The 72,089-nt window shown below is 34.6% G+C and overlaps 2 protein-coding genes across 2 annotated transcripts; both read right to left on the bottom strand.

Moving 5' to 3' along the window:
* Nucleotides 1-16,749: 16,749 nt before the first annotated feature.
* On the bottom strand, nt 16,750-44,579 carry LOC134749647 (uncharacterized). The gene is made up of 7 exons (XM_063684666.1): nt 43,751-44,579; nt 39,603-40,649; nt 28,568-28,694; nt 23,149-23,258; nt 21,127-21,294; nt 19,209-19,326; nt 16,750-16,943 (listed from the first exon to the last, which is right to left on the bottom strand). Exons 1-7 carry the CDS (start codon nt 44,363-44,365, stop codon nt 16,750-16,752), a joined length of 2,379 nt encoding a protein of 792 aa, XP_063540736.1. The 5' UTR covers nt 44,366-44,579.
* Nucleotides 44,580-45,375: 796 nt separating this feature from the next.
* LOC134752175 (attacin) lies at nt 45,376-53,761 on the bottom strand. Its single transcript, XM_063687790.1, has 3 exons — nt 53,318-53,761; nt 47,870-48,067; nt 45,376-45,602 (listed from the first exon to the last, which is right to left on the bottom strand). The coding sequence occupies exons 1-3, from the start codon at nt 53,707-53,709 to the stop codon at nt 45,395-45,397; spliced, it is 798 nt and encodes a 265-aa protein (XP_063543860.1). The 5' UTR covers nt 53,710-53,761; the 3' UTR covers nt 45,376-45,394.
* Between the last annotated feature and the right edge of the window lie 18,328 nt (nt 53,762-72,089).

The following is a 72,089-nucleotide window of genomic DNA, read 5'->3' as shown; positions in this document are numbered from 1 at the left end:
TGCTAGCCGTTCCAACAAACACTGAAAATATTATGGGATTACCTTTCACATATAATTTGGCCATGATAATATTATTTTGATTTATTTTGCTCATGACATATTTTATATGGGGATGATGTCATGCATTTTTAAATAGCCATTGATATTAAGATCCTATTATTTTAAATTTGTTAATATGTTGTGGTTGTTTTGATATAGTCCGTTTAATTTAAATTAGTGGTAGTAAATACTAATCGCCGTTGTAGGTGGCGCTTTTTTAATGTGTATATTTTAACATGTCCCTGGCATCTTGGCTCTTGGCTCAGCCCCTTGGCTAAAGGACCGATGTGGCTAATTTTGGTATAGAAATATTTGTGGACTACCCGTCTTTTTCCATGTTAAAAGAGGGACGGATAATCTATCTCGCCGCGAGATGCTGTCGCGCCAAACATGTGCTAGCCCTACAGGGACGGTTAGAATGGTGAGAAAATATGGAAATTGCAAGGAAAATATTAAAAACAACAATGTTATTTTCCCACACAAACTGTTCTTACGACGTGTCAAATAAAAATTTTTGCATTTTTTCTCTGATCAAGATGAAAATCGATATCTGCGAATCTGAGACAGGCTTTTTATTATGATTCTGAGGTAAAAGCGGCAAAAACGGCCGCCATATTGAATTTCTCTATTTTGGCTCTAATCAAGATGAAAATCGATGTCTGAAGATCAATAAGGACCTTTATTATGAATCTGAGGTCAAAATTTATAAAAACGTTTACGTTATTTACGGTACATCTGGTGCTCCATTACCCTGTGCTATAACAAGCACATTACGTAACTATGTCGAAAATTTAATGGGCCATATGTACTGCAAAACGTCGTACGATACACGTGGGAAAAGGTAATTCGCAACTCGTGTCGATTTAAAACACTGTCTTCGGTCGTGTTTTAAAATTCGTCACTCGTTGCGAATATCGTGCTTGTATCGTTAATAACTATTAAAAACATGCGACAGACGTACATGGCCATCAATAAATTATCTATCCCATTATTTCTTTAAAAATAAAATAATAAATTATCGTATAAAAATATTGCATATAAAACATGTTCTATATTGCATGAAACCGTCTACAGTTTTCATTGTCATGTATTTTCAAATGACAGTGTTACAGCATGGTTACGGCCAATCAGAGCGACTAATTTTAAAATAGACCAATAGTATTTCGGGTCGGTGAAATTGATCAATCATAATCTTGGTCAAAGAAAACCCATACCTAAACTTTGACTTTGCAATTGGTCCGCTGGTGAGCATGCGTATTCTAATTTTGTAGCCTTTTATAAGCTGATATTTTCCTTGAAGCTAGTCATCCATGTTTATTATCAATCGCTGGTATACGTTTATTATTTATTTGTGCTATCCGGCGCTCGAAACAAATACTCAATTATAATTACGAAACAATACTCTTCAAACTGCTAGATTGATTTCTATCGAAAATAAATAAGAACGACCGCACGGAAGCTCGTTTTCACATTGGAGAGCTACGATGTCACAGACCGACAGACAGACATTGGCGTCAAACTTATCGGTGACACCCCGCAGGGGTAAAAAAACTAATCATGTCAGATGAGCCCACTCTCAAGGGGTCGACTAATAGCTACCGAGGTGATCTACTATTCATCTTCTGACTCAATCATCAGATCAGCTTGACGATAAGTACTAAATTATTGTATTTTGAGGTCACACCACACCTCAATCTGTATTGTCAAAGGAGAAAACGCCATACCAACATTCAATAAAGGATTTAATGTATAAAAAACACGGAAAACAGGCATAGCTTAGGTAAATCACACTCCGATGCCGCAATGGCGAGCGATCCTCGTCTGACACTTCGGGACGCTTCAATCATAGTGTGACCATATGGTGACCATCGACACCGACCGTAGGGTTGCGCTCGAGCAAACCACATAATTCGGTTATCAGTATTTATATGTAAAGATAAAGGTACCTACAAAATTTCAAATCAATGAAGCTATTAGAAGAACCTAGGTTAAAACCGATTTGTAATATTTTTTACATTTCTAGTTTCTTACTTAGGTACTTCTTTAGTTGCACGTTAATATAATTATGTCATGTAAAAATATTTTTTTTATGTAAGATCCGAACTTCAAAGCAGAATAAATTTTGAAAATGGCAAATATAATGTAAAACCTCTTCACTTCATACTATTTTAGCAACATAGCTAAGGCATCTTGCTTACTTTTGCTACAGTAGAAAATGCATTTAATTTATTAGATATTTTGCAATTTTCAAAATTACCACTCATTCGTAGTTATCCCAATGCACTGTACCCAAAGTAAGTATAGATATCCTAACTTAATGACTGCGAAGTAGTTAAATAAATTAAATGTAATAAATAATTATCAAATTATCTTAAGTGTACGATATTAGTCATTTATTTAAGTTTAATAGAAAAGACCCATATTTATTGTTAATCAACAATAAATTAAATGGGGTTTGGTGTAAGGCGGGATTGTAATTCGGCTTATCGGCGAAGTGGGGGCGCGCTACGGTTGTAATCTTTGACGCTGGAGCACGTAAATGGCATTTTTATACTAAAATAATTTACAGAGGCCAATTCTAACTTAAATTGTGACATTAAAATGATATCAGTTACGCGTGCTTTTCGCTAGTACTTGTCCGTAGTTACATGTACTCTATCGCGAGTGAGACGCACGGGCATCCGACATCATCATAATAGATATCAATAATATCATTTTGATGTCCCAATGTAAGTTAAAATTGGCCTCAAAGTTTAAGAAAATGATTGTTACGGGGCTAAAATTATAATCATAAAATAAATTTAGAAATACTCATGTAATACCTAGATGGGTAGTAAAAATTATTTTCTTCTTTCTTCTTGACTTTTTTCTACTTTAACATTTTTTTACGCGTCGCGCAATTAAATTGAAACATTGTTTATGAACAAATTATGTATGCGCATTTTTATTAAGCTTAGTGCTACGAATAAATGCCTCTACCATGTGGCCAAGAACCTCTCCTCGATCTCTTGTTGCTATCCGATTGGCTAAAATTTGGCACACATTGGTTTTTTAGAATCGTCTCGATGAGTATATTAGCAGTCTGTAGAAAAAAATGCAGTCGACGAAATTTTAGACAAAAACTTAGCCTTCGCTTTGTAGGTGCAGTTATTTAACGAAATCTAAAAATACAATAAGAAGGTGTAAAATTATGTATTTTATAAAATATATTGACAAGACAAGGGTAGAAAAGTCACGATGGACTGGATGATAATGAATTACAGATGTCTTGCACAATTATTTTCCATCGTATTTTCACGGAAACGTACGAACGTGTCTTGCTATTTCAGTCTGTCTCGGTACAAAAAGTTCTGAGGTTGACTGAAGTAGCATGGCAAATACGAACATTTCCCAGAAAATACGATGGAAAACAATTGTGCACTAAATATAACATAAGTCTCGTAAAATAGGTATTGAAGTAGAACTGTGTCACTTTGTAAAATTGAAAAATTAAAAAAAAATTGTTAATGATATTATTTTCAAAATTGCTTTCTTGGGGTTGGATATGAGGATATCACGTATCATTTGTGGTATATTGTACAAAAAAAATCAGCCATATCGTATCTGGAGGAGCCCAAACTTAGTATGTTTTGAAAATTCTTTTTGTTTAATTTAAAAAAAATGGCTGAAATGTAATGATGTGTTTGATATATTTTTAGAATCGCCTCAAAAAGCCCTATCCTAGGATACCACACTCGATAGGTTTAAAAAAATTTTTTCCATACAAAAAAAAATGTTTCAGCACTCCCCTCCTAAGGGAATTTTTTTTTAGGAACTGCGGGTCGAAAATTTTGTTTTGACCTCTAGTATGCGTGTGCCATACGGCTAACCTGTACATCGATTTGCGGTTTTTCTTTGAAATTGGAGTCGAGCGGCTTCCACTATTTATGTAGTTGGATCTGGATAGGTTATCCTTAAGGGGCCCACAGATTACCAGTCCGCCGGACGATGTCGGCCTGTCAGTTGTTCGGAACTGTAAAATTTATGTTCTAACTGGCGTCGATCGTCCGGCGGACTGATAATCAGTGGGCCCCTTTAGTCTGGAGTCTATTAAGGGTTCAACCGTTGTTGCGTATCCAACAGCACATTTCGAGTGGTTCTAAGTTAAAACTTTTTAAAATAGGATGTCACGTGTCCTGAATTTTTTTATTGAAATCACTCAAGAGCCCTAGTTAAAATAAATCCGATACCCATTTCTTAATACAAGCAACCGCCGGGCAGAGTAAATCTGCCATTCAGAACTAATGGTCCAGCCCCTTAAGATATAAATCTTCAATATCCTCGGAGATTTGGGGAACGACTCTGGGTCTTTGTTAATGTTTTGGCCTGGGTGATTCTATGGAGTTAATCAAATTGTTGGGGAATAATTAGTCTTAGAAATTGATGAATTTAGATTGATTGTGCTCGGTTACGATTCCGGATCTTAGCGATTGGATTTGATTGAATTAGTTGTGAATTTAAATATCATACGCGTTTAAATTACTTATTGTAAATGAGCAATTTAAATTTAAGATGTGTTAGAAAACGCACAAGAGTTTCATTATGTTTTAATTAACTAAATATATAGTATTTATTATGCACCATACAGTTAAAAATACCCAAAAATGAAATACAGACAATCTTTGGGTAGCAGGAGATTAAGAACTTACAATATTAAACAGAGTAGTGCCAATATACATACATTACCCCTCATTTTTAACCGACTTCAATTTCATAGAAGGAGGAGGTTCTGTATTCGGTTGTGGCTGTTTTTTTATGTAAGTATGTTCATCGATTACTCCGAGACCCTTGGTCCGATTTGAATAATAAACGGCGAGCTCAATATTATCCAACATGAACTAGCTTCCAAAGTGTTTTAAGTGGAAACGAATTACTAAACTTTTAACTATATATTTTATTTATTTATTTAAAACTAGCTTTCGCCCGCGACTTCGTCTGCGTGGCATTAGTAATTTGGGGACCTTAATTTTTAAACAAATCTGCTTTTAAATACATCCTTCGTTCACCCCCACATTGGTCCACTCTATACATTTCCACCCCATTTTTTACACCCTTGAGGGATTATTTCGGGGATGAAAAGTATTCTATATCCTCTCCCACATTTCAAACTATCCCCATAAGTACCAAGGTTCATCTAAATCGGTTCAGCGGTTATTGATTCCCCATACAAATTTCCACCCCCTTTTCACCCCCTTGAGGGGTGAGTTCTGGGATAAAAAGTAAAAGTATCCTGTGTCCTTCCCCGCGACTCAAACTATCTGTATACCAAATTTCAACTAAATCGGTTCAGCGGTTTAAGCGTGAAGTGGGTTACCACACAGACAGACAGACAGACGCATCGCATTTATAATATTAGTATGGATTTAATTCAGACAACAAGGCCCATATTACAAATACCTTACAGTCTAACATATATATGCATTTTGTAAACTTCAACTTTTAAAAAACTAAAACACTATTTGCAACCATAGCAGAATAAGCTCCTCGAACAACAAAACTTTGCAGAATCACTCTATTTAACTGTTGAAATCATATATTGCGGTTGCGTTTTAATCAATTTGGAGTGCTAAAGAGTTGTTCGCTAGTGTAACTGCTTGGTATTCATTTACCTATATTCCTAATAAACTTTAATTATTTACAATTTTATTGTCTCAATTTTCCAATTTTACTGTCCAAATTTGAACTTCCTCTGAATGACAATAATGTACCTTTTCCTGATATGGTTGTTTTTTTCTTATGATACGGGAGGCAAACGAGCAGACGGATGGTAAGCGATTACCACTGACCATGGACACCCGCAACGCCAGAGGAGTTGTAAGTGCGTTGCCGGCATTTTAGATGGGAGTACACTCTTTTCTTGAAGGTTTGAAGATCATATTGGTCCGGATATACCGCAGGCGACAGTTTATTCCACAGTTTAGCTGTGCGAGGCAGGAAGTTTCTGAAGAAACGCACAGTTGAGGACTACCAACCATCTAATTGGTGAAGATAATGTCATTATGTCATTTTATAACAACCTAATTTAGGTAAACTAGCTAAAGCTTGAACGTAGGCAACTAAGCATTTCACAACCCTAGATGCTTACAGAATGATGTAACATTGATCCTTAATCTGACTAATCCTTGTCGAGGAATTATATAGGCTTTACGTAATGACCCGGTCAATTGTGGCTTATGTTAAAGGTGATGTGATGCTGTTATACTATGTAACACTAATCAGTAATCATAATAAATTGCTGTGGGTTTCGTATTTCGTACCCAAGGGGTGACAAACGCAATCCTAATACTGGGTACGCCTCTGTAATCAGTATGTCTGTCAGAAAACTCTCAAGAACCGCAATAGGCAGATAGTTAAAAATGTACACGAAATGTTTAAGTACTACAACAACGAAACAATAACAGGCTATCGCGATAGTTACTCATGAAATAAACCTATGAAAACCAAAAATAAAATAAAATAAATGAAGCCAATCACTCAACCAAGTTTGATAAGCCTCTGGTTCTTGCCAAGGAGAAGCGTTACATACCCAGAATGCTGCGCGAGGCCATTGAGATTAAGAAATATCCAAACTTTAATAGGGAAGATGGCTTTTCTCTACCACCAGCTTGGGATCCTGTAGTCCATCTGATAAAGGAGCAAGCGAGACATAGACTGTGAGACCTTAGTGTTGGATGATGTTGGACATTCTGAGTATAATATGTTTTGAAAAGATGTGTCCCGCCGAGTCGGTCCCATATTGGGATACCCTCCTACAATTTAGGAGGGAATTAAATCTTCTCGGGTCCGTGGTGTAGGGTTGGAGCCGGCGTAGTTTTTATCGCGTATATATATATATCTTTACTTGAAAATAATTGTAGTGTATAACTAGCCTTATGAACCGATTTTGCATGTACAACCAGCCTTAAAGTTTATAGTATATGATTGTTCATTATTTTAGTATGTGGGTATTTTTGCACTTTGTAATTTTTCCTCAGTCACCCGTTGATCACGAACGCTGTAAAGGGTTCGAAACGTCGGGATGTATTATAAATTCAATATACGCGATATAATCCGTTTTCATTGTTTTATTTCATGAATAACAGGCTAGTTTAATGAAAAAAATAGCATAAGTACCATCAGATTCACAGCGCAGGCTTCGTTATCTTATAAAAAATTCATCCACCTCAGCATGTATAACAAAAATTAGATTAAATGAAAAATTAAGAGGTGCTCCATTCAACATGCATTTTTATGTTTTTTTTTATCTCATGATAGTTAAACATAAAAACAAGTACCTAATACAAACTGGTAAAGCGTTATTTGAACTCAAAAGAAAAAATAGTTATGACTTAAAATAATTAAACAAAGCTGAATTTGGTATTTTTTATTAAATTCTCAAACCATTTATTTAATGATAATTAAAATCTAACTCGGCTCGACTCGGCTTTCCGAGCTAGTGAGGGGAAAAAAACATTGTAGATATTGTGGGATGACGTGGAACCTCGAGGTGCGAGTCCGACTCGGACTTGGCTCGTTTTACTATAGATGAAAATTTAAGTGTTATAGTTGTATCATAAGTATAAGGAACACCAAAAAATGGCAACGCTTGTTACACTTAACGTTTAGTGACCCGTCTTAATTTTAGCGGTACTTAACGTAGTGGCACCTGGCACCGTAGGGGTTCTTTTTACCTAAGATAATAAGAGTAGGAAACCGATTTCTTAATTTTGCAACACTGTGCACTAGATAGACAGCACTGTTGACTGGCACCCATTGAAATTTTAGCAAAATCCGTCTTTTTGTTTGAAAATGGTTGCGTTAAAATCCAGTGCGGCTAGAAATCTGGCGAATATTATATTTTATCATTTTTGAAGTCGGTGTTTTTTGTTTTGTAAAAAGTTTTTTTTTCCGTTTTTAGTTTTAAGGCATTATTAAAAGCATGGTTAATCATGGTTAATACTAAATTCGACATAATTCCTTTCACTACACCAAATCCATCCTCCGCCCCGCCACTGACACAATCCTTCAACCCTCCGATCACTCAACCTCACAGCACATCAACCCTTGATCACTGAACCCCTCGACCCTGAACCCTAAACCACCAACCCTTCAACCGCCATTCCCCGACCCCTCAACCCCAGACCCCTTATCTCCTAACCCTAAAGCAAAATCATAACGCAAAAGCATAATAAGCAATATAAGAGGGAAGTTACACATATCGCGAGATGAATGAAGTGAAGAATGCATTTGATGGAAAGTTGGACGTGGTGCTGGTGTCCGAGCGCGTTGATGGAGTCAGTGTACTTGAGATAGATGGGGGAGGACTTGTCCCTAAACGTGACGCATATCATCCGCCGTTAGACATCTCGCTCCCATTAGTTACCACGTTGAAACCTGTCTCGGAGCGAATCGATCCTGGTAACGTTGACACACGACAGGACTGGAATTTTCAGAAAGCTGATTATGACCTCTTGTATGAACTTTGCTCCAAATTGAGCTGGAAGGAAGTTCTCTATTCTGATGATGTTGACGTAGCGGTTGACAAGTTTTATAAAATTATATATAGCGTATTTGATGCATCTGTACCAAAGAAAATTCGCTCAACGCGGACCACGAGACGTTATCCAGTCTGGTTCACGGCGGATTTAATTGCTGACATAAAGACAAAAGCTCGTATTCACCGGGATTGGAAAGCTACTAAAGATGTGGCTCTTTACAGGCACTTTGCCCATCTCAGGACGAACTTAAAAAAACGGATTTCCTTAGCGTATGCTCGTCATATTGATCGCATTCAAAGCATGCTTAAATGTAATCCACGTTTATTCTGGCAGCACATAGATAGCCTTAAGTCGATGGGAGGGTTTGCGTCCAAGGTTACCCTGGAAGGGAAACAATTCGTCGGAGTGGAAGCTGCGGAGGCCTTCTCCAGATTCTTTTCCAGTGTCTTTTTGCCTAACGTTCCTCGCCTTGATTTAACTACTCTACAGAGTAGTACCCAAAAAAGTTCTGCACAATATGTTAACATAAATAACATATCTATGCAGGATGTAGTGACTGGTATTAAACATCTAAAGGGTAATAGCTCAATAGGGCCCGACAACTTACCGGCTTATGTTGTCAAGGGATGTATGGATTTCTTTAAAGTTCCTATACATCACTTGTTTAATTTGGCTCTTTCTACTGGCAGGTATCCAAATCAGTGGAAAACAACGCGGGTAAGACCCATTCCAAAATCTAAGGACACTGCCAGTGTCGACAACTACAGGCCTATAGCCGTGCTGTCTACACTAGCAAAATTGTTCGAGTCGATACTTCACAGGCTGATAACAGGGCAAATAAAACCGTTCTTGTGTGACTCGCAGCATGGTTTTAGAGCGAAGCGCTCCGTAGACACCAATCTGATGATCCTGACTGATACTATATCTGAGCATCTTGATAAAGGCGTCCAGGTGGACGTACTTTATTTTGACTTCAAGAAAGCGTTCGATCGCGTGGATAACGATGTACTTTTACACAAGCTGAATGGTTTAGGCTTTTCGCCTAAGTTGCTCGCTCTATTTGCGAGTTATCTACGCGATCGACAGCAGTACGTTCGTCATGGATGCTTTGTTTCAGCTCCTTATCACACGAGATCTGGTGTCAGCCAGGGTTCCATACTCGGCCCTCTTTTGTTCGGGTTGATGGTCAACGATCTGGAGACAGTAGTTAAAAACGCTAAGTGCTTGCTATATGCTGACGACCTGAAGTTGATTTATGGTGTAAAAAATAGTGTAGACTGTATTTCTTTGCAGGATGATATTAATTCTGTGATGCGGTGGAGCGTTGAAAATAAACTCCTCTTTAATGTAGCCAAATGCTGTGTATGCTCATTCAGCCGAGCTGCAGAACCTCTTCTTGCGCAGTATACGCTCGGACCTGATGTGATTGACAGAGTCTCTTCTGTGAAAGATCTTGGGGTGGTGTTTGACTCGCGTCTTATGTTCCACGATCATATACGTAAGCTAGCCGATAGTTGTTTCAAAAGACTAGGCTTCGTGATCCGCAACGTCAAGGACTTCCGTGATGTTGAGGCCATAAAGCTTGTCTTTAACGCATTGGTGAGAAGCAAGTTGGAGACCTCGTCAATTGTGTGGAACCCGTATGAGTCGACTTACGCTTTACTTCTAGAGAAGATTCAAAAGGCTTTTCTTAGATTTTTGTATAAGAAAATATATGGGCTTTACCCATTTTTATATCCAACCAAGTTTTTGCTCGGAACACTCGGTTACAACTCTCTAGAAGTAAGGCGTAACTGCGACTTACTTGCTACCGTTTGTCGCATGCTGCGTGGCGAATCAGACTGCCCTGATCTTGTGAGTCGCGTACTTAGACTGCACGTACCGGATATCCCTAGGATTAATCTGAGACCGCGGGTGCGCCCACTGTTGGCGGTGCCGGCGGCGCGCACTGTGTCACGCAGAAATTCGCCGCTCCCTCGAGCACTGACATTACTCAATGCGCTCCTGACGTCAGCACCTGATTGTGATTTGTTTGCATGGAGATGGACGACTGTGTACCGTGAATGTCTGAAGTATTCTGAGACGATCGATGATAGGCCTTCCACAGTCGGTGTATAATACTATGTTATGTGAGGTGTTATTTCTGTTTCTTCCTGTGTATTTTGTATCTTGTACCTACTTTTGTACTATATTTTTCTGGAAATGAAATTTTCTGTTAGGTTAAGTTTCTCGGCGCATTGGTGTTTGCTGTAATGCCGTTTAACCAGAATTGTATTAAATAAATTAAAATTAAATTAAATCGCCCGTGGTCTTGATCACCAGTAGCCTTACCACGAGTTTGACACTGACATATTCACTAGCGTGTGCGTAACTTCTTTCTATGCATTTCGCTCGTACTGGCATCCTAGTGCGAGCGAGATGTATAGAAAGTTGCACTACATCAAATTGATGGTTTTCCGGAGGAAATGCTTGAGTTACTTTAGAAAACACCGATATCACTATTCTCGTGCCTTTAAAATTTTTGTAGATCCCTCTATTCCTCATGGATTCCATTATCAGATCAGAACCAATAACATTATGGGAACACCTTGGAGGTAACTTCTTTCAAACAAAAAAAGAATTACTCAAATCGGACCACGGGTGCCGGAATAATCTACATTTAGAAAATCATCACTATTATCATCAAAAGAATCGTCATCATCATCAGGTCCACTTCATCATATTGGTGGTTTTCAAGAGGAAATACTTGAGTTGCTTAAGAAAACATCCAAATCACCATAGGTGCCTTTAAAAAATGAGGAGTTCCCTCAATTCCTCATGGATCTCACCATCAGATCAGAACCAAATTAATATGGAACTACCTTGGAGGTATCTCCTTTCAAACAAAAAAAGAATTACTCAAATCGGACCACGGAATCGGACCGGACCAGAGAGTAATCAATCGGTGAACATACTCGTACATAAAAAATAGCCACAACCGAATAACGAACCGAATATATACCGTTTAATTCATATTTTTCGTAAAAAACATTTTAATAATTAAAAATGAATGCATCGGTTTTGTCTTATGTATAAATTCTCAAGTAAAATATAAATATTAGTTATTTTTACATAGCAATAATATATCTAAAGACTTATTTTCACATTAAAAATTCGATGTGTTTTTTTATTATTTAAGTCTTATTATTTACATCACATGTTGTTAGCGCTAATATCTATTATATAAGTAAAAGCGAGATACACGGTTGAGTGTTGTCAAAATGAGATCAAGTTTAAAATAGGATGGCAGATACTACCTACTGTCTCAAAACACCACAAACATAACTGTTTTAAATTAGTAACTATTTTAATTTATTAACTGTTTTGTCATAAGATAATCTTTCTTGTAACTAATAATAGCGTAGCAGTTTTATGACTGTTAAAGTCTAGATTGACAAGAATTGTAATTAAGGAGAACTCTCATTAACAAGGTTATTGTTAAGTCTGTGATGTGGGAAGTGACACTAAGAAGTTATGACGTAGCAAATAGGTAAAAGGTAATTTACACTGGCTCAATATCTAGTTGCGTATGACCGTGAAAAGCTGCCCGAAAGTTTAATTAAAGATTCCTCTTTCTTTTTGAGTAAAACATCTTTAGGCGCGACTAGAGGGTAACTCAGATTTTTTTTCTGACGGAAGTAACGCTCAGGAGTGACACACGCACAAAAGGACACACGTCAAAGTGCCAACATAGCGATTAACGTCATCGTCAAAGAAGTTTTACTTCAATCGCGCGTAAAGATTAGACGCACATACTTTTTTTTTTCAACACAATTGGATCCCAACAAGTCGAAAAATGTATCGCAAATTTTGAAGATATATGAACGTTGCAAGTTAAATAAAAGCTTGTTTTTACTTAATTTTAATTTTATTATAAGTTCATAGTTTTCAAAATGTTATAAGTTATAACCTAAATTTACAGTTTTTTATAAAATAACTTGCGATTAGTATAGTGTTGATGAAATGCGTAAATTATGGGATTTACAAATTCGCATATTTTTTAAATCAATTAAACAAATGTTCTCCATTTAGTAGGTTTCTAATAGCTTATTGAGTTTAGTAAGAAGTACTATGAAATTATTACGTAAAATAAAATCACAAATATTTCAGACGTTTTGTAAAACTCCCTGTCCTTGTCATTTTACTTCACTTCACTGTCACTTTAGTCAATTGTCACTGCTAAAACATGTAAAGCATCACTTAAAATAGAATCACCATTTATTTCAGTAGTTGGTTCATAAACGTAAGGGCCTAAATTTCTTGTTGTGTCACTTTGAAAATCGTCGTGTTCATAATCTTCGATATTAACTCTTGATTTAGGATTATGCACATTTAAAATATCTCTTAGAGCTCCAACCATTTCAACAACGTCATTGCTCGGCTCAATGACGTCACTGTCATTTCTGAATTCCGCAACCAAGCGTTCTTTCATGAAAAAATTATGTCCGACATTTTCATATATTGTCTGATGATTTTCTATATCTCCTTCACAGCAACGATGGAAAAAAAGATTTACAACTGGTCTTCCATGGATGGAGCTCAACACTATGTACAGTATAATGAGTACAAGTACGCAGAAGGTCAGGAATCTCCACCACATTTTTCCACCATTGTGTGCGACTGATTTGCGCCAGAGTCGATGACTAATGACGTCAGGAGGAAAACGTTGAACATTTTTATTCGATCGATGCGTTCATCGTTCGATTGTTTGCTTCCTGCTTAGTGATGTGCAACTTTTAATCGTAACTTGAAGTACGATTTTTTATTTTAATCGTAATTCAACGATTTTTAATACTACAATAGTTGTAAACCACTATACGGCCCGCGTGATAAAAAATACAGGTTGTCACATGCGAGTTGCTGACAAATATCACGTTATAAATGGGTGTAATTTCAAATTGCGATTTTTAGATACCACACGTGTGTTATTACTAAACCGGTAACAAAACTACTTTACACTGCTTTTTTAATAAAAATCATATATAAAATGGCATATATAAAAATTAACACTGATTACCATAGGCTAGAACAAATCAATATCAAAAGTAACTATTAGTCTGTTACTTCGCCCAGTAGGTAAAACTTACTAGTAGTACTTCACAAACTCTCAAGTCTCAACTCCCACAATACAAGCCTCACTGAGCTTATTACGGGACTAAGCCGATTTTTGTAATATTGACCCATATTTATTTATTTATATTCGCGTGGAAATTCTGACATGTCCTAAAAGCTTCGTTATCGAAAAAAAATTACCAATGCGACCATTTTTATTATTATTTTAACAATTACCGTAAACTTACATTAGCCCTAAGGAGTAACACTAAGGGTTAACCCACCTATAAAAACTTATTTTATTAAATTAATAATTAGTTAAAAATTACATCATGATGATTAATCTACTTCTGGGTAAGCTTTAGATGTCGTTTAAAACAAAAAATATCAATATTTTATTTGTGGCCCCTTTTACTCCATAGGGTAAAAAAACCGCAAAATTTACTGGTCCAAATATGATTGGTTTCCAATAAGAGTGATGCTAAGTCCGAATTAAATTCTTTATTTGTCAAAAACAATACATTGTCCGTTTCAAATACAATCACAAAAAATAATAATAACAAATCTTAATATTTCCCCCAAATCCCCTGCTTCCGGCATAGACCCCAGAACGCTGGCGGCGTTACCTCGTTGCAGCGCCAGACAATCTCTGAGCAAAACTTGGCGTATTTTATCAACATAATAAGTGTAATAAAATAAGGGGGTGCCGTTTTTTCTAGCTAGTTTGATTTTTTCCTATACAAACGTGAACCACCCTAACCCATAGTTTCTACAGCAAGCGCCGCAAACTCATACTCATTCATTAAAAAAAACCGGCCAAGTGCGAGTCGGACTCGCGCACCGAGGGTTCCGTACTTTTTAGTATTTGTTGTTATAGCGGCATCAGAAATACATCATCTGTGAAAATTTCAACTGTCTAGCTATCACGGTTCATGAGATACAGCCTGGTGATAGACAGACAGACGGACAGACGAACAGACGGACAGACGGACAAACCAGACGGACAGCGGAGTCTTAGTAATAGGGTCCCGTTTTTAACCCTTTGGGTACGGAACCATAAAAAGAGTATTTGCGGCGCTTTAATGTTTGGGCTTGGTCAGCGGCAATCCGAATTTGATAGTCTGCCACGGTGGAACTTGCCGAAAGTACAAAAAAAGAAGTCCACTTCCGGTGCGAAAAAGGGGGCTGATTTTACCTATCCGATACCGAAATAATAGTTATGGCAGCAGTTAGAAATTTACTGGTAGACACAGAAAAGCGAAATTTTTCAGTATTTTTATTGCCGGAAGTGCTTGGCAGACGCTCCCAAAGGTGACCATCGGGACCCCTAAATATACCCATCTGATACCAGCATGAAACCAATTCCAGTCGGTAGGTATGAACAATGAACCCTCATTTCAGGAATATATAAATCTGCCAAGGCTTTTCCTGCCGAAACACCTTAACAGACGAGATTAACCTACCCTCATTACCTATAACCTACCTACCTACCAACGCCTGAAACTGAGATACTTACAAATATTTACAAATCTGGTTGTGTTAGTCACGGTACGTTTAGATTTAGTTCAATACGCTCTAATAAATCGTCAAATTAAATTTGTTTACGCGTGAATATTAATTCCATCAATTTATTATCAATTTCAGCTGTAACGTAAACACTTCAAAGAGGGCTTTGATGTGTTATTGGTAAATACATTTCTAATTTGTTCTCACACAAATGGTAATCAAAGATATAAGTACCCCTTATACATAAAAATTTACGGGTCTGATTTAGTTAAATTATGTTTTATCCCTTTCTTACAAATACATAATTATTTAGCCGATATAGGTATGTTGTTGTATATAATGCGAAATAATGTTGATTTCTTAAAAAAGTTGATGTCAATAAGACTGTTTAGTTACCTAACTACTTGTATTCGATTCCCTGAATGACTTTAAAATCCATATGATACTATTTTTTTAGGATGTTTGACAAGAATAGCTTTATGCTTAATAAAAATTATAAGAATGAATAAATTAACCACATTAAGTATATTGTCTCAGGCAGCAAAGATAAGTTTATATCAACCATTAACAAGTGGCTCACCCGATAGAATGTTCGTCTTATAGTTTTTTTTAATACTAACTACTTACGCTATTATAAAACATCCCTACTAGCCGCATGTTAGTCGCGCTGCAAACGCGCGTCTGGTTTGCGCTAAATTGAAATACCGTCAGTCGTCAATTTGTATGCTGATGCCGCCTGTTTGCCTGCCTCCACGCATATTAAGAACCTGATGTGGAAGGAGCTATATTTACATTATATTGCCGATGTCTTTATTGCACCTAATGCGACAACTGCTGCTAGTTTTATATATTTCCACCAGTATTTTTATAACAGTCTGACGTAAATAAATGGTTCGCTTTGGGATGGACTTGGTGGGGTTTTGGACTGGGATGGAGCAAATTTTCAGTCAATATACATCTTTCTTTTTCCGAGGATCTCAGATACCTATATTATTTACGAATTAGTATACTAAATGGATTCCATAAACTTAGATGCTCTTCAATAAAATATTTCTAAAAGTAAGTACCTAGGTTATTTTAACTAATTCTAACTATTTCTGTAGGTCTTGCAGTTTTTAAACTCTGCCCTTTGAAGCTGATGGGGCCCTGAGTTCGAATCTTAATAAAAGCATATAAAATTTAACTATTATTTTATTTTATAAAAGCATTTATTTGCATATTGGATTATCAGTTCACCAGCGTAGCACAGCCAGAATCATGAGGACCTTTGATTTTGCAACGTCGGTCGAGAATCATTAGGATCTTTGATGATGCAACGACGGTCGTCGTTTTCTTGTCAACAATTTAAATCACAGAAAATTTTGCGAGATTGAGATACCCTACATAATCATACCTATAATATGTGGGTTTCAAATCAAATTTCATGCTTAAATTTGGCCGCATTTGATTACTATATCTACCGATTTGATTTACCTGATGACAAGAACAAGATTGTTGGAAAGTTTTATATATATTTTATTATTAAATAAAGATTCATATCTGGAAATAAGTAAACATCTTTAAATAAAACCACATTTAATTGCATTTTCAATTTATTTTATATGCTAGACGTTTGTTGTAAATTTTCCTTAATCCAGTCAAAATAGTTTTCTATTTTAGTAAACGTAAGATGTTTGTTGAAACATACGCCCGTGTTCGTGGGGCTGCCACTGGCTATTCCCTTCAGCCTCCATTGGTAATCATCCTGGCGTTCTATAAGCAAACCCCCATAGCTGGGACATGTGGTTTCACCTGGAATTTTGCAATAAAAAAACGTCAATACATAGATACCGTGTACAGTCAGCTGCAGAAAACAGATACCTCCTTGCATAATAGTTTATATGCAGGTTAAGAGTTTCATAGTCAAATAGGAACCCTTGTAGTTTCGCTATATCAGTCCTTCAGTCTGTCTAGAAAACTGCAATTAGGCACGAGTAGGTATATATACTATATCACCCCGACGAAGTAAAATTAGTATTTTTTCCGAGTGTGAATGTAATTTTTACACACGTATATTTAACTTCACTGTATATAAACTATATTGTATATAAATGAGTTTCAAAAACTATATAAGTAAATAACTTTTCAGCAAAATCATTATACATCAACTAATACTCATCGAGACAATTCTAACAACCCCAAACACAATTAGTTTGCGTTATTTTACCACAGAGTTCCCATGACCACCTCCTGTCTCCATCATCAGATCAGCTCGGTCATCATAATCGTGTGCGTCGTTTATGCGTGCAAAATTTCAGCTGAATCGGAAATCGGGAAGTGGGTCAAATTTAGCTTCCAATATTTTACTTACACTAACATATTTACTAACATGGCAAGTTCAATAAAATCTTGTAATAATAAGTATGTTTTCAAAACTTGTAAGTAAAATTTGAACCACTTCCCGGTATCTGATTCAGCTCAAATTTGGAGTAGGTACTTCCGTTAATTTCAATGACAATGCAATAATATGCTAACATGGAGCTGATCTGATGATGCAATCGGAAGGAAACCAATGGAACTCCTTGATGGAAAAACAAAAACACATCGAGTTTAGGCACAGATTATATAATAGTTCTTACAAAGTTTAGGCTCATTATACAGGTCTCGAGAAGTACTTGATAGAAGAAGTACAGTCAGCAATAAAAGTGTGTGTCACAAAAATGTTTTTGATGAAAATGTTTGTGACTTGTTTTTCGTTTCAACCTTATGTTGAGCGGCGTTGTTCGCGGAATAGCAAACTATTTCTGTATTTTTTTTAAATTTTTAGGTCAAGTAGTTTCGAAGATAAGGGGTGGGGGGAGGTCAATATCCTGACTACGGTAGTGGCTTATGATGAGCTCTGGCTCATTTAATTGCATTTGCAATATTTTTGTTGGTGGACAGGTATTTTTAGCTTAACTACAACAGTTAAATGTCCTAAAGGCATACGTACCTATAATGAGTATTTTTTCTCGTCGACTGTAATGGTTGTATTGAGACTTCGTATAGGTAGGTACCAAACTGAAATCTCATACTTTTCACTATGGGATATATTCATATCGAAACGCATTAGTCAACTCTAATAAATTTGAACAACAAAACGATACCTCAAATTAATTATCTATTTTAGGTTACATAGTAGCAATTGCTTCATAGGTTAAGAGCGCGCATGTGAAACCCTTAAAATAGCAATATCCATGGACTACGAAGACCGCTTAGCGTTTCATGTTAGTCTCCATACTAGGCTACTGTGCCAAAATCGAGAAATAAAACTGTCCAAAATTTAATTTAGCAAGGAGCAAGTACCAGGGCCTCATAAGGTACGAAGTGTCGTTGACGGCCGGGTGCGTACCGCGTATGAAGGTATCGCGGCTGAGTAGCGTGGCGGCGTATCTTGGTTGTATACTTTATTTGTTTACCTATATGATTCTACTATTTAGTATTATTTTAGTTGACTCATAGAAAACAGTGTATACAATAGTGATATAATCAAGCTTTTCAATCTCGTACCGTAACACTGTAGGTAAGTACTCGACTGAAAAGCTCTCCATTATATCACGATTGTATAAACTACTATTATAATATACTTGCAATGTGTAATACTGCATCAAAAAGCATAAGGCGCAACTAATAATACCTGTCACAATCAGATAACACATAACCCATTATTTTATTGTCCGCTGACTTTTATTTTAGTTAAATATAGCATTTTATCTGTTATGTACTGTATAACATGACAGTCACGAAGTGACAAATGTATTTTTTTTCTACGTGTTTTACTTTAAATACATTTCACTGACGGGGAGCGGCAGCTAACTTTCACGAAGCTTCATTACCTATATATGTCTCCCTAAACCACTTTACAAGTTATCGCGAGAGAAAAACTGGACATAAAACTCGTAAAAAATGGTTGCTAACTTACGATCATTAATTATGCTTTCTTTGCAGAATCAATTGTAAAAAATTAAATTTGTAATTTTATTTTATAAATAATTCATTTTAAAGTCGCTGATAACAATAATAATAACAAAAACTTACTATCACCCAGAGTTGCACAAAACAATTTTTTGCAGTTGACGTCCATAATATTTTTTTCCGTAGACTCTAGTTCCAAGTATAGCGGCTGCAAAGGGCCACTTGCATGCCAGCCTGTCGTCTGTAGGGAAAAAAAGTCAAAAGTTTGTTACTTACACATGACCTGTCTACATATTGATTAGTGTTTAGTGCGAGTTCATCATACGTTCGATACTTGCTTCCAGTAGCAAATGTATTAACTCGCACTAAACACTAATAAATGTGTAAACATAGCCTTATGTATGCATGTATGTATAAACTCTTTATTGTACAAAACACAGAACACAAATATGGCACAGAAATAGGCAGTACAAAGGCGAACTTATCCCTTTAAGGGATTTCTTCCAGTTAACCTTTGAGTAGATGAGAATTGATGAAGAACGGTAGACAAATATAGCACTGCGTACAATAGACTAGACGAGTCAATAAAATAAAAGAGCGCGAAAATAAATAAAATAAGATAAAAATTTGAAGTACCTATATACCTATATAATACCTACGTTATATATAATAAATATATATCTATAGTCACAAACAGTTAATTCTGGTCCGATAGCTACAGTTTCTTTAACTGCCCCTTAAGTCTTATATACATAATGACCTATTTTCTCAACTGACATGACCACACAATAACGACTTTGCCAACAGTATGTGACATTGTAATTAAAAACACGAGAATAATTAAATTAAATAGCCATGTTTTCGACGGAAACCCATATTGTCTCGGCAATCTATATTTCTGTATATCAGGCAACTCAGCATACTGACATAACGAACCAAATAATGGGTAAATTAGATTTTGTACTACATGTTGTGTAAGTTAGTCATATTTATGCATCTATACATAACAAATTAAAAATAACAGTGAATCTTGTGATAATTGAAACGAGTATTAGAAGTATTTATAAATTATAATGGCAACCATGTCATTTAATTATCAAAAACAATTCTGAGAACCACCCATAGCGTCAATGTCAGTATCAAGTAAATCTATAAATTTTTACATTTACTCAATCTTTATGAGAAAAAAGCTTACTAAAGCACTATAAACTCAACTGGATTAATGACTTCTAAATAAGTTTCCTACAATTCTACCTTCAATTTACACATGCATTTAACTTCATCTTAAAAACTTGTAGATATGCACCTATAGGTATGTTTTTAATAATTGTTTCGAAAGTCAATACAAACTCCGTACTTCCTTCTCTCTCCCGTCCGCGCCTCCAACTTACAATGCAAACATAATAAACAGCGCCATGTACAACAACACTCAGAGAATCGTCGTTGAACAGAAGTTATACTCGTGAACCTTGATAAAGAGCTACTGCGAAACAATATATTCGGCAAATTGTATTTTATTTTGTTATTTTCACACAAAAATAAAAATAAAACAATAAATTTTTGGGGTTCCCCATACTTAGAACTAAAACTCAAAAATTGTTTTTTCATTAAACCCATAAGTGTACCCGGTATATGGATAGGTCTTCAAAAATGATATTGAGGTTTCTAATATCATTTTTTTCTAAACTGAATAGTTTGCGCGAGAGACACTACCAGTGGTAAAATGTGTCTCCCCCCCCCTGTAACTTCTAAAATAAGAGAATGATAAAACTAAAAAAAATATGATGTACATTACCATGCAAACTTTCACCGAAACTTGGTTTAAACGAGATCTAGTAAGTAGTTTTTTTTAATACGTCATAAATCGTAAACCGCAATTTGCCTTTCATTCAATCAACTCGAATATATAAAAAAGTACGGAACCCTCGGTGCGCGAATCCGACTCGCACTTGGCCGTTTTTTTATTAATTATAAAATATTATTATTGAAAATGGTTATATATGTATAACTACCTATATATGTATTATTATAAGAAACTCACGGCTGTTGCAAGCGGGGCCGATTTATCATCGAGCCCCAAAGGAGCAGGCTGTATATCAATGTTTAGCACCACGGGCTCGGCCAGCACGGCGATCGCCAAGTCGCCATCATTCGGCGTCGTCATTTCTCCGTTTGAAACGAAGTTGTCGTGGATCTTGATGGACTTTACCTGAAAATCAAACTTACGTGTTAAATGCATTTCATAGCTAATTTAATTAGTTATATTTAATATCAAGATTGACTACTGTTCTAATAATAAGTTAATAAACTATTGTCATAATATGCCTAAAGCAGAAGGAACTTAATTTCTTCGCGGATATATTATTATGCAGGTTTCCTCACGGTGTTTTCATACACCGAAAAGCGACTGGTGAATATCAAATCATATTTCGTACATAAGTTTCGAAGAACTCACTGGTACGAGCCAGAGTTTTAACCTGCGACCTCTGGATTGAAAGTATGTTGCACGTTACGTTCTTTCCGCTAGGCCAACAGCGGGTATTTTTTTTTTACCCAAGAAAATGTGACCAAAGCCTTCATAGAGTCCATAGCCTTGAGTCCCTGAATTTTTATATTATTTGGCTTCGGGCACTGTTCACTTTTTAGGGTTCCGTACCTCAAAAGTAAAAAACGGAACCCTTATAGGATCACTCATGCGTCTGTCTGTCTGTCTGTCTGTCTGTCCGTCTGTCACAGCCTATTTTCTCCGAAACTACTGGACCAATTAAGTTAAAATTTGGTACACATATGTAAGTTTGTGACCCAAAGTTGGACATGTAACATAAACATATTAATTTTAAACACGAGAGCCACTTTTGGGGGGTAAATTAGAAAATTTAAAAATAAAGTTTGTCAAACTATATCGTGTTACATATCAAATGAAAGAGCTCATTGTGAGAATCTCAAATATATTTTTTTATAATTTTATGATAAATAGTTTAGAAGTTATTCAAGAAAATAGGCAAAAAATTACCATTCCCCCCTTTATCTCCGAAGCTACTGGGTCAAAAATTTTGAAAAAAATACACAAAATAGATCTTTACCTATAGATCACCGGAAAACCTATTAGAAATGTGCAGTCAAACGTGACTCGGACTTAATTACTTAGTTTTTGATCCGACCCCTACGGGTTTTTTAAAGACATTTCACATAAAAAATACATTGTTTGAATTGTGTAATGTACGGAACCCTTGGAACGCGAGTCCGACTCGCACTAGGCCGGTTTTTATTTTATAAAACATGTATTTAATAACCTCACTTTATTTTATCTTTATGTAAGTTTATAATTTATACAGCAGTGTTTCTAGTTTTAAAGCTTTTAACTTTTAATGTGTAGTAACAATTGAGTAGTAGGCCAAGCAACAAGAAGTTATAGAGGGAAATGCTTGGAACTCAATTTTGGACTCCGTAACTTTGTTTGGACTTGTTAGGAAGTAAACATATCAAAAGTCCCCGGCCGTAGCCCTTGAGCCGGGAGGAGCTCGGGGTTTGAAGGTCCCATTTTTCGGTAATTCGCTTATAATAATATACCAAATTTCACGTATAATAGATACCATAAATGAATTCAGCACCCCCGATTAAGACGAAAACGAAACCAAACATGGCCTAGCAGCTTCACTGATGTATCAAAGATAAATTTGAGAGCCAGAATTAAACTTTCAAGAGAAGATATCTCAAAAACTAAAATACAAGATATCTAAAAACTTGGCTGAATAAAACTTGTAACAAATTTAATCAAGTTTTATTTTGTATAAGTGGCCATGTCGCTAAGACGCATAGTTTCCGAGATACCCCCCTCTCCCCCCGGCTCAAGGGGTACGGCCGGGAACTTTTGATATATTCACCTCCTAACTAGTCCAAACAAAGTTAAGGAGTCAAAAATTGTGTTCCAAGCATTTTCCTCTATAACTTTTTTTTTAATAAGTTGCCTGTGACTATGTTTATAGCATTAATAGTGCTTGCAGCAGTAATACACATGCTTGCAGTTGACTGTACAAAAAATACATTCAAAAGTAATAGGTACCCTTAAAACTTTTTCATTAGCTCCCGTAGACTGCAAGGATCTCTTGCCCATGATAATTAGAATGTTGTCCGCATCCACTGTCACATTTGATTTAATGACACATCGGGCAGCTGAAAAGATAATCAAAATTGTTATTTGTTGTTTGATATTTCTTCAAGTGCTTATTTTGAGTCCCTTGCAAGCGAAAGATTCTAAAAAACTTCAAAATGTAAAATGCAAATTTTGATATTCAGTAGAATTAGGTACCTAAAGCCTGGCCAGTAATATATGATCATACGTCATGTTGCGGAATTTCATTGGAACTAATTTCTTACACTGGCAATAATTTTAATAATTTTAATGATAAGCACCTTTGTTTGGGCCCAAAAAAAAATCTTTAAAAATATAAGGGTTGATTTAGCCCCGCTACCCTGCAGCCAGATCTACAGTGCTGAGGTAGGGTATGATAGGAGAAGTATCAGACAAATTTTCAGCTTGCCTCAAGGACCTACTCCAAATTTCTACCAGCTCTCGGACCACTGGTTCTGTATCATCTTTATTTCATATTCAAAATACTTACAAAATATAAATTACCGGTATTTACCGATGCTCTGCGTATAAACAAAAGTAATTGTTACTTAACATTTCCAGTAAATTAAAGTTAAAATACATAACTTACTTATTAAATAGATTTTAACTATAATTATATCAGAAAATATTGGTATGCGAATATATGTTTGATACTTTGTCTTTAAATTCAAGCGCTCGGAAGTCGAAAATTGTAACCTTGTACACACAGATCGTCGCACACATCACACATATATATTTTATCTACAGCGAGAGGAAGTTACAAATGGCCCACGAGGCTGATTATGGAAATGGGATAAAATTTGAATTTTGCCGCGCTGTCACTCCAGGCCAGTCCAGGCGCTGCGTGTGAGTGTTTATAAGAAATTAAAGGGTATTTAAGGGGTTTTGTGTCACATTCACATAAGTCACTCCATATTTTTTGATGCGCGTTTGGAGTAAGTATTCTTTATCCACGTCTCAAACATTTTTTTCGGTTATGAATTGAACAAATAAAAACTGGTAGCTTAGGGTCGGGTCGGCAGCAGTGACTAGGTTTTTTTCGGACAGCCAAATTGTAAAGAAAAATTAGTTGTACAGTCAAGTGTAAAAATATGGGTGCATATAATTTACTCAAAAATATGTCCAATAGTTCTTAATTCTGTGACATAAGAGCTATGGGACATATTTTTGAGAATGATGTGTGCACCCATATGTTTACACTTGACTGTACCAAGCTGAAATTTACACTCAATATACTTTGGTTATTCATCTGTCCCCCTGTGCATTATCAGATTTTCAATTAATACAGTTATAAAGTAGCTAGTCAAGGTTTTAAAAAAAAGGGAAATGAGCCACTGTGTACCGGTACTGGGGTACTGTGACTGTACCCTGTAGTACACAGAGACTAACAGTACACTCTACTGACTCTACTGTATAACAATCAATAAAAAACTATAATTTATTATCAGTCTCGTTTATTTATTTAAGTAGAATTACACTGAGCATAGTTATTTATCAATACCAATCATATAAATGTTATCCTACCAAAACATTTATGATAATCCTTGATTATTGAGATCAACTTATTCTCTGCCATTTTTCTTACTGTTTGACATCTACAAACATTATACAAATTTAAAAGGAGTTTCCTTTCTATTAATTTTCAATCAAATAACAAATGTGATGGTCATTATCGTAATATAAAGTAAAACAAACCAAAATAATGTAGCAAGAACAATATTAAAATTTGTCAAAAAAGTGTTTTGTGGAACAGTGGCTCGGAAAAAATAGCCGGGTACAGTGGCTCACTCACCCTACTTTCAACATGAGTGAGGCTATTTGCTTCCCTGCTAATACAGCAGAAACATTCAGTAATAAAACAAATTCAAATGGACAAGCAATGGTAATTCTAACACGTGAGGGTGCTACAGTATATAACGATATTTGGGCGACTGAGCCCCTGTTTGCGTTGAGCCACTATTCCCGCCTTAGTGCTAGTATAGACTTTGTAGTAGTATAGGTTGTAAATGGGTTAAAATATTTGTTTCTGGTTTGTAACCCATAGTATGTGCAAGTTTACTAGCAAATTTACATACATTAAATTACATCAAATATTTTTATGAAATTATACTTCACTCTTGGTTGTACGTATAAAAACAAGTACACAGTGACTCAAGACAGTGACTCATGAGTCACTGTGTTCTTCTTAATTTTGAGCCTCTGAACACGCCGCAGCCATTTTGAATTCAACGGCGCGCACATCTCATCTGAGTTGCCGCAAGACATGCGAATCTACATATGTCATTGCCTAGTATATTAACGTCACTTTCTATCAAAAACACAAATATTATCTTAATATTTAATTTTAGACGAATTAAAACACAATGTGACTTACCTTGAAAAGGGTTGTTGTACCCCAAAAATAGAAAATCACTCACTGCACAACTAAACGGCGCCGGAGCATGCGGGTGATTGGTTCGTACGTGTTTTGGTGTCGAGTGCTTTCGGAAAATGAAAGAGACGTATAGATATTGCTGCTCTGTATAGGAAATATAGTCGCGAGCCAATGTACCCGCATGAGTCACCGATTTCTACCCGACCCTACCTATAAATTTTTAAGTTCATTTTCATATTAAAATTTGTATGCTTGGTAACAAAAAAAGAGTAATAAAACGAATGAGTACGAATAAACACATGTCCGTTTCATAAAAAATAGTTTAAAGTACTAGACCCTTATATTTCACAAATGAATAGGTGTAAGATGTGTTTTTATTTATATTTTGAGCACACAGTAGTATGTTTTAATTTTATTAAGTACCTATTGAACATAGGTACCTACTAAAACTTTAATTTTTAGTCATTCAGGGTTCAAGCTTATTTGTTTTTTTTTTTTTTTGGCTACCACAATGAAATTTCAAATACGAAAAGTAAACCTTAATAAATAGCTAAGAGACGACTAAAGTGATATTTATAAGTAAATTCAATAATTGAAATTCGTATTCGTAAACATGGTAGATGCGCTCACATGCAAACTGATTGCAGCGACATGGTAAACATCAACATGCACTTCACCTAATGAGATCAGAGAATATTCTGATGGAGTGAAAACATTTGATATTGTGGCTTTTATGCTTTTCATTAACAAGGATAATTAAGCCCACGAATATAGAATTAGCCCAGTTAAGCTAGCTAGCTAGCTACCCATATTAAACTAGGTTCTTAGTTTTTATATAAAATATTATTAATTTATTAATAAAAAATATATACAAAACTACTAATGTTTCAGCCAACGGTTTTGCAATGAATAATTGAAATTAAATAAGCAGCTCCGTAGCGTGCGGTAATCGGAGCCGGGCCTAGTATTTAGGCACCTTCTCGTTACGATTCCGATAGATTTAGGTTCAGTTTCAGCTATTTGTCCCTGATGGAAACTTCTCAATACCGATGAAAAGCAAATATATAGGTAGGTACATGTGTACAACAGCTCGAGTAATAAGTTCTTTATTCATAAAATTGCATCAACATTAATCACATCCGACTTTCCCGACCTAAAAACCTTAAGCATACATCATTAAAATAAAATACAGATTTTCGTTCAACCGCAAGCTAGATAGAACATTTTCACATGTCAAGTACCGAGCGTCATATTTTACTTCCACAAAATTCTAAGCAGCTTTTTTACCAACACTTTTACCCATAAATGCCGCTCTCTAAACATCGAGGCACGAGAATTACACCCTTGTTCCATAGTCACTTATGTTTATTTTGCCAACCAATTGGTAATTGAGCATGAAAGAAAAATATCGTCAGGTGACAAGCAAAACTCACTAATTACTAAACAAAATACAACCTTATTCGGATAATAATACGGTTCACTATGGCTATGAAATTGTGGTGGTACTTAGTGACTTTTGCTTGTCACCCGACGATATTAGTTTTCGCGAAGTATAAAAGTTCAGTGAACCTGATTTTCCATTTATATTTCTAAATTATCATTATCATAAATATATTTTTATTAGGTTAGAAGCATTTACACATACATTGCAGTGCGTGTGTAGAGACGCACTGCAATGTGCATTACTAAATATTAATACCTACTGTTAACTTTGTGTAACTAACTTTCCTTTCCAATAAAACCATTTTCTCAAAGTTGTGATAAAATGTCGTTTTTGACATAGGTATCCAAATACGCAGCAATGCCGTCTACACTGTTGAGGTGCAGCATTACTGTTAAATCATTTCTGCCGATTGCTTTATTGCGGGAAATGTGAGAATCATAATCAATATTGATGCCTGGGCGCGTAGCCAACGTGCCAATCGTTAACGCACCGTAGCGTATCGTAGTCATATTCTCTATCACTCTTCCCCACTAGTGCGACAGTGACAGTTGCGTTTCGTTTACTACGGAGCGTTAACGATTGCACGTTGGCTACGCACCCTGGAATATTGAAATTTTCTGCAGCAATGCAGTCGGTAGCAATGCTGCACTGCAGCATCAACTACGCTGAATACGGGATATTGGTCCAGTTACATGTATCTGGTAAAAAAAATGTGTGTGAAAAATTACTTTTGTAAAATGTTCCATACTTCGTTACTTTGTTAATACATATAATACAGGGTTGCTTTGTTAAATAGACTAGTAGTCATACTAAACATAAATTCTCAAAATATAGTTCGTATAATACCTACTGCTTGCCGTAAGACAAACAAAAGTTGTAGAGACTATTGAGAGGTAATATTTTAATTACGTAGCAGCTCGTACTAACTGCGCCATAAACATAAAACGTAGTAAAACGTATTTTACGCTCCATAAAATGAGTAAAACACAAAATTTAATTATTCCCTCGATCAATCAAATCCTCAGCTACCGTCCGTTTTACGCCTTGCTTTAATTTTATTACTTTGTTCACTTGTAACAAAACTATAAATTTAATTAACTTAAGCTATTACATTTCTCCCTGGGGAATATCTAAATTCACTTATGAAGGCGTACTGTTTAAGTTTAACTCGGCTCTGCTTACCAACCTACAGTACCTAAATGTTTAATTTGTTTAGAGTTTGATTACCCAAAACCCGTCATTCGAAGCGGCTAATTGTTTACAATGTAAGTACTTAACGAAATCAAAAATAAGTGTGGAAACTCTTAAAGTAGGTACGTGAAATAATTAACCATAACAAACAGCTAACTTGTAACTACCTATATAGCAATATTTCTAAGTTTTGAAATAAAGTATCTCCATACTTTCCATTACAGTGACATTTTATAAATAAAACATAGTAAGTAAGTAGTAATAATTATTGTCAAGGAGGACATAATACACATGAAAACGTGTTGCTATAAGTATGTATTTCCATATTTTATTTAACTTACCAGTAAGAACAACACGTTTGGAGAGTAGAATGCCATCGCAAATGTATTCAAATTGTTTGTTGTCTCGGTTCATTATAAACACAGTAGCTATCCATGGATACACAGAGTCTATTTTGTCAGCTGTTTTCTGAAAATAATATAGAACACGTTAAAACCAAGCTTAAATTATTATGTAAAGATTGTAAAGTTATCTTCCTTCCTTCTCATGTTGATGCAAGTATTGCAAGTGCGTAAATTCCCTAGTGGTATTTCGCGACCATTAAATTAATGCGAGTGAAAAATTTGGGACAAGTGCAAATTAAACTTGCGCAAGTATGTAATTCGAACAAAATTAGGTAAGAATTGTTAATTCTGCATGACTTGCGAATCAAAAAAATTGTTTAGGTACTTTATACAAAACTAGTCTACATTTATTTATTTAATCGTATGGCATTATGTTACATTATGATACAGTTACAGAGAAATCATAAATCTAGCTCCAGAGAATTAATCCACTTGATAGCTTCGTCGTTCAGTTTTATCAGGTCTTCCGGGGGGCCCCCAGTATATCGAGTAGATGGGCATTCCTTGGAAAATATGTCGGATACTCTGTTCGTTGGCACCACAGTGACATGCAGGAGACTCAACCCACCCGCAACGATATTTATATAGAGCACAGCGACCGTGGCCGGTGCGCAATCTATTAAGGTTACACTAGTCTACATTATTACAATATATAAAAAGAAAACAAAACACATGTACAGTTAAATTGCGAAATTTTAATACTTTTTCAGTTTAATAAAAATAAAATGGAAAAGTTAAAACGCACCAATTGTGAAAACGGCTTAATAAATAAAGTATACCTACCTACGTACTTACCACTTTTTGACGTTTGTACGTACGAGTATAATAGGTATAAAGCAAATAAATATTTTCAATATTAAAAACTCAATAAGTATTTTAAACGAGTCATGACAATAACAACTCACTTTCTAAGTTTGTTCTTATTAAACATTTATGTCATCTTTGAAACTAATTTTTTACGACTTATTATTGGAGACTATGACGAGACTACAAAGTTTCAATAATAATACGTCTGCCATTTCTAGCTCCATAATTTCCTGTTATTCTGTTTTGTTATAGTACGAATTTTCTCAAATGATTTTTACGCCTAAGACCCTAGTCTGGTAAACAAAAGCCATTGTTTCTTTTGTGTTAGCGGTCAGCTTCCGTTTTGAGCGCATGTCAAAGCAACAATGTCGTTTTAAAAAACTGCTATATCGTATTTGTTTTAAGGTTTAAATTTATGTAATAATATGAGCGCTCGCCTTCATTGAGGTGTTCGATCGTCCTACATTAACAAAACATGTTAGATGTACATAGACTGGAACCTTAAAACCACCACGATACAGTTGCTTTTTAATAAAGGACATTGTTGCTTTGACGCGTGGCTCGTGCGGGAGCTAACCGCTCCCACAAAAGACACAATGGCTTTTGATTGACAGATTAGGGTCTTAGGCATAAAAATCATTTTAGAAAATTCATATAATAATAAGGCTGTTATTCACGTTATTCATTTTTCATTAAATATTTAAAACGACCGTTAACATGCTATTTGGGGAAAATCCGGAATAATGATTTCAGTCTTGTATTTTGTAGCCATCATTCATACTGATAGGCATTCAATATAATCTACTACCTATGTACCTATATATTGTACATTTTAATAGTACGAATATTTGCAGAACGTATTTGAAAACAATTGCTATTACCTCAAATGTACGAATCTACGAATGCCACAAAGCTCTGTCAGAGGTATGTACCACCAATAGCGTAAATCTGCTGTGGATTAAAGGACACAGCAACTCGCGAAGTAACGATGCAGCCGACATATTAACAAGAGGTGGCTCGGAACTGAAGGTGGCAGGACCGGAGCCAATCCTACCTCTGCCATATGCCTGGCTCCGGAACATGCTGCGACACAACACTAAGGTAAAACACCAACACTACTGGACTAACCTAGGTACTTGCAGACAGGCGAAGGAAGCCCTCCCGACGATGAACCTAGGTCTGTCACGGAGGCTGCGACTGCTGAAGAGGCCACAGCTCCGGCTACTAACTGGAGCCATAACTGGCCACGCCCCACTAAACAAGCACTTACTAACCATGCGTGTTACAGATAGCCCCCTTTGCAGAGCATGCATGGAGGCAGAAGAGACAGCCGCCCACGTCATCCTCGAATGTCCAGGGGTGGCAGAATACCGGGCACAATACCTCGGTTCGCCGGGGTCTCTCCCAGAAGTCGTCGGCAACATCAAGGGTCTGCTAGGCTTCCTGGAAGAGTTGGGTTGGCAAGAGTAGTGCCGTCAACCCATCACGCAAAATAGGCGCATTATATGACGTCGAGTTGCCGAAACCAAGCCCGCGAAAACCTATAACCTATACCTCAAATGTACCTACTTCTTCCACAATGTCTACTTATTAAATTTTCTTAAATTGTTTCGAATAAAATTTGTATTAGAAACGTAAGTAAGTATGTATTTGTCGATCTTGCTAATGGATGCTGATAAGCAATAATGTGTCAACCCACAAAAACTCAAAAATGAGATTTTAATGCCATATTGCTGGTCCGCTCGACTTCATCAAAAATGACCTTAGTGATTTGAAATTTATAAATATACCAAAAGAAGGAAAAAAGGTTAACACAAATCCGTTAACACGTGTTGTCTATTTTGCATTAATGCGTTAATTACAGTAATGGGGAGAACACATACTAAAATTTCAATAATGTCTTAAGAGAGGTTAACTCATTATTGAGGAAATCACATTCCATTAGTTCTGTTTTACCAGAAGCGCTTTGAAGGTAAGTGTTTCTAAAAACTGTGTTTATAATGTGTAATTTTACGAATTTTGTGCACAAATCTGTAAATTTTTGCGGTCTTCAAGTAGTATATACTAATGCTGATTTAAATAAAGTATTTATAAAGCGTAATCACACTAGTTTTTACGGGTTTTATTATTGAGGAAAGTTTGCCGAAAAAAAAATTGAACAAAACCGCAAATTGCTGTAGTTTTTCTTAGCAATTTATTTTAAATGCCAAGTTCAACAATTTGAATGTATGTACATTCGTAAAATAATGTTATTTTTGTAATTATAATGATTTAAAATAACTAGTTAGACTTGAATCATTCTTGCAAATCGAAAAAAATATCATATCAATGCATTATGAGGCTTGATTGATTATTGCAAAACAAAATTTATATTAAGTTAGTATTAAACAACAACACTTTATGTGCTAATTGTGTGCTAATTGTGCTATAACATGTTGATTATAAGTTCAAGGGCATATTTACACAATTAGCAAAACTGTGTTAAGTATATTGACACGTTACACGTTATTGAGAAAGTTTCACGTCATTATTCAATTCGCAATAAACAAAAAGGGTATTATTACGACAAATTTAATTTTTTTTCGAATATTATAATTATAAATCACTAGTTTTCATTGTATTTAAACTGACAAATACAACAGTTTAAACAAAATCTTAAATTTTTAGAACACTCAAAAACCACGAAAAAATCTTTAGACGCCATTTTCTCCAAATGGTGTAAAATGGTGTGGTGGTGTTATTGTTATTATTATAATTAAATATTTATTTATATTATTATTATTTGTATCTCATATAAACTCACGGGTATATACATCCCGGTCATTTGATAGGCGTGCGTGGGGATACAGATCCAACACGTAGAGGCCCTTTGGAGAAGTTTGCTGTTATGTAATACACCTGCTAGAACCCATTCACGGGTACAAATAGATACCCGTAAATCGGTTCCAACAGGCGTAGGGGCTATTATAAAAACAGTGGAAAAGAGTGCCGGTTATGGTGTTGAAGTTTGGCTGGTCAAAAGATTGGGCTATTGCTGAGAGGTCCGGACACCTGCCATAACAATGTTGTACACGTTATCGAGGCAGGCGATATATTATATTATTATTATTATTAAATATTTAATAATAATATAATATATAGGTATTTATATGAATATATAAAATTTAATTTTTTACGTTAATTTATAAGATTTTATATATATAAAATATATATATTATTATTATATATTATAATATATTATGATATATATATTATTATTATTATTAAATATTTAATAATAATATAATATATAGGTATTTATATGAATATATAAAATTTAATTTTTTACGTTAATTTATAAGATTTTAAATGGCGAATGTAATTTTCAATATAGATGGTTGTGGGTTAACACATTATTGCTTATCAGCATCCGTTTATACAGAAGTTCTGTTATACTAGTTTTTTCAGGATTCAGTACCTACCAATAACGTAAAAAGGAACCGTTTTTTGGGTGCGACTCTGTCTGTCTCTATCGCATCGCTAAATATCTCAGATCTCAGTAATAATCACACCTCTTAACTTGACATGTTTTTTTTTATCAACTTAAATTAATTTCGAAATTAGTTCGGAATTTAAACGCGTTTGCGTATAATAAACATACATAAAAAAAAAGTTGTTGAAATTGGTTCGCAATGATAAAGAATTATACCTGAAAAACCAACATTCATATGTATGATTTTGATTAGGTCCATTAGTTTGCGCAAATTAGTTTGCCGATTTACCAATAGATGGCGCTATACACAAGTACACGGTATACCTACTTCTGCTCAAAAATCATTAGTGTCTATAAGTAGTTGATTTAAATACCAGTAGGCCAAGCACATGATTGGCGCGACAGTATCTCGCCGCGAGATAGACTACCCGTCTTTTACTAACTGTATGAATTAAAGAGGGACGGGTAGTCTATGTCGCGGCGAGATACTCTCGCGTCAATCATGTGCTAGCCCGGCTGGTTGAAAGTTTGTAGACAGGTTTTTTTTTTATTGTTACGTTTTCGTATTAGTCATACAGCATCGTACATATTTATTTTGTGAACCTTATTTAGTAATTGTGGGCCATTTACAGCAGTGATTTTAAGGAAGATTAAGGAGAGCGCCTGAGACGGAAATTGGAAGCCAAGTGGACTTTTTAATATTTTAGTTTTAAGAAAAATAAAAAGAACAAGTTTATTCGATCTAATCCTTTTAGGTATTCCGCTGGGAGTAATATATATTTTATAAACAATACTCGTACTTAGGTAATAATAACAGACATATTAAATATATTTTTCATTTCTCATGCTCTGAAAGAGGGTCATTGTTGTTCTAAAAAGTGTGCAAGAAGTGATACGTTTCTGCACTAGAGCATTTAAGTTTCCACAATTGAAATTTGGTTTTAAATGGATTTGTTATACAATTTTCATTCTGATATTTAACTCCCCCTTTCCATAAATAACGATACCTTTACCTAAATGGTTAATAGAAAGTACCCTCAAGAGAGGCAATAAAAAATATACTTATTTATAATTGAAATTGAAATTGAAAATATTTATTTCAGGCACAGAACAGAACCCATATAGTGTTAGTACAAAAATTATGTTTATTTATGTTTTTAAAAAACATATTTATTTTACTTTCCTCTTATTCGAAATGAAAAGTAGAGTTTTCAACCCGGGTGAAAGGCATCATTTCAGCCTCGGACTAATTAACTACCTCGGCAGCAATGAGTGCCTTCCCTCCTTGGTTAGCGATCTACTATTCTGTCATTATTTCCTTTAGTAGTAGGTAGGTATTACTAGAGTTTGAAGAGTCTAATCGGTTAGCAGTCATGAGGATCATTGTTTAATCTAACCCTTTTGATAAATGAAACTGTCATCAGTCGAACGTTTTTAATCGTCCGCAGGAACAAACAAACCTTGTAAATAAAATCTAAAGCTGGCCATACACGCTAGGGTACGCCTGCGCAGTTTTACCTGTACAGTTCAACAGGAGCGTCTGTGGCATTCGACTGTGCAGTCTTCTACGACTGCACAGCAGCAAAAAGTGCAGAATACCACGATATAAATAAAAAACCGGCCAAAAGCATGTCGGGCCATGCTCAGTGTAGGGTTCCGTGGTTACCTTACCGTCACAATAATAGGCTAAACTGGAGCTATTAGTATAGAAGATTGTTAACGAAGGGATGAAATTTGGCTTGGTGCCTTTCACTCGACTTAAACAATGTACTTTTCATATCGAATACAAGGAAACCAAAAACACAAGGCAAATTTGCACAGTAATAAAAGACGTAGTTAATTGGCCCTGATTTTTTCCTTAGAGCTTTCTTTCAATCGGAGACTTAGCATGTCGGAAAAATAACATACTTTAACTTGTATTTCGGTTTACATTTCTAGTTGTTTTGTACATTTAGAGATGTTCTTACTCTTTGCTCATATAGGATTTGTTTTTTTGTTTTTTTTTTTATATAGAATAGAACAGAATAGAAATAATTTATTCGTTAGCACACACAAATAAAAAGTTATACAGAACAGAGAAACATAAATAAAAGAAAAAGTGCAACGAAATGGTCTCACCTCAGCATGTATTGTTATCTTGTATATATTGTTATCTTGACATATTCCATACTGTGATATTTTGTATCACATACTGTGGCAATGGTATCATAGCGTGTACTGTGTAACATATTAGTATATTCAGTTTTTATTTGCGAGAATATTAACTTTACTTCAAAAAAAATGTTTGTTAAAGACGTTAATAGTGCTGCGTCAATATCAAGCACAGTTGACGACGTCATGCCACGACGGTGCCATGTCTAATACAAAACTGAGAGTTTGTGCAAGTTTACCGCTGCCGTTTGTGTGCTCCACCCAATTAGGGTTTATTTGTGCAGTTTAACTGTACAGGTAACTGCGCAGGCGTACTCTAACGTGTATGGCCAGCTTTATAAATAATAAAAATAAAAAACGGACAAGTGCGAGTCGGACTCGTCCACCGAGGGTTCCTGAAAGTTTAGCATTTTTTTTTTTTTCAAATTTATACATTAGAGATTTTTTCTTGTATTTGTAGTGTAAGACGATATTATTTGCCAAATTTCATAGTTCTAGGTCAACTGGAAGTACCCTATAAATTTTGACTCCCTTGCAGCATAAACGGCCGTATCTTTTTTTTACGTTAACTTAGAAATTAGATTTTTTTACAGCTTCAAGGGACCGTAAACTTATATACCATAACGTTATATCGATAAATCAAGGCATCGATGTACAATTGATCTAAGTTATCTATTGTAAAGTTTTGAGGTTATGCATAGTGTGTTGCCCGTTGACGCCTTCAATACATTTTTTACAATTTTATGTCTATTTATAAATCCCAACTGGCCATTCATCATTCATTGGTCATTCGGTTGATAAACAAGATTTTTTATAATACAATTTTTTGTATACACGACGATGACGTGACGGCTAGCTAGACTTTTTTTGGCCAATTTATTGTTGTTGTCCTAATAAAATGTACCTATATAGTTGTGTTCAAACAATGTGAGGCGTGTGAGTGTATAACAAAAGTTTTTCCTCTAATTACACGGCCTCGAGTGGTCGTGAGGAGGCCATTACGGACAAACTAATCAGTTCTGAAAGAACACATGCGCCTTGGGGTAACAATGAGACAAGAGGTCTTTTTTAACCAAGGAACTAAGAGATGTGCGCGCATCGTCTATTGATGGATGTGGCAGTTTGGAAATGAATAAAACCGGTTAGTTATGCAAACGGTGCCATTCTGACGTGAAAAGGGTCTTAGTGCAACAAACACTTTGCTCAAACTAAAATGCCCTTTACGATGCAATCGCTTATTTCGTTAAGGTATTTTTTTACTCGATAACTTAAATTTGCCACACGAGTATGTCTTTTATTCGAGTGAAAAGATTTCTGTAATGTTTTATTGATAGTTTTGTTAAATAACACAAACGACGCCGACGGTCAGATATTGAAGGAGGCAGCAGAGGTTAAAATAGCTATTAAATTAGGAACGGTAAAAAAAATCTACGTCAGTTAATTACAGCTACAATCAAAACACTATATTTAATTAATGAAAAGTGGGTAAAATTAAAACACTATAAATTAATTAATTAAATTTTGTGTTTTATAACCTCGTCCTGTCCTGATAGTGTATGTAAAAACCCTTTACTTTATTTGTTTCCTGTCCACTCTGTCCAGGAATTCTGAGATCAAAACAAAAACATTCTTAATTTCTCTAGTACGCACAAAAAAGTTCCTTATAATTTTTTTGTTATCTTTGGTTAGAGTACTATAAAGATTTAGAGGTACATGTATAGGTACAATTTTTGTTTTTTATTTAGTTTAGTTGATTCTTGTAATAAAGTTTAGTATAAAATAAAAGCTAAATTTTAAACAAAAGTGTTTTAGATTGAGATAAAAGGTAATACCCACCCGACGAACATATTTTCTGTCGCAAGTTTTGCGCGGCGCCACATATTTTGTTTTCTTCTAATTTCCTGAGTTTACGCCTCCTCTTAATTTTTAGGTAGATAGGTCATTCTACTTTTTCATGACCATTAATCTATTGCCAGAAAAAAGTATGACAGATATTGAATTCGTGTATACAAATCGTATTCCCAAATTGTACCTGAACCAAATCATAGGAATTTGTTGACCAAAATTCATATATGTATTAATATTGATTAATGTAAAAATTTGGTAACGCAGGGATACATACCTTATTTTTATACATAACCGGGAGACAATCAAGGACCAGTGTATATCTGTGATTAAGAATATTTACAGTAGTTATTTATTGAACAAAGCCATCGGGATCGATAGCCTAATTAAGCCTCTTTCTCCATCATAAAACACAAATAAAAATAATGGCCAAGTATTCCAAAATATGCATTTTACGGAAAAGTGTCTAAAACGAAAAGTAGAATGGCCTGAATACCTATATTATCATTTAAATTGTCGCTCACCTAGGGTTCAAAGTTATGAAGCAATGCGTTAGCGCGTCGTTCTAGTAATTTCTAAATCCTTAAATGCCATATTATGCGTACATTCTTACATCCATCGCCCTCTGTAGTGATTGATGAGCGCAATCGCGTGACGATCAGCTATTTATTTGTTACACCTAAACAACTCAATACCTAATACACACCATCCCAGTGGTGTTCACAACTACTATTGCTCAGTAAGTCTTGTGAACATTTAATAAGCAATCTAGAAACTATAGTATTCGATGACGTAGCGTAGGTTACGTAAAGTTATTGTAGATTTCGAAGACAAGTTATACTTACTTATACGTTATAGTAGTTACAAGTTAAGGTGCTTCACACTAAACTTTAGTGCTTGCCAATCACGCTTGACCAATTTTTATTGTTATTTACAGTACATATGGTGCTCCATTACGACACCCTGTGCTATATAAGCACATTACGTAACTACGTAGAAAGTTTAAAGGGCCATATGTACTGTAAAACGTTGTACGATACACGTGCGAATAGGTAAGTCGCACTTGTACATACCTATTATGATGCCGTATAATTTCTTTATTATCGAATTATTTTAAACGTAATAGAGAAACAAAAGACATACTTTTCGTTTATACGGTGCCCCTTAACTTATTATTTTGTTTTAATTTATGGTTGATCATTGACTTGTTGGAACTTAAAAACGAAATTTAATTTAATATATTTCTTTCCACCAATTTATTTACGATGTTTTTCGGTGAAGAAAAACATCGTAAATAAATCGGTGTAGTCCCAATAAGTCCTAGTTTCCCTTCTGTGTTGGATATCATTTAACAATTAAGAACGCCGTATTTTAAGGATAAGTAGGTAAATTAAAATACAAAAATAGAGAATAGTTCATGCTAGTCAAAAAAGACATAATACCAAATATTCAACGGTACTGAAGAAATTCTATAATATTGACCAAAGCGAATGTCAAACAAAGAAGATATGTATAAACGATTTCACGCCATAGAAGAATTGCATTTCACTCACATTTCACTCTTGTAGAAATATTTTTCGTATTTTTGTTAGAAAATGATTGATTTGAATTCGCATTGGCTGCCCACAAGGATTTTGGGACATACAGTCAAATGAAGAATTAATATTAGAAATTAATTTATAGTATACGGAACTTATTAATAGGTAGTATAAATAAAATAAATCTGTTAATCTTCACAGACTGTGAGGATAATCTGCCAGATTTTACATGATGCCTAAGTTCAATAAATGCGGTAACTAATAGTAATTATATTTAATACCGAAAGGATCTTTATTCTAGGGCATTTTAATGCCCAGAGTGGGCCTTATTGTACTGAATTACTAAACACTTGTTCTGAACATGTATACTCAGGGTGTTATACTTACATTAGTGAGCTCATGGCTTCGTGAGGTGGTTCGACCGTTGTGTTGTCACAAGCGACCCTAACCTCGTAAGGCCCACCATACAAAATTTTCCGTTTTTGTATTTGAACCTTGTTGAGTTTCGTTTGTTTGAAAAAGCAATTGAACAAAAGAAATGCTACTTTATTTGGTTTATGAAAGGCTGTAATCAAATTGAAACGGAGTATACATACTATACATTGTAATTCACATTGGGCCTTACGAGGCTAATTGATAGAAACCCGAATCTGGTCACACCGGCAGGTATGCGTTCTTAAAACCATCAGCGCACTTATGAGACAGTGTGTCTCTACACAAATGCGTAGAAAACCATTATTACTTATTACTTGGCTCCTTTTGCATTAAACATTTCAGTATTCATATTTCAAGTAAGAAAATACCGAAGAGACTTAATTGTAATTATATTTCCATATTTAAGAGAAGTTGGGAATTTTCCACGAAGACATGTTGACGTGTCTGTACGAAGCCCCATTATTTAACAAAATAAAATTATTTATTACAATAAAATTATTGTGATGTAAATTTAAGCTTCATCGTCACAGGTTTTGCTTTAGTTCAAATGTACTGTGATACGATAAAATGTATGTAATAATGTAAATGTAAGCAATTATTTTATCCCATTTCACTTCAAATGGAGTCAACAGAAATTGCAAAAAGTGTAAACGAAGTGAAAGACATGGTTTTACCAACAATAACACTTACTTAAACCTTTTTTATCATATTGTAAAAAAGTTACCTGGTCAATCATAATTTTTGTAGCAACTGTAGTTGTAGGTATGTAGACAGCAGATGTATATTGAACATCTTCATTCGTTGTATCTTTATACATATCAACATAATCGATATCCAGATAATCTGTCATGTTATCATGAACAGGCTCATTAATGTCACGAAAAAGATCGTTCGTGTCATCAATATAATTGTCTCTAACGTTAATTGTTTCACTTATCATATTTATTTTATGAGTTGAGACTTGCAGTTGAATATTCATTCCATTTTTCGCATATATGTCACTGTTATTTTTATTACTCACTTTTACTGTAACCGCAGGTATCTCAGTAAAGTTTTCTATGGTAACCTCAATATCTTCTTTTTTTTCTGGAATATCATCGGCATTTAAAGAAACAGAAGTGACTGTTCCCTGCTTGGTTGTATAATTCACATTGTAAGTTGTATGTTCAAACTTTGATTTATTTATTTTATCTACACTATTTATATCAGAGTTATTTGTTTCGATCAAATATGTTCTTATTGTTGAATTTGTTGCTGTTTTTTCATACATGGGTTCGTTAATTACAGATTTATTATAATTATTACTTGTATTATCTTCTCTTAACACGATGATACTAGTATTATTATGAAAATTTGTATCATTGCTCTTCATATCAAACATATCAGATTTAATGGTATTGTCAATCGGTTTATTTTCATAGGCGCTTTCATTTATTTTAAATGTTTGTATATAAATTTCAGTATTTTTTCCAAGTGTCTTTAGCACAGGATTCTCTATAATGAGACCAGAAAATTTTTGCACTAAGAAACGAGTCAAGTTAGTCAGTAAATTATCATTATTATCTTGTAATTTATCTAATATAGAAATATTTTCTGAAGTGTCTTCAATATTATCTATTGTAACATTTAAATTGGCCGATATCGCATCGCCTACTTTATTCATAACACATTTGAAAACACCATCACAATTATTGCAATCACCAAAATTAAGTAGCACGGCACAAATCACAAGTAGATTCAATTTCACAAACATCTTTATTACGTCTTCTCTCTATGTCTGTTCGCACGTAAATGTGGGATCTCCAGACAGTTAGTGTTAAGGTCAGTTCCTAATAAATGTACTCTACTCTAGAAGCTTTAGAGTTTGGTTTTTAATTCTAGAAAGTACAATAGCTTTGGTATGGAGTCTCCTTGAACAGCCGCTTGACTTTGACTGACTGTTAGACAACTCAAGAAAATAATAACCGAATTTATGAAAACTTATAGTATAGGATGCAGTTATAAAATTAAATTATGGTAAATACACGAGTTTTTTATCGACATTTCAGCTTTTAATAGCACTGACAATGTTATGTACATATTAGAATTATTTTTTGGAACGATTTTTATTTCTTAGTGAACTTGCTTACTTTTCTTTTTTTGACAACTTCAAAAAAAAAACATACGAATCGTAGCGTATAAACGTACAAACACCCCGATTTTGCCAAGATTACGAGTAACCGTTCAATAAAAGAAGAGCAAGATCGATGTTTGTAGATATATTTAAAAACATTATTTTTTATATTATTGGCATTATTGCGCAGTGTTAAGATTGCAATGTGTTTTTAATTATATATTACTTGACAGATTCCATAATTAACATCGCAGACGTCTCTCGGCCTATTGTTACGAGCATTGTAATTACGTGTGATGCAAACAAAATAGGATGAATAGTTTCTTGTTACGACACTTCGATTTTTATCATTGACCAATAAAAAGATTTGAGAAATTACACAATAGACAGAATCGTGTAGAATTTTGCTTTATTCTGCATGCGTGAATTTATCTCAGAAACATACAATTTTACAATAAACATGTATTTTTAAATGAGATAGTGGGATAACTTTAAGCACGGGGTAGCCGAGCGGCAAGGCTTCCAAATCAGAGATCAAAGGTAATGAGTTTGGAACTTAGTACGAATGTTATTTTATATAGAGTTGTTAACGATGGTTATTGTTATAATTTTAATACACTAGTTTAAGTGTCTTGGGAACAATGCCTTGGGCAACACTAGGGTTAGATAACGATTTGTAAGGCTTTTTTTTTAATGTACCTATTGTGTTTTTGTGATAGATTTTAGTTTGTATGTAAGGATTTTATGTATTTAATGCAATAAATGAAAATGATCTTAATGACTTGTATAATAAAGAAATATTTTTAATGTAAAAAATACAATTCATTCATTCATTCATTTATTCCTTTATAAAGTATAGTTTTACATGTCAAGTATAGTATTTCATATTTACAACTATTTATATCTAAGTTACATAGCAAAACACATCAGTATGTATATAACATTAGGTATAAGATAATTATGTCAGGTAGGTACAATTATTATTTAAAATTTATTATTTAGCTTTAAATGACTACAACATGACGATAATTCACTTGTAAATCTTGTTATTCAAACCTAACCTACCTAAATAAATCCTCTAATTCTTCCTAGTAAAGTACGTATTACATCATTCAATAACGTTTATCAAACTATAATAATATTAATGAAAAAATCTAAATCCATACTATAACTAAAACAGACGAAGTCGCGGGCAGAAGCTAGTATTATAAATTATAAATGCGAAAGCAACTCTTACTCTGTCGGTTTGTCACCTCTTCATAGCCTTCACAATGTATCATTATTTCCTAGATTTACCTACTTTATTTCGTCCGTTATCAAAACTATACCTATGACGATTTTAACTTTTAGGTATTTCCTGTGTTGAAATAAAAAGTTTGTTCGGAAATGTTAAGCAGTAGCTATACTAAGTGTACTGCTTTAGGTACGACAAATTGCATCTTTATGCCCGTGCCCGTCCGTATTAACAACTGCCAAAGCCCTAAATTCCGTTTATGCTGAGTTTGCATCCACTTGACAGTCAGTGGCATTGTACGGTAGCGACAGCGACATACCTTCTTCACATTCCAATTTTACGCGAACGAAGTCGCGGGCAAAACCTAGTACGTACATATAATAAATTAAGTAGGTATATAAAATGTACCGCGTTTGTTATTCGTTATTTACGGTTTTTGACTTATTTGTACTGGACCGTTTTATTTCTTTGAAAGTAAATACTCATACTCTGGAAAACCCACTTTATCAGTCGAAAAAGGCGCGAAATTCATGTTTTCTGTAGGAGTACAACCCTTCGCCTACATTATTTAAAGCCGCCTTTTTCTACTGACGGAAATGACTTGCCAAACTATAGCAACTTCGCCCAAAGCTAATAATTAGATCCATGAGTGGGTAACCGATACACTTGCTTTTTTGTACTACTTATACAGGGTGACCTTAGCCATTGGACAAACCCTGAAATCCCACGTAGGGTTACTTCTCAAGAATGCTCTAACGTTAATATTTTTTTTATTAGAACACAAGATTAAAAAATAAATTTAAAAGTGGAAAAAATTCTGCCTTGGGTGAGACTTGAACTCACGGCCTCTGGATCGATACTCCAGCGCTCTGCCAACTGAGCCACCAAGACCTCATCCATAGTCAGCAAATCTTACCACTATATGGGTCTAGGGGACCCTAGCGACATCTACCGTAAGAGTGTTACACTTCTTAAACGGCCACCGGAGTTCCAAGTCATATTGGAAATTCACCAGTTACGATGTGCTACCCATTCTAAATTAATTTTTAACAAGCAGAAACGTCTGCGATCGATGCTATTAAGCTTAGAATAAATAAAGTGAGTTCAAGTCTCACCCAAGGCAGTAATTTTTCCACTTTTAAATTTATTATAAGCTTAATAGCATCGATCGCAGACGTTTCTGCTTGTTAAAAATTAATTTAAAAAATAAATTTTCAAACAAATTAATTCCAATGATCGACAACAAAAAGAAACATGCTGTATTAATCATTGGCAGTGTTTTTGACGACTTGTTCGAAAATGTGCGGCAATGATGACATTAGTCATAAGTAAGAATCTTATTAATGTCATAAATAAAAAAGATAATCAATAAGGTCGAAGAAGGTGGCATACTATTTATTACCTCAGGAGCTAACACATACAGGCTAAAGTAAAAAAATTGTAATTTGTTAATTTCTTCGTAACCGCTACTCCGGTTGTTATGATACTTGGTATACTGATTCTAAATACCCTAATTTATACGTACATTTTGGCTTTGTCCAATGGCTAAGGACACTGTATGTAAGTAAAGTGAAATATGTTTTATACTTACATTCAGTAGTCTCCCGGACGAGTTTTCTTTATTTTCTTTGACACAATCGTCGTATTTCGTAATTATTTCAAAATGATTCGGTTCAGTCGTAGTAAATTTGGTTTCATTAACTACATTTTCAATAAAAGATTCAGTAGTTACGTCGAAATCGAAAACGTAATCGTAATTAGCTTTGACAATTTCAATATTAACCTTCATTTCCTCCACGGGTATTTGTCTTTTTCTCCTTCTGTCATCTGCGCCTTCATTCATAAAATCATCAAAGTTTAAATCAAAATCACCGCCATTTGTAGTTACTTCTAAGTAATCACTTCCATCTGTTGTTGAATATAATTCTGTAGTGTAGTCAGTTTCGTGAACTATAACCGGATGAAGTTCAGATATTGTTGGGATTCTTTTAATAGTTATATTCGCATTTATATAATTATACATATCAGGCCAATATTTTGCACTGTATAAAAATGCAGATATAATAAATAACATCACAAACAATATAAGTAATATGAGTAGCCTTATAATTAACTTTAAAAATTCTAAATTGGGCCTCATTTTTTTCAAACAGATGTAGTACCTCCAAGATCGAGATTGATACTAAATAATAATGTTTTAACGTCTTCTTTTCTATAGGCTATTGATGCTTCCATACTTAGAATGTAATGTCTTAGGACTTTATACGAATACAATAGGCCATATATGTATGACACATGGCTCTTAGACTAACTGCTACTATTGCATTTATACGCGTAGTTAATGTGTGTTTCAGACGTGAGATTCAAAGAAGTCATGCATGCGTTTCTGATATTAAGGGACACATTATTACTTGCAAATAAATTGCTTATTATACATACATTTTGGCTATATTCAATGTATATAAATTGGCGGCACCCGGCAAGTATGCTATTGTCAGTTTCCTTAAGTACCTCAGCTTTATTTGAGTTAGTATATCTAGTGTGTACCCTATAATTAGTTTGTACTCGTTCAGCTGTTATGAGTTCTTCTCACCTTTACCCGTTCGATAACCTTTTATTGGTCGAGCCTGTTCTCACTGAGAAATAAACACGTACACCTAGGCTCTATAAAATTGGCATTTCTAAGTTGTGTTACCCATGGTAATTAGTCACTACACAGAAGTCACTTGGTCCAAGAGGAGAAGGAGAGAGAGAGGGAGAGAAAAATAATCAACTTTTACAAACTGATATCTAGAATGCGAAATATTTTTATAATATGGCATGCTTTAGAACCAAAGGTTTTTACTATACCAATATTTTAACCGTACCTAGCTCATTCCTAAATTATAAATAAAGAATAATCGTTTAGGTTCTATAACATGACAAAGGCCTGGAGCAGGAGCTCCGGTGGCAGGAGGCGAAATTCGAAGCCATGTCATTTACAATAAAAATAACTTAATTTATCAATAATTGTATTTTTTTTATAACTAACACATTTCTTAGTATAATTAATAACATCAGTTTATATCCTAATCTTTGGACGTTTGTGTTTAACATTTTAATTCTATGGACTATTTGTCTGCAATAAACGATTACGATTACGATACGATTAAGTATGTGCTTGTTACATTTAAAAATACTTCGTAAACGTCAGACCGCCCTGCGGTGCCCAGTTGTGGTTGAGGGCGGGGATGGGCGACTGCGACTTGGTCCAGCCGGCGTTGAGGTCGAGCGAGGACGAGGGGTTGCGGAACAGGTTCAGGTTGCCCATGGCCGAGTAGTCAGTCTTCTTGAACAGGTCAGTGTATGCCATGCCCAGGGAACCACCGATTTTGTCCCTAAAAGAAAGTGTAAAAAATTTACTCAATCGAATCTGAATCGAATTTGTCAAATTGACACTGATAATTGCCGGGTTTACTTACGTATTGTTAGATACGTTTCATTTTTCCGTAACCATGTTTAGACAAGGAGAGTGATATCATGCAAAGTGACTAAAACCTGTATAATAGGACTATTTTTAACCGCATTCAATTTCAAGAAGGAGAAGGTAAAATATTTTAATTTTAATAGAGACAAGGCAATTGTCGAACATATGCCCCGATTCAGATTTTTATTTCTTGTTCTCAAACTTATTAATTTGATTTGTCAGCTGCCAGAAAGCCATTTCTGGATCATTAAATGTCACTGTTGACACCTGACAGATCAAACCCACAACAGTTTCAGAACAATAAATTAAAATCTGAAACGATAGATTGTATAAAATATATAAATTACTATCAAACAGTCACTAAAGAAATGGTCGGGAAGCCCAACAGGGGATTTTTGGAGTCACTCGAGCGCGTCAGATTAAGATATGAAGGATACCTTGCATCCTGTTGAGTACCTCCACCAAATATGCGTTCTTGACCCCGAGCAGGGAGTCAAGGATAGCCCGTCAGAATAGTAAAAAAAAACGCCACCATGAAATACTCGAGCGCGTCAGATTAAGATATGGTGGATTATTATTACTTGTAAAATAGTACCCATTTCAATAATCTGACGATTTTAGCGACCCGAAGCGTGTGGCAGGATCACAAAGTTGCAAAAAAATCGCGACCTTGACTTACTCGAACGCGTTCGATTTTTTTTTTGAAGGGAATAATACAAGACTTACTAAACAATAAAAATCTGCCGATTTGAGCAAGCAGAAGTGTCAAAAATCTGTTATGAAGTTTAGTGCACCCAGCTCTTTTTCCCTTTAACTTTTTCGCTATCTCTGACACCTATTTGTAACTTAGCTCTTTTATAGATTTTATCTAGGTTAAGTATAACTTACGGGTGTAAATTTTAGATGTTGTAATTTTTTTTCCTTTCTTTCTCCCTCACACTGTCCCCATATAGCCCTCCGTTGTCATTATTTTAATAATACGCTTTTAACGAAATAATTAAACAATGTTAATAACAGGAGAGCTCAAAATGCTAAATTTGAAGTAACTCAAGCTTAAAAAATACGATCTACTTAGCGGCAATGTGCTCAGTTTTTAGGCACAAAAAAGCTTATAAATAATAAAATAAATACATACGACAGGAATTTTCAAAATTATCTTGAAAAAAATATTAAATCGTCAGAATAAGGATACTGCTCCACATTATCGTCAGATTAAGGTTTTACATAACTGGGACATCAATCTGAAGCTGTGTGTATAATAATCTGACACGCTCGAGTATTTTAAGATGGCGGTTTTTTTTTGCAACTTTGTGACTATGCCATTTGCTTTCGACATTTTTATATGATCCATTTAACACCCCTTTGAATATCTGACGCGCTCGTGTAAATTTTTTTTTTTCCAAATTTTTTACCCCTATTTTACCCTTCCGTATGACCACCCTGCCTATGTAAACCGGCAGATTAACATACCCTTGTTATCATAGACATGTTGCGCGATTGACACTACCAATATCTAATGCGCTCGAGTAAATATTTTTCTTTTACATTTAAAAAAATCTGTAGACGTTTCCTGCTCGCCAAAAAAGAAAATATTATAGAACATTTTTTTCTTCCTATCATCTAATCTTTCAATTCCAATAAGTGTCTACGATGCTCGAGTTACTACACATTTAGCATCGTCGCCTCCCCTGCTAAAATAAACTTGATTTGAAGATTGTTTGTTCACTGGACCACAGGAATTTTTTACATAAGTATATATTATACTCATATGTATTTCTTTATCTTTCTTTGTATCTTTCTTTACATATGCCGAAGCTTCTGAACCAATTTTGATGAATCAAAAGTTAATCGATTTGTATTTATAGCATGGTTGAATAAGTAATAAACAACATTAAAAAGAAAGCAGTTTCTACGCTACATAAAACCCGCAGGCGAGTTATTTTTACAAGTTTTGCCTGTATATTTACTAGTCTCTGGTTTCATTTTATTTTAGTAACAGTTCCGACTTTAACTGCCATAAAATATATCCGCTTTGAACGGATAACGAAAACTGACTGAACTCCAAAATAGTTATATAATTATTTACTCTCCTTTATCGGTTACTGTGTTATTTAAAATAAAAACCCGTAAATAGTTCCATATAGCACGTTTAAATAGTATCTATTTATATAAACTTACTTGAAAGTATAGTCCACGCTGCCACCATTAGTGTTGAAGTTGGAGAGGTTGGGGATGTTCGGCATGGTTCTGGTTACGAAGGCGTTGGCGCCCAGCTTGTGGTCAGGAGTGTTGATGAGCCCCAGCCGCGCCGCCGCCGTCGCCTGATTCCCGAGACCGGGAATGTGCTGGCCGATAACACTTAGATCGTGGCCGTTGCTGAAAAGTCCAAATTATCTTTAAGCATTAAGGCGCTAGTCGCTATTGTTGGCCGTAAACTCTTACTTTCTAGAGTATATATCTGCTTAACGGTTCAACAAAAAATTATGAAAAAAATATAAATTAATCTCCATTTTATGTACAACATTCCTAGAGTTTGACTTCTTCCCTATGACTTATAGTTTCTCCATAAAAGGAACATTACGACAGGTCGTTTTGCGACTAACTTTGCTTATATCTCCTAAACGGTTTATTCGATTAAAGTTATTTTTAACCTAAAATAAATGTTTTAACAGGCACTACAAATGCAACGTTTCATAATGTTAAAAAATAATATTTTTTTAAAGAAATCGAATATTATTCAACATTTCGTGCGTATGCAGCTCGAAAAAAGCGTGGCCGGCAGTCGTGTGCTAGCTTTGAGACGAGGAGGCTGTGTCGCTCGTCGCTCCGTGTCTTCCTTGTACTCTGTATGCTTGTGCTGAGCCCAAGTGCAATAAAATTGGAGTTATTGTGGCCAAAGACTAAATAACTGCAGAAAGTTGATTTGATTCTGACGCGCTTTAGCGCGCCTAACACGGTGTTTCGCAGCCTATTATAACGAAAACAATGACAATATTTCCACTTATGTTTGAGAAAGCTTCATTTGAAATATAAAAATAAAAGTTTTCTAACATGCGCGGACATATTGCCATGTTTACGTTTTGAATAAAGTTCGATTCCTAACAAAACAATAATTAATTTATTAATATAGGCTATCAATTTACGTTGTATATAGATATTTATTTATTCATTTTATGTTTAATTTTTTTTAATTGTGTTGGGAGATTACCCAATCTCCAATTGATTGGTGGTGGTTGATGATGAAAACGAACAGTGACAAGTAAGAGTCAATTGATATTCTTTTATAAGCTAATCATAAATGAAAGTAGGCATAATTAACCCAAATATAAATTATTTATAAATCATGACCCTTACAATTGATTAAGCCGTTTAGTAAAAAGGCCAAAACGGCCTGTCGTATTTTTTTTTTGCGAAACTATAAATTAAGGCGAAAGGAAAAAATCAAACGTACTACTTACCACCGCAACGATAATACGAGTACCTATGCTATAATGTAATAGTTAGTTCGTATTTTACAAATGTTTTCTTGTTCAGATACGAATAGACCTTGCATTTCGTGGAGGTGGTAAATTATTATAATGGTAAATAATACCTCTTTAATTCAGAAACTATATACTTACTTGCTGTTACGGTCTAGAGCGTATTTCTTCTAAAAGGGTAAACAAAAAAAATATGAAAAAAATATATAGCTATGAATCTTTATTTATTGTTCAACAATTGTAACATTTAATATTTTTCTTGAAATTTATAGTTTCACCGTAATAAAAATAATACAACGGGCCATTTTGCGGCTAACTTTGGTTATTTCTACTTAACGGCTAAATCAATTAAAATTATTTTTAAACCAACAATAATGTTTTAAGAGCTGACGGTCTTTCCGGCCGACGATTTGTTTTATTAACAATATCATCTAAATTCTAAACTACCATCTGACAAAGTATAATGAAATGGGATGCGATGACTGAAAAGATATTTTTACATGTTCATGTGACCAGCTGACCTTCCACCGAGATACAACCGGCTGATGATTTTTTTATTTACATTAGCATCTAAACTATCATCTGACAAAGTATCATGCGGGAGGCGATGACAATTTTTTTTTGCTTTTTTCGCTGGCTGCCATGCCTCAACCCACCAACGGAGCGGCAGCTGACGTCCACGGGGGTTCATCATACATAGCCGTGAACCACTATATCGGAGTTATTGTGGCCAAAAAATAAAAAACTGTAGAGCGCTGATTTGGTTGTGGCGCGCTTGTAATATAAATTTCCCACGAATGATATTTCCACGTAATATTTGAGAAAACTTCGAACTTCGAAAAATAATACTAGTTTAACACTAGTTCCCAAAATTTTACATGTAGGTAGACTAGGTAGTAGGTACTTAATTTTATAAGTTAACTATGAATGGCATTATTTATATTTATTTATTACCCCGAATAAAAAAATTACTCTAAAATAAACACACTGTACGCCTCAATTTTACATACCAAGCTCTAGCTATAAATTTTAATCAGTCGAATTGACTTAGGTATTTATTTGTAAGAAACAGATAAAACACAAATTAACTAATTGAGGCTTGCAAAGTATAATGCATAAGGGAATATATTTTTATTATAATTTACGACCTCCACTAAACGCATAATCCACTCATACTCAAACGACAAAATATCTGCAAAAGATACACAAATACGAGTATAGCGCCAACCGCGCGCCTCTGGGCTGTAGCTTATTCTTTGAACCTCGTTGTGGTAAATTCACGTACGATCGCAGTGAGCGGGGTGCGGGTACAGAGACGCTGAGACGCTCGAGGACACATCAGCGACTATCGTCTTAAGGTGGTTGTCACACTGCCCCCGCGTCTCGTTGCGAGACGCGGAGCAACGGACTCGCATGCGGAGACAACGCACCAACGTCCGAGTTTTTTCCGCATCTCCGTCCGGAGCTGCGATGCGCGACGTCCCGCGTTACTTCCGTCTCGCGTTAATTTCACATTCGAACGTTAAGATGAAGACAGTTCCTAGGTATTTGTTGATAAAATGGAAACGGAACTTATTCAGAACGCTGCTGTGATACTTTCAGTTTGGTTTTTGTACAATCGAGTCATAAAACGCAGAAGACACCGGGTACATCCCTATAATAATAAATAAATAAATAATAAATAATTTCTTTATTCAGATACGGTGTTCCAAATTTGTTAGTTTGTTACTTTAAAGCTATGTTATTTATACTAAAACTATTTTTATTACACACTACCCTAATTTAAAAAATATATATCCCCTGAATGGGGGTTTATAAGTGAGGACATCCAATGTCTTTGTAAAAGACTGTCTGGCCTGTCCGCTAACATATTTAGTATGCTGTTGGCACTCCCCTGTATTCTGCTTCTGTTGGACATGATTACTATTATTATTTATTAGTATTAGGCCTATTTACAAACCAGACCTATAAATGGGTTTTTTGCTAGAGATTACCAAGATTTAAGGCAACACGAAGAAAAAAATGTTAATTGCACCCGCGTATGTCAACCGCGTCATTGGATTATTTGCTAAGCAAAATTGGAGTGATTATTACTGGCGCAGACACAAATTTTCGACGTTCTATTACGGCGGAAAAAAGCTTTGGCTTACACTCAAGTAAGTAATAATCTACTACTTCAATCTTTAATTATACCTTTATAAGAATTGCATAAGGAATTTAGATTATGATAAAACCGATACTATAAAACTAAATAGATTTGGAATTAAATAAAAACAATATTTCGAATAAGTAACTTTGGACGACTTTCAATTTCAAAAATAAACTTATCGACGTCGGTATCCATTGCGTCTACGTCCTTCTTGCACTAAAATCCGTACGGCATTGCGGAGCTCGGTGTGACATACCCTGCGGCACGCACCGCGTCTCCGTCCGAGCGCGCGAGTCGTCGTACGTCTCGCACCTCCGCGCGTCGAGGCGGAGCCAGTGTGTCGTACCATGCGATTTTTCTATACAAAATCAAGATTCTACATACAAAGTTAAAAAACGCATCAACGGACGGACGGACGCCGCTGCGAGATGCGGAGCAGTGTGACGACCGCCTTAGTTTGAGGTATTCAATATGTGGTGCTGTATTAGTGTACCTTATTTTACCATTTTCAGAAATTAATAACGCATATCGTCTAAATGGGTTTCTACGAGTATTACCCCGAAACACTGAAAATAAATTTCAGGTTATTCCTGTAACTGTAACCCGTGCCAACTTCCAGGTTGCGATTCTCACATTCAATGTATGAAAATAAGCATTATTTTTCTTTTCATTTAAACTGCTTATACTGGTCTATTATAAACATTCAGTATTCACAAAAAATATCGATGCGAACAGGAAACCAATAAAAAATTATGAACTTACTGTCGGACCAATTTTTCCGTAGTAATTTGTATGGGAAGACAAGACTCGACCTTTTCTGTCAGGGTATTTCAGGGTAGGGTTCTAGTATCAATATATTTAGAGGGATGCGTTGTTAATTTTTAAAATTGCAAAATTAGGGACACCCTAGGCTGATTGTGATTAGTTAGTGGTTCAATATACAATTTTATTAGCCTCTACCCAACACTACGTCCGCTTATAATTAGCTGTAACCACGCCTGTTAGTAATTCCCTACTTAATAGCTTTGTTTTGGTACCCTTTTTAGGGTTCCGTAGTCAACTAGGAACCCTTATAGTTTCGCTATGTCCGTCTGTCTATTCGTCTGTCCGTCTGTCTGTCCATAAAGTATGTAGTCTGTGGTCTGTCCGCGGCTTTGCTCGGGGTCGTTAGAGCTAGAAAGCAATGCAATTAGGCATCGATATATAAGTCAATTATGCCGACAGTGGTAAAAAAAAATCAAAAAAAAAATTAGGGTACCTCCCCTACACGTAAAGTGGGATGTATTTTTTTTTTCGCTTCCACTCTAGTGTGGGGTATCGTTGGATAGGTCTTTCAAAACGAATAGGGGTTTTCAACAAGATTTTTTTGATAGTGAGTATTTTCGAAAATAACCGCTCCGAAAGAAAAACAATGGTCCCCCCCCGGCCCCTACTCGTACCCGTTAATAGGTAAGTCACTAAATGGGGTTTTCAAGTTATTTGGCATTATGCATAAAGTAAAATATAAGATGAAATTGAATATTTTACTCTTCCAATTGTTATTGCATATTTAAATTTTCTAAAATAGATTCATTGGCTGTATGAGTAATGCCGTTGATTATTGGGTAGTTTTAGAACGAAAAAGTACAAAATAAAAAATTAAGAGGCAATCGCGCTGAAATTCATACTTTCGAATGATCTATGGAACATGACGGATCGTGCTCCAGACATTTTTTGCATTCTGCTGCTTAATGTATAAGTTTGATAGCATATTATGCAGTGAATGGCAAACGTGACGGGTGTATTTAATGAAGAATTCTTCTGGAAATGCGAATAACCAATTCTTGGACATCATTCGGCGGTTCGTGGTTTCGGCCGCCATTATGCTTTGTACTGCTGCTACAGTTATCAGCCAGTTCATCGTAAAGGCCTATAACCGTACATCATGCATTAAAACTTGCAAACTTCCACAACCTTATAGAGCTCATTAATTTAATATTGCGTAACAGAAATACTTACATATTGTCTAGAGCCAATCCGCCACCAGCAGCGGTGTACCCTGGACCAGGCTTCACTCCAGGTGCTCTGAAGGCATTCGCAGACTGTATCCCTGAAGCCGATCCAATAGCACTCAGTACGTTGCTCTCACCCCTTGCGATGGGAACTTTTAGGTTCAAATTCACACTTCCATCTGGATTGGTGCTCATGCTGCCGAGCTGACGCCTGACCCGGTTGAGGTAACCCGGATGCACAGATTCAAAAGCCTGCCCTGATAACGCGTCTTCGAACTCGTCTTGTGCGAGGTTGGCAACGTCTATTACGTAAGGTTGTATTTTTAAATCCTGTAAAGCGATATAACGAGCTTGAGCTGTGGCTAAAAGCGCCAAGGCATAGAGATGAGCAGTAAACATCTTTGAATGTAATTTCAAGTACAAGAAATCGCGAAGTTAGTTACACAGTTAACTCTGGATCAGGTCAATGTGTACTGAGTCACTATGTGGAGCGGACCACTTTATATGCAGAATGGACTTAATAAGCGTTTTGTGCGAGGGATTCCCTGGACCGCCGCGTTTGAGAAAATGATGTACCTATATTTAAGAACTGTAACTTTTTGCAGGGAATCCCTGAGTCCCACGAACTAAAGTATTTAGTTATTTAAAACAATTAGAATTAAAATTTCATTACTTTTTGCTTCAACTAATGCTTACGCAAAAAGATAATTCTCTAATAAATTTCCCAAATCAGACAGACAAATAGACATTTTTATGAACCTAAAAATAGTTATTTGTTATACAAGGGTGCAAAGTTGTATTTTACCCGCGAGTGTGGAATTGAAACATGAGCAAGCGAAAGGATTCTATAGTTGAACCACGAGCGAAGCGAGTGGTTCTAAAATAGAATCCTGAGCGTAGCGAGTGTTTCAACACACGAGAAGTAAAATACATTTGCACCCGTGTGTAACACAAAACTTTTCCCCTTACTATAGCGAGGAAAGTGCAACATCCACAGGCGTTAGATCATCTTCATCACTGGAATCACTAATTTTTTTACGATATTATAACAGAAAACACTAGAAATTCGATTTTTACGTACAGTAAAAATTTTGTTGACAATGTTGACATTTCTGTTCTGACGTTCAGAAATGTCAACGATGCGTTTTGAAATTGCATCGACTCAACTTGTGCGTTCAGAATTATATTTAACATCATTACAAAAAATCTAACATTTCTTATGGAATTTTAAGGTTTATGACTTAAAATTATTAAATAAAGCTAAATTTGGTATTTTTTATTAGATTCTCAAACCGTTTATTTAATGATAATTAATATCGAACGAACCATTATCATGAGCGTTTTACGTTTTGTTATCTGTCAAGCTACTTAAACACGCTCCATCCAAGGTCAAATTACTTTCCCCACTAGTGGATAAAATGCGTTTTTCCCCGCTTGTTTTAAAGGATAATAGACGGCTTTCCGAGCTAGTGAGGGGAAAACATAATAACATAATTAACTTGTTTAATCTTATTGAATTTTTGAAAATCTATCTATGTCTATTTACAATCATAAAGAGATAATTAACTCTCGCCGGTGCGGTTTGCAGGTAATTTATACCGAACACAATTGAATACATATTTAAAGTATCGTTTTTACAAAAAGTTTATGTTTTGTCTGATGGTAACACGTATGCACCTATTTATTTATTTTTAAATTTATACTTCATTGCACAAAATAAATAAAAATGAACAAGTCTTAATTCTTAATGCCTGAAGATATTCTCTACCAGTCAAACATAGGGCTAAACAGAGACGTAAAAATGGTGTACTTAAGAGGAAAAGTAATAAAAATTTATTTAAAACTATTTTCCAAACAACTGAAAAACATAATAAACTACTATACAATACACAAATAAAAATATTATTACATACATCTTATAATTAATTTACTAGTGCATACTTCCCACATATCTATTTTATATACCTAAATATTTGTGTATTATACTAAAATAGTACCTAGGTACCTATAACGTTAAAATATCTTGAATTATTTACTTGCTGGTTTTTTATTCTCTCTAATTGGCTGTAAAACCCACTGATTGTGATTTCTGCATTAAGTGGGTTTTACAGCCAATTAGAGAGAATGGTTTGCTTATTTTGTAAGTGTAAATGTAAGACAAATAATTATCAAATTGTATATACTCCCAAAACGTGCTAACTGTAACTACACCTCCATTATTTAAATTATTTTACATGTTGATTTGACCATGACCAAATCTTCATTTCATTACTTTAAAATTATTATATTTATCTATAGAAAACTATACCTATTGAAAATACATATTTAACCCATGTAGGTATACTTAATTTCAATATGAATAAATATGATATAAATTACCTATTAAATATGTTATACCTAATTAAATACACTAGATAACGGGGCATCACTTATATCACTTGTCAGGGGTCAATCAATGGTTCAACACGCTGTACCTTGTAAGGGGATTCCTCTAACCTAACTAAAAGCATAGGCCTTAACTCGGGGATAAACAAACTAAAATGTAACTGTATCATGCTAGACTTAAGGTTGAGTTTACAATTAAATCAGTCTTAAAGTTACTTCGCATGTAAGATTTAATAACCTAGCCAGAGCATTGCCCTAGTTTTTAATTGTGCTACTTTATATTTTTAATTAAATTGGAGCTAATATTGTTTTCTCCCTTTAGATATATGTATAATGTATGATATTTTTGCTCATTGATCTCATAATAGGTAGGTAAGCCTGATCTTTTAAGTAAAAAAATCAAGCTCGTATTTATTATTCATTGCAATATTTTTACACAAGTTTTTCTTGCAATGTTCGTATTTACTTAAATACCTACCTTTCCGTTTGCATGTAAGACGTCTTTAAACTTTGCGAATTATGAAATTTGTAAAGTCGTATTTAATTATATTGTGAGCCATCTCTACTACCCAAAATGTTGTCTGGAACAGATATCCTCAAACAAATTTAACTTATAACTGTCTACTCAGGGACAAAATCGGTGGTTCCCTGGGCATGGCACACACTTGACTGACCTATTCAAGAAGACTGACTACTCGGCCATGGGCAACCTGAACCTGTTCCGCAACCCCTCGTCTTCGCTCGACCTCAACGCCGGCTGGACCAAGTCGCAGTCGCCCATCCCCGCCTTCAACCACAACTGGATACCGCAGGGTGGTCTGAAATTCCGTGGTGGAATGTTATCGATCCCAGTGCGCCCTCACGAACGGCAAAGAGGGTGAAACGCCGGAGTGGGTTTAGTGGGTAGGGCCAATTCTCCCCCCCTCTCGCCAAGAGAGGGAAAAGGAGCGGCGAGTCCCACACACCGTGCGTAAGTGCATTCCCACTCCGACAAATAAAAAATTAAAAAATAATAAACGGGTGGTCTGAAATTCACCAAATTTTTCTAATGCGATCAAATCCATCTTGTGTATTAAAGTGACGTTCTGTATGTACAGAAAGGTAGATAGGAATAGGTACATACCTATTATAAATAATAAACATACCTAATTGTATTAAAAAATATGTCTTAGGCCCACTTGCACCATTCCACTGACCCGGATTAAGCGGTTAAACCTGGACTTACCATGGTTACCTACTAATTTGACACTGGGTTAGCGCTTAACCCCGGGTTAGTGGGATGGTGCAAGTGGGCCTTAACTTATTGTATGGACCTATGATCACGAGGCGAACTAATAATCTATTTACGATTTACTTGTGTTCCTTGCTGAACTAAACGCCGAGATTGATAACGAACTAAAATACCTATAACTAATATACCGAAATCCATTGAAATGACGTATGACAACCAGTTACAACCCTAGTACTTCAATGGATTTCGCTCGCAGTTTACGATGCCTGGTTATTAGTTATAACTAGGTACAGTCAGCATTAAATAGATAGTGATGACCAAAGTGTTCAAATATACCACAAATCAAAAGTAATCATAACATACACATATAAGCTTTTATGAAACTACAAGCAGCAACAAGGAAGAACAAAATATTTAGTTTAGGTATTGAGTTATGAGTATTGGCGGAGACGGGAAGGAGTTATCAGCAGCGGAGCTGTTGTTCATTCAGTCTCTTCGGCGAATTAATTTAGCTACCGGTCAATTTATCACAAACAAGAAAGAGCCGGCTGTAGGCCTATCAAATGATTGGCGCGACAGTATCTCGCCGCGAGATAGACTACCCGTTTTTTTCTAACTTTATTAATTAAAGAGGGACGTGTAGTCTATCTCGCCGCCAGTCTATACTGTCACGCCAATCATGTGCTAGCCCGGCTGGTAACGTTATCAATATCGGTATACACTTCTAAATATAAATTGAGTTAATAACAAGTGATGACGTAAATAGAAAACAACATTCTTTCTACTATGTTATTATGTTACAATGGCGTCGCGTCAATTGACTTCAACTTTAATCTTTAACAGTCGGCATTTTATAGACTGTTACCTAGTTAATTTTTAACTCTCACTATTATAAGTAACAAACTAATGTAGACTAGATATTTTTAGTAATTTTATTGTATTATTTTTAATATTGCATTATTGTGATTACAGTGTGTATTTTACTTTTTTTGTGTAAAAGAAAGAAAGAGAAAGAAAGAAAAAGCATTTATTAGCACAACATAACAAGACTAAAACTAGAAATAATTAAACAGAATGAGGTTGCGCTAAATGGTCCTTACTCAGCTTGGTGTCACGGTGTGAGCCGACAATGGCACACTCCGCGACGCTGATTTTCAGCAAGGCCCAGTAGATGGACTAGTAAACACAATCCTGTAGTATAGTAAAACACATCCTGTAATTCTAAATACATATTATAGTGCAATATATGTTAAATATTTGATCTTCATACAAACTTGCAATCCCTTTTTCACCACCTTAGGGGATGAATTTTCAAAAACGCTGAAATTACTTTTTTTATATTTTAATAATATATCTTTTTACGAAGTTTCAAGCTCCTAGCTTAAAATAAAACTTGAACCCCATACAAACTTTCATCCCCTTCTTAACCCCCTTAGGGGTTGAATTTATTAAATTCGCTTCTACACGTTATAAATGTAACCTGGTGTGCAAATTTCAACTTTCTAGCTTTTGTAGTTTAGGCTCTTCGTTGATGAGTGAGTCAGTCAGTCAGTCAGTCAATACTGTCACAGTGCACTCGTGCTAACTCAATTACGGAAAAAATCGGTTATGCCTAGAGGAACGCTAAAGCGCAAAAAGTCGTAGTTCGTAGTAGACTAAATTTATAACCCACTACACCGTGAATATAGTTGAGTGAAGTGAAAAGGGTTCAGTGTTCGCCCACTACGAGTATTGCTTACACGGCTGCCTGGTTCTTAAATAAGTAGTTTAAAGATTTTCGGGCCGCTGGCCCAGCGTCTTGTGAAAAAGGTAACAACTTCTTGCTCACTGGTTGTATTGTACTTCAAAAGCAATGTATAAGACAAAATCGTCCCGTGCCTTCTGTAGTACAATATGTATAATATTATAAATATACTATATTTATAAGTATATGTTGTACGAACAGAACGGAATGGATAATATGTATATAGATTTTGATGTTTTCTCACTAATGCTAGTGTATTAGTGTTAGTAGTGTTTTCGACACGCAATAGATTTATTTTTTATACCACATCGGTGGCCAACAAGAATGCGGTCCGCCTGATGGTAAGCAGTCACCGTAGCCTATGGATGCCTGCAACTTCAGAGTTTTTACATGCGCGTTGCCGACTCTTTAAAAACCTCTGTACACTCCTTTTTTGAAGAACCCCATACTGTAGGCCCTCGGGAAAACCTCGACATAGCTCGTTCCACAGCGAGAACGTCCACGGGAGGAAATTCCTTTTAAACCCATCGGGGTTTTCGAGGTCAGAAACTTGAATTTAACAGGAACATTATATTATTATTAGTTATTATTAACATAAAAAAACCAGCCAGCTATAATTGAATGCAAGGAGGAAAGTAGCAATTAAATGGACTAGAGTAATACAATAATGCATAGTTCAGTAGACACCTCTCATGATGAAGGAAGTACTACATAATTGCGTAAAATATTATGAGTAGGTAATACAAATAAAAGTGTTCTATCGCAAGAAGTAGTATATGAATCTAATAACACGAACTCCAACTTCCAAGGAATAGAAAATATCAGCCATAAACTGAAAATAGCAATAAAATGAAAATACATTTTACTTCCTGTACTTTCATATATTACAGACGGCAGCAAAATTGTAGGAACTGTTCATGTTATCGATGCAATACTTCTTGCACAGCCACGCTTGAGATGTAAAGCCGTAGTTACACTGCATGCTTTTCAAAATGTATTTTACTGCCACTCGAAGCATGTCCTCCATATTTGTATTGGCAAACTCAATATTATTTGCACAATCAGCTATAGAGGCACTATGGTTCATGGTCTCAGCGGTTTTTGTGACATGGGACTATCTGCATTACTAAAATAAACTGTAATTAATATATAATAGATAAATTTGTCCGAATCACGACGTTACTTCAAGATGTCAAGCTGTGACAAGCCGTATCGTAGTTACTGATTGTTTGTAATGTAACATGCACGATTTATTTTTTTAAATGCAAATTACGCGACAATACGAATAATGCGGATACATGTTGTTAAACCAAAAATGGTTATTTTTTACGCTCTTTCGTTTAAGCATAATTTCATTGATGTCTACCTACTCCCTGCACTGCACGGTTTTATATATATAGATTTAGTAATCGAGTCGTGAGTTTTAATTTTTCTCGTCTCATGCTAAAGTTTGTCTTTATGTCGTGTGTAGGCTGTATTTTATGCAGCAGTTGTACGCCAAGCCACGAACATTTTTGACTGAGTTAAATCTTTCCCTTTAACCAAACAACAATTAGTCACCTTTTCTACTGCTGTGAATATTTTGTCTGGTGTAACGAAAATGATTTCATCGTTCAAAAAACTTTTTTGAAAGCAACACAAACAACTAAGTGAAGAAGCGCGGGTTTTTAAATAAACATGTTTACTAATAAGTAAATAAGCTGTAGCTAAATAAGCTATTAACTACTAAATTGAACAAGCGACAAACTAAAAACTGCAAGGTGTGTCTATGGTTATATTTGTTTTTATTTGAATATTACCACTTGCCAGTACATGCACATATTAAATTAAATAAATAAGACTATAAAATAACGAAAAAGTTTGACTTATATTGGCAGCAATATATTTTAGCTATTTTGTTTTTAATTACATTAAACTTTATAGGTGAATTCAATGGTTTGTTACGTTAGTACTGTGTACGGTAGTAATGTATTCTGCTGTAAAAGTTGTGTTTGCACTCGATATCGTTTCGCAGTGACTTTAAAATATAGGAACGACTGAAGTCGATATAGGTATCTGTATAAAATTCGAAAAAAGCTAGTAGAAATAATTTTAATTTATTATCAATAAGATAATTATGGTAATTACCCCGTCTAACTATCCCAAAATTACGCAACGCAGTATCAAGTAGTCGTCGAAACCATAGAGGCGAATAAAGTAGTGGGGAAAAGAGAACCTTGATTATAGGGCAAGCTAATGAGAGAATGCTCGAAACTGGAGAAGAGTTGCGGTCGTAGAGCATGATATTATAAATCCTAGATGAGGCTAGTAAATATTATTCAATCTTATTTAGGCTCGGCTTGCAAGGCTTCCGTTAAAAAATAATGACAATTAATTGTACGACCTTAGACAAGTTTAAGAGTGATTAAATGAAATGTTTGCGGAGTGAATAAGCAAACGTGAGCAGGATCAACCCTACGTACTATAAAGTTTTAAAATACTCGTACTGTTTCCTACCAGCATAAGTGCGTCTAACTGTTTATTTTGTGTTGATTAAAAAGTTTTAATTATTATTTACGACATTCATGGTCGCTACATTAGAATACTTCCGTCAATATGACACTTTGTTACGTTACTTTTGTTTTGAAGCAAAAGTAACGACTTTTGTTTTTAAGCATCGGTATGAATTTTATTCATAATCAAGGTGCTGTCATAACAGTTAGAAGTGTTATGTTTATTAATTAGTAGTGGTAGGGTGACCATGATCGTAGAGAATTAAACTTTTGCTTATCAAAAAGTAAAAAAAAGGTTCGTTCATTTCATTTAAATACGATGCTGAACGATCCATTAGCAATTACTGCGTGTATAGGGTTCTGTTCACGTTTCCTACAGCACCCTAAATTGTTACATTCAAATTAATAACATCAAATAATTCATGAAATAATAAATGAACAATGAAACTATTAGAATCAATTAACAAGACAATTAAGGAAACGTTAGTACCTATTCATATTATACTCCAGTCATTTTACGGACCGGAAGTATGGTGAATAGGAAATAATTAAAATGAGCTGTTGTTTTTAGTTTAACGGATATATTTATCATTATTTATTTTTTATTTATTTATTTCAAAAAAACACTTAGAACTAGGTATACAATATTTTCGCCAAACTGAAGACAGTTTGTTGGCGAATAGTGCGCTCTGACTTTTATGTGTACTTTCTTGAGTTTCTTGAACTACATACAGAGTACAGAACAGACTATAGGTATCTACTTACTAGGCTTACTTATTATTTATGATTCTAGTATTATAAATATACGAACTAAAATCCAACAAAATATCGTTATATGCTTTTCGGTACACGTATATTACAAATGCTTTTTCTATACGATTTTTATGTAAAAAAAAATTTTTTTTTAGGCTATATATTACGCATTTGAACTAAGTACTACTTATTACTATTTGTTTCTAGCACATTAAAACATGTCACACACGCAGTATGTTTGTAGATTTATTAGCTTTACATGTACTCGTAAGTATGAATTTCCTTTGATTTTGCTTTTTACTGGTTTCAGACTTTTAGCTTATGGGAAAATGACCGCAAAAAAAATAGCTAAATATGCGGCGTTCACAATTTTGCGCGTTGAGAACATAATAATGCCAGGTCTAGAAATATAGGTCGATGCTATTGTGTACTGGATTTAATGGGTCGAAATATTCTCTAGACTGAACAACGTTTTACAAGCACGTATCACATTGTATTCTAAATAAAATCCAGGAAAAGTGCCATTAACACTACTTAGTATTTTACTGTCGGAGTTCCATTTGCAGCGAGAATTTTCATGTAAGTTTATTGCATATTTAGTGCCTCACTTAGTGGCGGCGGTGTGTGTGGCGGAATAAATATCAGGGGCTATTTTAGCTCGTTAAAAATAAGCGAGGATATGGACGTGGTGCATGCGGCGCACAAACGTAGACGAGGCCTATGGAGGTCCAGCAGCCCTGAAAATTGTGTGAGAGTGCATCGATTTTGATTTGAAAACAAGGCACTCATACTACTCGTATTTATGCGTATTTTACTTTCAACTTTTTACGCTTTTTCTATTCACGCGTGACGGCGGCATGTACGAATAGGCTGAAACACTTATTGTCTGTCCGTCCTTCCGTCTGTCTGTCCGTATGTCAAACTACAGGCTATATTTAAATGACGTTACGGTTATATATTATTAATTCGATAGGGCTTTATGTCATTATAAAACAACTTCAAAGAAATATTTTGATTAACACATTGAGTGCCGCGAACCCGCTCGTAGTAGCTTTCCTCTACAAAGTGGGAAAACGATAGAACCGGCTACGCGTGTAGTGCTACGAAAACGTTGTCAGCGAATGCGTTAAGGGAATCCTTTTGAAAATAATCACTTGGAAAATCCAAAAACATGTGTTTCATCTCCTGTGGAAATTATTTGGAGGCACATTTTTTTTGTTAATTAGATTATCTATTTATGTTTATTCTATTAAGTTTTAACAACCGTGCACTATTGACAGAATAACAACGCTTTATACGATTGGTATTTTTGGAAAAAACACGAAAACCTGTGGATCAAATTTTTATTGTTTTATTCCTATACTTCAACACAATTCGTTTTTGATACACTAGTTGGAAACAAGAAATTCCAATCATGTTCTTGTAATAGTAAATTATAAGTAATATCTAATTCTAACTTATCCCTCAACTTATTAAATAAGATATTTTAAATTTAAAACTGAGTGTAACAAAACACAAACATGTATGTATCGCCTTAACTGTGTGTGCCTATAGGTAACATCGTATACAGGTATAAATATACACAAAAGGAAATCATAAGATTACAAGGCTGAACATTTTTAAAGTACGAGTAGCACAGCACGACTTGCTTCCAATTTAAATATTCCCCGTTGTTCCATTCAGCTCAAAGCTTTGAGTTCAAAGCTGTGCGATTAATGTGGAAAGCGATTTTTTCATTTAATTGCCATGGTTTTAAACGTATAGGTATTCATATTTTTGTATAACCTGGTAGAGGCGGTGGGGACGAAAATAACCCTTTTTACTTCTGTGTTGATATTCCGATCCAATAATAATGCATTGACGTCGACTGTACATTGCCATACGATTGAATAAAAATAAAGTTTTATAGAGCGAATGAAAAAGCAATCATTGTAGTACTTATGGAACGTCACTTTCTAGGATTGATAGTTTTAAGTGTTCAACATTCCTATCAATGAAGTTTTAAACCTTAATTTTCGAGACGCAATTTAAGCCTTTCTCCCCACTCAATGATCCCTACAATGGTATCATAGAGAATGATATATTTTTTATGAATATTCTTTGTTAAGTGCATATTTTAGTTACTAAGGAACTATGGTTGTTGTAACTTTTACACCTACAAACTAACTAAAAGATAAACAAAACGCCAAATGGCGGAAAATTAAACTTTCTTCACGCATGTCACGCATCCGTAGTTTTTTTTATTCAGAGACAAACTAGAGTGGGGGGCCGACTGCCACATCGTTCTATATCAAGTAACATGCGAGATTAGTCAAAATTGTTTGCAACTGGTATTTCATTCAAATTTTATTCGTCATCTCGACTGATATAAGAATTGAAGTCCAATCAAATTCCTTTGTTTCTCAGAGATGTTCTAAATTTGAATGTAATTAAAATATCGTCTATCGACAACGTAAAGTAAAAATTACGATTCAACTACAGATGAAGGTTTGTTAATATAGGCCATTATCAGTTTATCGCTTTTGAACGTTATTATGGGGAAGTTATGATATGGAATGGAAGTAGATAATAGTATTTTATGTGACTGCTACACACTGCATTAAAGATTGTGTTGATGTAGATAAAGCAGTGTATGTAACTGTACATAATTAGGCATTAAAATACTCGTGTGATCCTTTTATGACACTCATTTCATTCGTTTCTTCATGCCTTAATAACTCGTATTTTAATGCAGTGTGTAGCAGTTCACATAAAATACCATTAAGTACAGTACTTAACAATCAATTTACTTTGGAATTTGTACATGATAGATAAATAATTTACAAGGGTTTTAAATTACAACTGTTTTTACACACTTAAGCTACACTTAGCCTAGACAATATGTATAAATAAGCTCAAATTACAATCTTCATGGCAATTGGAGTTGGTATAAAGAAGCCGACTCCACACCCCATCCCAATCTGGCGTCAACCCGGCACCCGGTCAAGCAAACTCTATCTACTTGGATAATCATTTATTGGTTTCCGAATACAGCGGGTCTTATTGCAACCCGGACTCTTCTATTTATAGTACTAAATGCTTTCTTAGACTGATCTTTACATTGCCTTGTGAAGGATGTATTTGTATAAAAAACTTTTGAACGTTCAGCGTTCAATATTATTATTAACAGGTTTATGAAATATTAGCCTAGTTTCGCGTAGATAATATTTTAGTTTAGGTAAAGAAAAATAAAAGAGTTCAAAATTCTCGTACCATATTGCGCATTTATTATATTAAAATAGTAATAAAAAACTGAGAAAAATTATTCAATCAGCATTTTATTCGGGCATTCGCTTTGAAGTATTGTGCATAGTATACATACATACTCGTATATCGCCGCCTCACTCAATCATAATGCGGGGTTTGATAATATATGCAATAACTTTGTAGCAAATTTAATATAGGTATTTTACTGTACGTTAAAGTCGACCATGTAATTAATTAAGCTTCGTGATCTTTCTGATTGTGAATGAAATTTAAAAAAGTTGGATCTCCGCCAGATGATAGATAACTAATAAACACAAGAGGAATAAAAAACCGGCCAAGTGCGAGTCGGACTCGCGCACTAAGGGTTCCGTACCATTACACAAAAAACGGCATAAAATCACGTTTGTTGTATGGGAGCCCCACTTAAATATGTTTATGAAATTAAATGTTTTTTTTTTTATATTTGAGTTGATTTACTGAAAGGTAAATTGCGGTTTACGATTAATGACGTATTAAAAAAAATACTTACTAGATCTCGAACACAATTTAAATTTAAACAATGTAATTTTTATGTGAAACGTGAGTGAAATTGTCTTTAAAAAACCGGTAGGGGTCGGATCAAAAACTAAGTAATTAATCCGATCCGGTCCGACTCACGCTTGACTGCACATTTTTAATCGGTTTTCCTATGATCTAGGTAAAGATCTATTTTATGTATTTTTTTCAAAATTTTAGACCCAGTAGTTTCGGAGATAAAAGGGGGGGGGGTAGTAGTTTCGGAGATAAATGGTCATTTTTTGCCTATTTTCTTGAATAACTTCTAAACTATTTATCCTAAAATTATAAAAATAATAATAATATATTTGAGATTCTCACAATGAGCTCTTTCATTTGACATGTGACACGATATATTTTGAAAAACTTTATTTTTTAATTTTCTCATTTAAATTTCTCATCTCAAAAGTGGCCCCGTGTTTAAAATTTATTTGTTTACGATATATAAAGTCTTTGGGTCACAAACTTACATAATGTATACCAAATTTCAACTTAATTGGTCCAGTAGTTTCGGAGAAAATAGGCTGTGACAGACGGACAGACAGACAGACAGACGCACGAGTGATCCTAACAGGGTTCCGTTTTTTTTCCTTTTAAGGTACGGAACCCTAAAAATAATTGTCGTGGGAGCAAATTCGGTTTCAATCTAATAATTTAATTAACTTTGTGACTACTTTCAACCAAAATCATTACTTTTAATGTTTACCTCAAATTACATATTTTTAAAATAAATTTGTCTCTTTACTTCCGGGACACCCCAGTAGTAACCCGTACTATATTTATGCATTACAAATGGTATTACAAGATTATAGCTGACAAAGTCATGTTATAACAACAATAACAATTATATCCATGAAATCACAAATACTTTAAGAACGGTATTAAATAGATACCGTATTATATATAAAATATGATATATTATAATATTAAGTGCGTTGCATTCAATCATAGTAAAACTCAACATCCTTTAAACAAGCCTAAATGTAAATTAAATGAATCTTTTTAACGTGGCAATTAATATTGTAACAGCTAATTATTATTCAAGACAAGGTTTAAATAATGAATTAGATGAATAGATTAAGTCGTCTTGAAATTTATTATCAAAGGACAAATCAAAAGAAGAAAGATGTTTTCGAGAAAATTGTTTTCTTTTTTCATTTTGAATAGATTAATGTTTCCAGATATAGGGGCTGCGGTCAAGAATAGCAGATCATGTCGGTTTCATAATCCTTCCTTCCTTCGTAATCTCCGTAGGCCTCGACGCCAGCAGACAAAATTATAAAGACGTTAAAAATAGTTGTTTTTTCTACTTTACTTTATAGTATCAAAATATCAATTCATTGGTAAAATGTTTCATTCAATTATTTTGTTGTATCGGATATAAAACTTAATTTCTTCGTTTTTTTATTATTATCTGGTTGTTGTAGTGGCAGTAAAATTACACGGTCTGAGTGAATTTCAGCTGAAAAACAGCTCACTGTCTGATAGGCGATTAAAAAGTATTTATTATATCATTTTTTGCAATAACACAACATATAAATATAAATATAATACGGCATAGAAGTTTGGGGAAATAGCACACAAATAAATGAAATTTTATTATTACAGAAAAAAATCCTGAGACTTATTGTTGGATATTTTCCAGAGACGCACAGAGACCTTTTTGTCGAGCATGGAATCAGTAATAGCTCTGTACATATATCACATTAAATTTGTATTCATGTGTATAAAAACATTGACTCGGTTCAACTTACAAGCCAAGGAACAAATTACCCATTAAGGCGCAGAATGCAACTAGCTCTACCAACGCCAAATTATACACACTTTAAAAATAGTATCTGTCGGGTATCACTAAAAATTTTCAACGAACTAGACGAGGATATAAAGAAGCTGAAAATGTGCAAATATATAGTAAGAAACTTAAAAACTATCTTATGTGAAGGCCCTTTTACAGCCTAGATGAATATTATAAAAAAAAAATTGATTAAATTATTTTATCCATCCAATTCAATTAATAAGAATATAATGTAATCCTTTTATTGACATTGAACAATATACTAGTATTAAATTCTGGACTTAATTGACATCTTACAACTAAATTGACATTTGTTTTTATTAGTACAATTAATCTTAGCAATCTAATTTATTTTTTAATTGTCTGTAATGTGTTACTTCTAGGACTCCTTTTTGTTTGTTGGTCTGTTTATTTATTTAATTTTTTATGATTTTATTGTTAATTATGTGCATGATAAGTGTTAATGTTACATGTTATTACTGTTTTTGCATGGCTTATGTCGATATTTGCAAATAAAGATGAATACTGAATACTGAAACATATAATTTTGAACGGTGTAGGTACTGCCCGCTAACAGTCACAGATTAATCAACGGGTGGATGTACAGTGGCATAGGCCTGCAGACTTCCGTTTCGTATATTTCAGGTATAATTTATTTTTAATTCAAAACTTAACAAAAGCCTCTGAAAAAGTGTTAAATAAATTGTGTCACTTTAACTTAAGTAAAGTACCTCCATAAATCCAAGTGAAGCAGATGGTTTATACAGGTATTTACCTTAGTTAATAAATGAAACTGTTTCAATTATTTGAGTTAAAAGAGTTTCTAAAGCTGTAAAAGTATCAAAATGTTCTTAAAATTAACTTGATGAAATTCAGTGAAACTGTCTTCCTTCCCACTGAAATGTGCAAAGTTAACTACCTCCCATAAGCACTATAAAAGCCATGTGAAAGATTAACCTTAACCGCCTTTAAAGATTGACCATAATTTTTGTATTTAACAAGAAAACTCGCGAAATTACGTCCTGACCTCTAACATTAAGTATAACTAAAGTGAAGAAAATTCAGAACTTTTCTAATTTTCCGTTCCATAGGATAGGGCAGGCAGCGAAGGGTTATTTTATTAACGCCCAAAGGTTCGGACCCCTTAAACTGCTGATCCAATAGTGATAGGTTTCGTTGGATTTATTGGGGCTTCGTATTCAAATTGTAGGCAAATTAACTCGGAGAAAAGATTGGAAGACGTGTAATATTGCTTTTGTCGGGGACATACAGAGTTTAGATTGTTATTATAATATATATTTAGGTATCGTTGTTCAAGCAGAGAATCCCATGCATGTGTAATGTTGTAGTTAAATGATTTCATTTTCGAATTTCTGAACATACTTTTTTTTTTATGCAGTACAAAATAGGTCTCTATCTTTCCCGAAGATCACATTACTGCTCATAAAATTTGAATGGGCAAAATCTAGCGTTGGTGACAGGCAATTGTGTCCGATACCTGATAGAGTAAAGCGGAAGAACCTTTTAACGAAAGATCGAATAAGCCTTCCAACTGCTACCTACCCAGAAGCCTAGAAACGTTTTACTGACGTCAGATTTATCATATCTGAAATTCCAGTAAACATCATAAAATAAATCGACTTCAAAGCCTAATTTTCATGCAAAGCTCTTGAAAGTATGTAAACCTTCTACTTTTTAAAATCTGTATGATTAAAGCAAAATCTGTGTGATTAAAGCCTTAATAAAATATACTGATATAAAATATATATATATGACTGTTATAAATATATATATCATGTTACACAGATCAACCTAGCCCCAAACTAAGCAAAGCTTGTACTATGGGTTCTAGGCGACTATATACATACTTATATAGATACATACATACGTATATTCATAGAAAACACCCATGACTCAGGAACAAATATTAGTGTAGCGTTTGGTTTGCGGAGGGTTCAAGTAACTTTTTCCATTTTTTCCTTTAATATAAAATTTTAAATATTAGTGTTCATCACACAAATAAATGCCCTTACCGGGTTTTGTACAGTAAAACTATATGGACACGAATAGAAACGACGACGACGAGTAGGTAATTTAAAAAATATTCCTGGAGCCTAAACATTTAAGTATTTTTGTATCATTAAACATTTCTGATAGTTTAAATTTTGCTATTGCATTTTTTTAAGTAGTCTTCGTTCGGGGCAAATGTCACTTATTGACCGATGCGTTAGCGAAGGTCTCCATTTTGACTCGGGCAAACTGCTTTCGTATGTCCGGATGTTCTCCTCTACAGGTCGAGCAATTATCGGCTGATTCTTGTGAAATTTTGTGAGCAGGTTCAGTATTTACATAGATTTTTTTCTGTCGTTTCGTTTTTTGCAATATGATCAAAATTTTGGAAATTGGCATAAAGGAATTAAGTGTCATTAGGGTCTATGGTACTTGAGACCATTGTGAGTAAGTTGTGATAATAAGTTAATGATGTATTTGTTAAGCTTATCAATCTTATCGCGAGGTCTCCATTACACAGAGCGGTCACAGAGCCACTAGTACTTAGCTAATAGTTACAATTACTAGAGTAACATAACACTACAGAAATCCGCAAATATCAGTACCTTGCTCACTAGTGTGAAACGGTTATTAACGATAAAAGCTTTCGCGGTCAGGTAAAATTCATTCTGAAACAACCTTGCACAACCAATGCAATGCAACCGCATTTCGAGTGCGTTGCGGGCCGTTTAATAAATGTTTACTTAAATAATTCCAGATATTTTTTGAATAAATGAAAACTTTTTTATACTCGTATTACAATTTAGCATGCTTTTAGTTAGCATATTTTACTGCATCTAGACAAGCTGATTTAATACCCTACGGAAGGGACAAAAATATGAATACTGCACAAACGCGGTTGTAACATTTTCAATGTGGTGGTGACATGCCTAAGAAAACGATGAAAATAAGCAAATAGACAGTGCCTACTACATATTACACATTTCAAGAATGTGCAAAACTTTTTTTAAATAGCCAAATAGCCGTTCGACCGTTTAAAATAAATTTATTAGATCAAATGCCCTACGGTCGTGACACTTTTATTAAAAAATACAAAAAAAATCAAAATACAAAATGGATGCTGATAAGCAATATTAATGTGTTATCCCACAAAACTTCAAAAATGAGATTTTAATGCCATATTGTAGCTGGTCCGCTCTACTTTATTTTGCAAAAGTGACCTTAGGAATTTGAAATTTATAACTATTCCAAAATAAGGAAAAAAGGTTAACACAAATCCTGTCTGTTTGTTTTGCATTAATGCGTCTAGGACCTTAACTTATTGCAGTAATGGGCAGAACGCATACTAAAATGTCAATAATGTCTTAAGAGAGGTTCAATCATTATTGCGGAAATCCCATTCCATTAGTTCTGTTTTACCAGAAGCGCTCTAAAGGTAAGTGCTGCAAAAAATTGTGTTTATAATAAGTAATTTTAAGAATTTAGTGCATAAATCTATTAATTGTTGCACTTTTCAAAAGATAAAAACTAATGCTAATCGAAATAAGTTATTTATAAAGCTTAATCACACTAAATTTTAAGGGTTTTATTTTTTAGGTAAGTTTGCCGAAATAAATTAAACAAAACCGCTAAATGCTGTAGTTTTTCTTTACAGTTAATTTTAAATGCCAAGTTCAACAATTTGAATATACACATATTAGTAAAATACTGTTATTTTAATAATTATAATGAATTTAAATTACTTGCTAGACTTGAATCATTCTTGCAAATCGAAAAACATATCATATCAATGCATTTATGAGGCTTGATTGATTATTGCAAAACAAAATTTATATTAAGTCAGTATTTAACAACAACAAGTTATGTGCTATAACATGTGGATTATAAGTTTAAATGCAGATTTACACAATTAGCAAAAGTGTGTTAAGTATAATGACACGTTCTTGATAAAGTTTCACGTCATAATGCAATTCGCAATAAACAAAAAGCGGTTATTTCGAATAATATAATTATAAATCACTAGTATTCGTCGTATTTAAACTGACAAATACAACAGTTTGAACAAAATCTTAATTTTTTAGAACATACACTCAAAAACCACGAAAAAATCTTTAGACGCCATTTTCTCAAAATGGTGCTTATGTGGGTTAACACATTAATGCTTATCAGCATCCAAATACAAATGAGTTTATTTCATTACTTTTTACAGCTTTTCTTAGTTGTAGTATAAGGGTTAGGTAGGTAATTAGTCCATCTTAAGTATAAAGAGCAAGTAGGTGTTAGGTAAGTATTTATCTATACATTTTATTGGTGTAAGTAATGAAAAAGGTGCGGGTACAGCTTGCTGGATTGAAACCCGCCCTTGGTCAGCTAATTGGAAAGGTGAAATAAAACTATGAAAACGGATTATATCGCGTATATTGAATTTGCGTTCGTGGTCAACGGGTGACACCCGTTGACCACGAACGCTGTAAAGAGTTCGAAACGTCGGGATGAATTATAAATTCAATATACGCGATATAATCCGTTTTCATAGTTTTATTTCACGAGTAACTATCGCGGTAACCG

This window comes from Cydia strobilella, chromosome 2, assembly GCF_947568885.1.
Source record: "Cydia strobilella chromosome 2, ilCydStro3.1, whole genome shotgun sequence".
Lineage (NCBI taxonomy): Eukaryota > Metazoa > Arthropoda > Insecta > Lepidoptera > Tortricidae > Cydia > Cydia strobilella.
Note: the sequence above shows the minus strand (reverse complement) of the source record. Positions and strands in the feature narration are given on the sequence as shown.

Bases quoted from the DNA above. Each gene is read 5' to 3' on its own strand.
- LOC134749647 (XM_063684666.1), bottom strand. From the start codon at position 44,365: ATGAGGCCCAATTTAGAATTTTTAAAGTTAATTATAAGGCTACTCATA. The intron at 28,695-39,602 runs GTAACTTTTTTA...TATTATTTTCAG, and splicing joins CAAAAATTATGATTGACCAG to AAAACAGCTGACAAAATAGA. The intron at 19,327-21,126 runs GTGAGTTTCTTA...TTTTCCCTACAG, and splicing joins CGGCCCCGCTTGCAACAGCC to ACGACAGGCTGGCATGCAAG.
- LOC134752175 (XM_063687790.1), bottom strand. From the start codon at position 53,709: ATGTTTACTGCTCATCTCTATGCCTTGGCGCTTTTAGCCACAGCTCAA. The intron at 48,068-53,317 runs GTAAGTATTTCT...TGGACTTTTCAG, and splicing joins GGATTGGCTCTAGACAATAT to CAACGGCCACGATCTAAGTG. The intron at 45,603-47,869 runs GTAAGTTTATAT...ACTTTCTTTTAG, and splicing joins AGCGTGGACTATACTTTCAA to GGACAAAATCGGTGGTTCCC.